The sequence below is a fragment of the Erithacus rubecula genome (genome assembly GCF_903797595.1).
Source record: "Erithacus rubecula genome assembly, chromosome: 1".
NCBI classification, from domain to species: Eukaryota; Metazoa; Chordata; class Aves; order Passeriformes; family Muscicapidae; genus Erithacus; species Erithacus rubecula.
Window position 1 is genome coordinate 35540532 of NC_136658.1, and position 71645 is coordinate 35612176.

A 71645-nucleotide genomic window follows, 5' to 3' on the forward strand; every position below is an offset into this window, starting at 1 on the left:
TCACTTTCTCCCTGTCCCAATTCAACAGCTTATCTGAAGGAGAACTAGTGTGTCATTGACCAAGATATGAACGTGTGGCAGATGCAGCAGCAAAGGGAAAATGGAGCAGGTGCATCAGAAGTTCCCCCACTGTCTGCCTCAGGCAAGGTACCTCAGAATCCCAGGGAGAATCATTGTTTTCATCTTTTGCTTCGTTCCCTGCTGGCTGCACGACTCTGTGTTCTTTCATCCCTTCTCCACATGGTGGTTTCAAGATCCCTAAGAAAAGATAAGCACATTATAGCTATGAGTGTTTCTTTTTCTCTGACATTCTGCATCTGGTTCACTTTTGAGAGACTCACAAAGTAGCCATGTAGTCCCTCTGACATTACCTTTGCTGCGCTGCGTTGCTGCAGAGCGCTCTCCCACTGCTTTGCGCTCTGCTGCAGGACGCCGCTTGCCACCAAACACTTCCCCCACAATATCAGAAAAAGCCTGTGCAATACAAAAGACACCTGTGAGAACTGGCTCATGGGGCTTCTCCACCCACTTCCATGCTCAAAACTTCTGCTTCAGCCGACAGGCGTATGGAGAGGGGTAAGATAATTCGAAAAGATTAAAAAGGTCAAACAAAGCCAGTGCATTCATCCTTGTTGTTGAGCAGCATTTTTAAAACAAGACAATGTCCACCTACCCAAGCTAGAGTGAACCTCGGCAGAAGAAATAAATCCCTACATTATGGGTCATATACAACCACTTGGCATTGACAATTCACAAAAGAGATCTGTGAGGAGGAAAAGGGCTATTATCACAATGCCAGCCTTCTAGACTTCAGAGGACTGTAACAGGAAGAGGTACTTTTTGTCCTAGAAATCTGGCTTGGGATCAGACATAGGGAGACCCTAGACATTAGCTGGACTTCACTTTCTCCCAATCCTCACTGAACAGATTATCTGAAGCAGATGTATATTAAGGTCCAAGTAAGGAGCATGTGGCAGAAGCAGCATCAAAATAGAATGAGTTCAGAAGTAGGTGAGCCAGAGGACCCCCACTGCCTCCCTCAGAGAAGGTACCTCAGAACCTCTAGAGGGATCACCATCTTCCTTTTCTGCTGCTACTGATGCTGCTGACAAGACACCTAAGAAATACAAGAAACGTGTTATTTCGGTGAGTGCTTATTTCGCTCTGCTTTTCTCTACTTGCTTCACTCCAGAGAGGCTCACAAAGGTAAACACGTAGTCCTGAAATTACCTTTGTCACATCCCACTGCGGCAGAGCGTGCATCCAACCTGCTGGTGTTTGCAGTAGAAAGCCACGAACTGGTCCACACTCTCCCTTGACTTTTAGGATCACTCTGTACAATTTAAAAGATACACACATTAGAACTGGTACAGGCTGCTTCCACACCCATTTCCCTCCGTGTTCAAAACTTCTTCTGCCAACAGGCCTAAGGAGTGGGATCAGGGGACAAAAGAACAAAATGAGCCAACATAGCCAGCATGTTGAGCAGGGTTTTCACAATATGATCAAAGACACCTCCCTGAGCTAGAGAGGACCTAGGCAGAAGAAATTATTATGTAAAGTGTAGATCATATGGGAACTGTTGCACCTAGAGAAGTGAGAGAAACCAATCTGATTTTTATTAATATCTGAGCATATGTCATACATGAGGTGAAAAGAACAACTTCAGGGGTTGTACACCCGCTGGGAGCCATGTCCCTGGTGAGCCTCCACGTGGCAGCCAACTGGGAGAGACAAAACTTCAATGACTGAGAACCTGAGGCTGCTCCAGGAGTGTGCCCGTGGCCACGGCGGCGTGCTCGCCAATGGAAGGGATGGACACGCCACACAGCCGGCTGTGGTTTGAGAATCTCGTCTGGCAAGACTCCTGGCATCCTGTGGCACCCACACTCCATCTGCCAAGCTGATGCCCACAGCCCACCCAGGGTGCAGGGCAGTGAGCTGTCCCTGCCTTCTCTTTCCATCTCAGTCTCTCTTTCCCCCCTCTTGGTCTCTTTTCTACCCCCCTTCGGTTGGAGCACTTATCCTTCTTTATCAAAAAACAGTTTTCGGGTATAATATTGCTGCACTAGGGTTTTATTTTCATCCATGAAATCTATCAAAAAGGATCCTCCCCAACTCCCCTTTTAAAGCAGGAAGGGACAAGGGGCAATTTGAGTGATGGGAAAGCAGCAGTCCTCACTATGCCAGCCTTTCCCTGGTTTCAGAGGAGCTTTGCTGCTCTGTGCTATTCTAGAAATCTAGCTTGGAGGTCAGCCACAAGGAGGCTCGGGACATTAGCTGGGGCCTCACTTTGTCCCAGTCCGAACTGAACAGATTATCTGAAGCAGTGGCTGGTTAAGGTCCAAGTTACAAGTGTGTGGCAGAGGCAGCAGCAAAGGAAAACGAGCCCAGGAGCGAGCCCCTGAGTCAGAGGGATCTCACTGTCTCCCTTGGAAAAGCTACCTCAGAATCCAGGGAAGAGTCAGTGTCTTCCATTCCTGCTGCTCCTCCTGCTGCTTCCAAGACCCCTAAGAAAAACAGAAGAAGTTCATTATAGACCTGAGTGCTTGTTTCACTCTCTTTTTCCAAATCTTTATCACTCCAAAGAAACTTATAAATGTAACCAGTTAGTGCCTCTGAAATTACCTTTGCCACGCTCCTTAGCCGCAGAGCGCTCGCCCACTCTGCTGCCTTTTCCAGGATGCTGCACGGGGTCACTCGCTTTGGCTGTAAGACCACTGAGATGCTGTGTAATTTAAAAGACACGTGTGAGAGCTGGCACATGCTCCTTGTGTACACACTTCCACACACAAAGCTTCCGCTTCAGCCAACAGGCCTAACAAGAGAGGGATCAAATAATGGGAAGAACAAAAAGGGCAAACACAGCCACTGCATTTGGCATCTCTCTCGAGCAGATTGTTCAAAATAGAATAAAATCCACCTGCAGAAGCTTGAGAGAATCTAGGCAAAAAATTAAATATCTAAACTGTGGGTCATACAAGTTATGAGTGTATGACATAAACAGTAAAGGAAAATAAACCCAGAATCCAGGGAGTCAGAGGATCCCCCTTTCCTCCCTCAGAGAAGGTACCTCAGGTTTCCAGAGGTGGTATTTGTCTTCCTTTTTCTTTGGTCCTTCTGCTTTGCAGACTTCAAACAAAAGATAAGAAGATATTAGTCATTTCTGTGAGTGCTTATTTCACTCTGCTGTTGCTCACTCTGGGGAGGCTTACAAAGTTAACCATCTAGTCCCTCTGAAATTACCTCTGTAGGTCTGCGCTGTGGAAGTGTGAGCAGACACTTTATTTTGGTCTGCAGCTGGACCACTCTCTTCCTTTTCTGCTTCTTCTTCTTTTGGCCCATCATCTTAGAAATAAGATAAGAAGCATGTCGTTGAGTGTTTATTTTCTAGTTCTTTGGCCCATCCCTCCAGACCAGCATCCCATTGGTTTGGTATCATTCTGTTACAAGCCACAGTGATTTTCTTCATTACCTCCTTGATAGAAAAGTATCTTACCTGTCTCTTCCGATGAAGATATTTCCAAGGGAATGACAGCAGTTGTCTCATAGCAGGAGCTGCCAATTTGTTCACTAGCAATACCAAATATAGAAAGGAAGAAGATGCATTAGGTGAAATCCCCCCCAGACTTCCATGCACTCTCTGCAGGAAGAGCAAAAGCCATGCATGTTCCATTCTACCCATATTCATAGACAACTGCTAAAGGGTAAAATACACACACAGAATGTACTGCAGTCCTAGAGTAATGGAGACTGAAATCCTCCTTACAGGCATGCTGACAGTACAGGTTCCCAGTCTTATCTGTGGAGTAACTCACACCTGTTGCAGTCTGGCTCCAGTCTTATCTGATAAATCCCCTCTCCATTTCCAATGAACTTAACAGGCCTCGTGGCAGACTGACATCACCAAAGCCTCTACCTCAGCTAGATGCCATGCTAATGCTGCAGCTACTCTCCATGTCCAGATGGTTTAATGTCTCCTCAGTCCTGGTCCTCACTTTGAAGGGCTTCAGAAATTCCCTTCAGAAATTCCCACGGTTTAAAGAGCTCCCAAGTGGCCACAAATACTGTACTTGCATTCCAAGACCTGTGTTGTCTTCAGACAACCCTGGCCTAGCTGGGGCTTGGGTTTGTGTAATAAGTAGGAAAACAAACAAAAAAGACCAGTCAAAAAGAAAAAAAAAATTAAACATGTTCTTCAGGTCAAGGCTGCTGTGCAGAATGGTGCACTATCATGGCATTTATACTGTGCCAGAAGCCTGGAGGGCAGGAATGAGGACCACATATTGTAAGAGCAATTTTCAAACATGCTTTATTCCTAAAGGGGTTTTACCACACAGGTTACACAAACTCCCTTCTCTCCTGCTTCCCATCAATACAGGTTGCCAGAAGGGGTAGGGGAAGAAGAAATAAAGTCAAGATCCAGAGGCAAGAGTTCATGGGCTATTGTTTATAGCTAGAAAAGGCATGCTCATAGGAATAATGCAATCCATTCACCCATCCCTTAGCTGCCATCACTGTGGAAGAGGGCTTTTTTCCTTAGGCTGGTTAAGCACACAGGGGATATCACTTAGATATCCAAACATGATGTCTGAAACAAAAGGCAAGTAGTTGCTGCCAATGCAGTGGAACTGCAGTGGAAACACACAGCTGAATTCTCAGAGACAACTGGCGGGAAGGGAAAAAGTTTTCCTCAACTTGTAAATCTACTCTTGACATGGAAAGAGATCAGAAGACATCACTGACCTCAGCTTCTACAAAGCTCTCAGTACCTCATTTAACCCTACTGCTGTTACCAAAAAGGGTGAATGTAGGTATTCTAACAATGATATGAAACACTTACACATCTTGAATCACTTTGGTGAAAGTTTGACATACTCCCTTGTCTGACTCAGAAGAAACAGCACCATGCTGAAGAAGAAGTTCTGTTGCTTTCTTATTCCCAGAAACAGTAGCAATTGTAAGAGGGGTCCTAGGGAATCCAAGAGACAAGAGTAAATACATCAGCTTTTGCAAACATTGCCTAGCCAACACTTCAATTCCTCTTTGCTCCTTAAACAATTCATTTCCCCTCTCCTACAGGCAGAGTGAAGGCACAGCCACACACCTACAATTGCTGGAGAATTCAGTTTGGTGGGTCCTCAGGAGGTGTCCTGAACAACCACCTGCCCAGAGCACAGGCCTGTGTGCCTTTGTGTGCATGCTCATGTAGGCATGTGGCACAGCAAACAGTGCATTTTTGCAGTCCTCAGTGTGGAAATCACCCCCTGAAGAAAGTCAGCAACTGAACCCAGGTCTGCTTTCACAAGTCACACAGGAGATCCTCCTGGGAGACTCCTGGTCCTTTTTCAAAGCTCATTCTTATGGCTCCCATCTGACTCCAACTGTGCTAAGGACTCCCACATGCATTTTGGGCAAACCCTTTACCTAAAAACATTATCCTGAGCATTCACATCAGCTCCTTTTTGAATAAGGAACTTGACCATTTCTTCACGGTTTTCGGTGATTGCAAGAACAAGCGGAGTGTATCCCAACTGAAAGAAGAACCACGTCTCTTAGAATAACAGATTGAAGTTGAGCAAGTTGGCTTGGGAAGAGCAGCTTCACCCAAAGTCCAAGCTTACCTTATTCTTAGCCTCAATATCTGCACCGTGCTCAAGTAACAGCTCCACCAGGGGTTTGCTAGAAACCATGACGGCGAAGTGAAGGGCAGTGTTACCGGTCGCACCTTTGCGGTTGGGGTCGGCACCGTGCTCCAGCAGGATAGCTGCACAGTCCCTGTGCTGGTGCTCTACTGCCTGGAAACAAGACACAAAGGAGGAATAACTTCCAACATCTATGTTTCTCACTGTCAGAACTCCTGGAGTTTGCCAACACTGGAAAGGACGAGCGTCATCAAAGGTTAGGGAACATATGCCCCTTCTGCATACCTTCATTAGTGGTGACTTATTCAATTTGTCACAAGGGTTTAGCTTGCACTTCTTTTCTACCAGAAACTGAACAACATCCGCATGGCCATTTATGCAAGCAAGATGCAGAGGAGTCCTAGAAATTAAACATATGCAGTTGGTTTAAGTCCAGATGGCAATTGAGCACCATGCAGACACTCGCTCACACCCTCTCCCTTCCCACCCTAGTGGAACAGACAGGAGAATCAAAATTAAAACTTTAAAAAACAAATTATAACAGATGGATAAATAGAACAAAAGAAATAAAATAAATATTATGATAATAATAGTAAATAAAAAATTCCAAGAAATACCTGTGATGTACAATACAGCTGCCCACAACCCACTGACTGATGCCAAATCCCAATCTAGAATGTTGACCTGGCTAAGCTCCCTCCAGCTTTTTGTGTACTTTCTCGCTGGCAAAGCATGAGACACTGGAAATGTCCTTGACTTAGGGTAAACACTGCTTAGCAATGCAGGCTATGTAAGTCTACAGAGAGTACAGAACCAGTGTGGGCTCCTGAATTCCTCACCCCCATCAGTCCTGCACCAGCTGTGCTGGCTTTCTGTGAATCCATGCCCTGCTAAACCAAGCCACTCAGTCTGGCACCTGGAAAGGAGCTGTCTCTGCTTGAATGAAGGCTCGATGAGCTCCACAGAATCATCAAATCTCAATAAGTTTTGGGTTCAAAGAGACCTTAAAGATCATCTAATTCCAACCCCGGCCATGAGCAGGGACACCTTCCACTAGACCAGACTGCTCAGAGCCCCATCCAGCCTGAACACTTGAATAAATAGGGATGGGGCAAGAAGAAGATCAAGTACAGGCCCAGGCTCCAGAGCAGGGCAGAGCAGAGTGGGGCTTTCACTGTCTCCTCTCCTAGTTCAGGCAGGGCTCCTAAAAGGCTGGCCTGGCTGCCAGGCACAATGCTGGGCTTTGCTGGCTCTACCAGCCAGGGTGAGTGTTTTCTCTGTAAATTTGGGTTTGTTACCTGGTGTGCAGCAACACAATAATTACACACTTGATAGAGACACTGATTATGTGTTTCAGAGTTGCACATGGCTGGGTGCTCAGTGGTACTTCCTAAATAAAGCACACCCCACCTGACTTTCCATGCTATTATTTATGCATAGAAATTCAGAATTTAAAACTTTGCAAATACAGCCCCTCTACTATGGTTGGTTAGTAGTTTCCACACAAGTTGTGTAACCACAGTTAACTTCTATACATGATTAGGGGAGGGGTCTTCACCTGAGCAGGGTGAAGCATTTTTAATCTGTAGGTGTGATTTTTAGTATTATAATGAAGACAATACAGCTACAGTATACGTGGACCTTGAGTCTTTTGCCAAACTGGCACTGTATATTCACAGAAATACATCAATATCTTGATTTACTACAGCCTTTACAGATGTCCTTCCCTAAGGGGTGCTTCTGCTGTCTGTTCTACTGACACAACAATATCTGGATTTACTTCATCCTTAATGCTTTTTACTTCCAGGATGTCCTTGGCTAAGGGATGCCAGCTGCTACCTGTTCCACTGATTGTCTCCTTTCTTACTGCTTAGGCTTGAAAGTAGGCAAAACACATACATAAGAAAACCACCCTGGCTCAGATAATTGTGACCAATTGCACCCTTTGGAGAGGCCTGCTGTTTGTCCTTACTGCTTGTCGCGGTTGTAGGAATTGATGCGGAGCTTGTTCAGCCACCAGCGCTGCCGCAGCCGGGACAGGTCCCCGCTGGCGGCCGCGCTGTGCAGGTCGGGCAGCACCATGGCTCGGGCTGGACTCGGCAAAGTCGAGAGGCTGTGCCGAGCCGCGGAGATCGGCTGTGGGATCCGCAGGACCGAGAGGAGACGTGCGCTCTGCAGCCGCGGCGGTTCCCGTGTGCCCCAACGCCGGAGCGGGGACAGCAACTGTAGAACGCTCCGCGGGGACACACGCGGGTAAGCGAGACACGGGCGGGAGCGGGGACAGCAACCGTGGAACGCTCCGCGGGGACACACGCGGGTAAGCGGGACACGGGCGGGAGCGGGGACAGCAACTGTAGAACGCTCCGCGGGGACACACGCGGGTAAGCGGGACACGGGCGGGAGCGGGGACAGCAACCGTGGAACGCTCCGCGGGGACACACGCGGGTAAGCGGGACACGGGCGGGAGCGGGGACAGCAACTGTGGAACGCTCCGCGGGGACACACGCGGGCAGCGGGACACGGGCGGGACGCGGGCGGGTGACACGGGCGGAGCGTCCGAAGCGCTGCCATCCGGGCGGCCCCAGACCTCCTGTGGCTGGAAAAGTCCCAACTATGTGCTATATGTACTTCATATGTGTGTGCTTCATTACTATAGTGTGTATGTATAGTATGTGTGTATGTATACATCTGTGTACTTCATTACCATAGTATGTATACATGTATCTATGTATGCATAGTATCTACTTCATTCCTATAGTAATGAAGAATGCTAGCCCAGGTGAAAAATAAATAAAAAATAACAGAACTGATGTGCTGCTGGGTCCCAGGGGGATGTTTTCCCCTCGGCAGACTGGAGTGTTCTGGAGATAGATAATTGTTCAAGCCAAGGGCAGGCTTTTGAATAAGATGCAGACTGGAAGTTTACCATATCCTAATCTCAGCAATCAATAGTTAGCTGTATGTCTATCCTCTTCGACCCATTGATCATCTCATGTTAAAATACTAACTAATTAATGACTACCTTTGAATACCAGTGTTCGACTCATTAAGTTAATTTTAAATAAATCAATAACTGAGATTTTGGTTTGGGCAGCCTTTAAAAGGGGTAATTTAGAAAATGAGTTTTCAATGGCTCTGTTCTAGCAGTTGGTAAGAACTCAAAAAATAAGCTGAGCCTCAGCTGAGGCCATAAACAGTTTCATAGAAACACTAAAGTCAGATTTGCAAGGGAATTCAGCACCCCAATTCCCAGATTTGGGGATTCCCAGATCCTCCATTTTTTTAAAATCTGCCTACTCTCTTGGCACTAAAATGCCTCACTTCAAAGGCAAAAGCTCTGAGCCCTCTATCATGGGCAGGAGAGGAGCTGCTCACTACATATGCATAGAAAGAGAGAACAAATAATTTCCTGAAGAAAAAGCCGTTTTAAGGAGTGATTTTGCTTTAATATCTAACTTCTAAATCCTATTAATAGGGAAAATATGTCTGACTGCTTTTTCTAATCCTTTTCATGCTTGATTTTCAAATTATATGGCAAAAATTCATCACAGCCAGATGCAAGGGCCCCTACTGAGGGACAAGAATTAGTTAGGCCACTGGTTGTTTATAAAATAATTACCTAGTAACTTAACAACAAGGAACAATTTACATCAACAAATATTCAGGAGCCTGATTTTGACTACCTGGATAAAAGTCAGGGCCCTTAACTGTGAAGGATTCTTTTGAGTATCAAAAGAAGGCAGGGACTTTGGATGCCAACTTCTCAAAAGCTTGAAGAAGAGACAAGACCACAGAGTCTTTTCCTTGAATGGATTAATCCTTCACCACTTACACTAGTAGAAGTTGCTCTAGTGAATGTGATGGAGTAATTTTTAGGGATTGTATCAGCAAGCAGTACAGAGAAATACACCCCACTGCAATGGCTGTTATTCTTTGTCCCCTAGAGATACTCTGCCAGAGCCAAAGTGTCACCCAAATATTGTCTTGGTTCATTGAATGGTTCACCCATGAACAGTGCTACAATTATTATCCAGACTGGAGGCAATTCCATTCATTCAATCTTGCATTTCATTCCCACAGCCTTGTCCAAAGCACATCTCTGCAAATGTTATGTTTGTTGTTATCCCAGCACACTGTCCACCCAGCATTCTGAACTAAGCAGGCTAATTGAAGTAACAAGTAAAAATCCCAATTGCTCTTAATGCCTCCTCATGATTTCTGTGGTTCTAGTACTTGGCAAGTACTTGGTTTCTTGCAGGGAAATGGACACCTCAAGTGGAACAGACCATTCCACCTGATTGTTAGCACACTGGTCATTACCATGACTTGAAAGCATTCAGATGTGCAAGTAACAGGATTCTGCTATCAAACCTTCCAGCACAGTCACTGTGTATTGTGTAAGAACATAGGAGCTTTCATATTTAGCACGAGGCAAAAAAAAAATCTGGTCTCACAAACCTACTGGATGCAAAATTCCCTGATTCTGACAGCACATCCCATCACCAATGTTTGCCAGTGTTCACTGGTGCAGCTCAAAGAAAGCTGCAGGGTTTGCTTCCAGTCATCACCTGAGTCTCTTAGGGATTGTTAGATTTCATCCTGCTTGATGAACAGATTAGCTCTGTGCATTGGAATTGCTCTATGCTTTTGATCAGAGAGTTTGTTTATTATTCTCAGAGCACCAGGAGTAATCAATTCTATGATTTTTGCCCTCTTATCCCTCATAATCCTTCTTTACCTCATTCCAGAAGTGCATTTCCTTCTGAAATTTGCACCCTAAATTCTACTGGCACCATCCACAAAGTAAAGACAGCACCATATCAGCCTTGATATTTTTCTTCATTGGAGACAAACTAAGATGATTGTTTAGTATTTTTCATCACTTGCATACAAATAGAATACGTGTTCTTGTGCATTAGCCCCTAGGTGTTTTTATCTGCCCTCTTTATTCACATTTCTTCAAAGTCTTTTGAATTATCTGATCATAATAACTGTGCAGGGATCCCTCTATTCCAGGCTTCCTGAGATGCACAGGCATTGGGATATGCTTGCTCTTTCTCTGACCAGAAATCAGCACTACTTTGAAATAAATATTTGGGTTAAAATCATTTTAACTCTTTTTTTATTTGAATCACAATGTTTAGCCAGCAAAGAAGTTAAGTTTAAAATCACTCAGCCAAGGACAAATTCCAGCTGTGGAATGTTTGAAGAGAATGGCAGCACTACAGCAAGAGTTTTCCTGTGTTTGATGGCTTGAAGAGAACCAGGCACTTTGGTTATGGGGGGAGAGGGGGCATTTGTACAAAAAGGACAAACCCAAGAACCAGCATGGAAGTAAAGAGACCACAGGAGCAAGTGCCTGGAAGGGGACTTTTCAAGCTCTGTTTGAAATACTGCAGCTACAACTTTTAGAAGTGTTCTATCATAAAGTCAGTTTCAATCAGAGCTTTAAATGATTGACATTGTGTAATAAATTGCTATCGGTGTAATCTTGACTTTTTGATATTTCCTTCTGTAAAAAAATTGGTTATTGTTCTTTATCATTAGGAGAAACGGTTTGATGAGATTTGGAAGACTAAGCCACAAAGCAGCTAGTGTGCAGCTAGGTGTACTTCAGAGTGGAGTTATTTTCAAATAGACTGTAGAAGTGGGAGATATGCAGGCTTGGAAAAGAATTTTGGTATCTTAAGCTGCTTCTGTCTTTCAGAATACCTGTTCTAACATTGCTCTTGGATTATGATTTTGGCTTTGTAGTTTTGAGAAAACAGAAAGATAATAATAACTGAGTTTTTGACACCCTGTCACAATCCTTCACGCATTTATTTCTAACCTAAGGATTGTGGCTGGAATAGCAAATCCAAAAATACTACATTTTCTTCACTCTTGGCAAAACTATTTGCTACACGACAGGAAATGGAGACCAATCAAGTGGCTCCATACACAGAGAAGGCATAAGTTAGACAGCAATTGAATCATAAGGAGTCTCTTCTAGAGACACTTCTCTCTTCTACAGTCTCTTGGCAATGCTCTTACCAAAACATTACACAGCAGTTAAGATAGCAATGCTTTTATCTATTCCCCCAATGAACCAAAAGGAGCACAGCCTGCAGTCAAAGCAGCATGCAGAGGAGAGGGGAGAAGTAAGGTTAGCATTTAAAGCTGAGGTAAACACTTCAAAAATTTCTAATTATTTGTCCTCAATTTGTTTTTACACTTTCTCTAGTAACAGTTTCCAAGAGCAGCCATGACACGTGTCAATCTGCAACTACAGAAAAAGAATTAAGTAGAAGACTTTCAATCTAAGTAGTCTGCATCCAGATAGTTGCAGTGTTATTAAATACTCCAAACTTTTTCAAAGTCCATGTGTAGGAGTTTACTGACTCGGCACAAGTGTACTTTCTTCCACTTTCATCTCATTCTTTTTCAAAGTGCTGAATATTTAAGTACTTTTAGTTAGTTACTTTAGTTTTTTCCTTGAAGCTGTGATGAAAGTTTGATTTGAGCTTCGACCATTCCAACAATTCCAACAATTCCAATGTAATAAGAAATTTTCTAAGCCAGCTCAGGTCTGTTAGCTATGAGGTAAGCCAATCCCACCAAGAGGTATTTTTAGTATTCTCCTATGCCAGCATTGCTTTTTCAATTGATGATATTGCTGGCTCTTGAGCATTTCTGTCAATTCCCCCTTTTGGGAAGGAGAGAGGCTTTTTCTTTTCCATCTTTCCATTGATGTCTGACACTGAATTGATACTAAACAATTTTCAACAATGGTTGTGATATGTATAATACAGATTAAAGCCTCGAGTAGGGTAGCCGACCCTTCGATGACTTTTTCCTGATTTCCTGCAGAATTTTGTTTAGCTGATTATCTCTGAAGTCTGCTGTAATTCCATGGGGAATTGTCTGGCTCACTGACTCAGTGATAGGTATACAGGTGGTGATATTACTCAAATTGCACATTTTGCCAAGCCCTTGAACTAAATCTAGTATAAGGTTCCCAGTTTCTCCAGAGGAAGCTACAGGTCTTTGAGCTACTATTCTACAAATATAGAAATATGGTCTTCATTCATCTTTGCATTTCACACAAACACTACCATACACTCCATAACTATCAAAAAAATTCACTTGATTCCAAGTACAGTTTATTAACATTTCTTTTCAATCTTCTCTGTAAAGGTTTTGCTGACTGCTGAACAGTCCAGTGAAGTGTTTCCTGCTTTGGGGCTGGCTTTGTCCAGGTGTAGTGAATCCAGGAGCCTCAGCCAACAGTTTTTACAGACATGTGGGTAGCCAGGAGAACCTGGAATGGTCCTTCCCACTTTTTCTTAAGTAGTTCATCATTCCACATGTGGACGTATACCTAATCCCTGTGTTGATGAGGATGTACCTGAATGTCCAAGGCTGTTGAGGATGTTAAAGGACAAACCTATGCAAAACCGAGAGCTCTTTTCCCAAAGATAATGCATACTCTTTTAAATTACTGTTTCCTAACACATGGCTTTCTCCTGAGTTAGGCAGTTTGATACAGCCTGCCTTAAATAACTTCATAAGGACCTAATCTTTTTTTTCAGTCTAAGCTAATAAGGTTTAATAAGGCTAAAGACAAAGCCTGAGGCCATTTTAGTGAAGTTTTTTGACAAATCTTACTTATTTGCCATTTCAAGTTTTGCTTTATCCTTCCTACTTTTCCACTGGACTGAGGTCTCTAAGGAGTGTGGAGATACCATGTGACTCCCAAGCACTTGGCATAAACTTCAAATTGTTTCAGCCACACAATGAAATTGTCGGAAGACAGGCCCAGTGGTAGCCCAAATCTGGATATAATTTCCTTTAAGAAAACGTCTGTTACTTCTTGAGTTTTGTTGGTGTGACAGACAAAGGCTTCTGGCCATCCAGAAAAACCTATCTACCAAGAACAATATCAATAATAATCTTTCCAGGGTAGTTCTAAAAAATAGGTCTTGCTTTCAGACACTTTAAAGAGGTGGGCTCTTTAAAATGAGTAACCTCCCCTTAGTTCCATCCAGTCCCTGTCCACCAATAAGGAACAAATAAAAACAAGTAGATATAAGTGAATGGATAACAATTTATAGATAAGTGAAACAGCAACAGGAAAAGAAATAACAGAAGTAATCACTAGATAGTAATCCTTACATACAAAATTGCTAACTTCTACAAATGTCATGAGAACAAAATAAGAGTAACTACTCAATACACAGTAACCACTAGAACAAAGTTGCTAACATTTACAAATCTCATGGGAACAAAATAACAGTAACTAATCACTAGATAATAATCACTAGATACAAAATTTCTAACTTTTACAAATCTCATGAGAACAAAATAAAAACTGTAAGTAATCGCTAGATAGTAATCACTAGAGACAAAATTGCTAAATTTTACAAACCTCATGAGAATGAAATAACAGTAAGTAATAAATAGGTAGTAAACACTAGAAACAAAATTGCTAACTTTTACGAAGCTCATGAGAACAAAAAAGCAGTAAATAATAACTAGATAGTAATCACTAGAGTCAAAATTGCTGACTTTTACAAATCTCATGAGAACAAAATAACCATAACTAATCACTAGACAGTAACCACTATAATAAAATTGCTAAATTTTACAAATCTCATGAGAATAACATAACCGTAAGTAATAACTAGGTAGTAACCACTAGAGACAAAATTGCAAACTTTTAAAAACGCCGTGGGAACTAACTAACAGTAACTAATCACTACATAGCAATCACTAGATACAAACTTGCAAACTTTTACGAATCTCATGAGAACAAAATACCAGCAAGTAATCTCTAGATAGTAAACACTAGATACAAAATTGCTAACCTTTACAAGCCTCATGAGAACAAAATAACATTACGTAATCACTAGATAGTAAACACTAGAGTCAAAATTGCTAACTTTTACAAATTCATGAGAACAAAATAATAGTAACGAATCACTAGACTGTAACCACTAGAAGAAACTTGCTAACTTTTACAAATCTCATGAGAACCAAATATCAGTAAGTAATCACTAGATAATAATCACTATATACAAAATTACTAACTTTTACAAATCTCATGAGAACAAAATAACAGTAACTAATCACTAGACAGTAACCACTAGAACAAAGTTGCTAACTTTTAGAAATCTCACGGGTACAAAATAACAGTACGTAATCACTAATTAATAATCACTAGATACAAAATTGCTAGCTTTTACAAACCTCATGAGAACAAAATAACAGCAAGTAATCACTAGATAGCAATCACTAGATGCAAAATTGAGAACTTTTACAAATCTCATGAGAACAAAACAGTAAGTAATGACAAGATAATAATCGCCAGATACAAAATTTCTAACTGTTACAAATCTCATGTGAACAGACATCCAAAATGGTGGAAACACCCGCAGAGTAGCCAGCCCCAGCAATTTGCTGACTTTGCAAACTTCACTCCAAAGCAGTTGTTGATAGTATGCAGAAAATCACGATGTCAAAAACTGGTGTTCACAGAGAAGCTCTGCAAAAAATGAACATTATTTGAATAAAGGGAGAGTCTAGTGGGCCATAACCCTGCAGCGTCTCTCAAGTTTTTGGAGGATCCAGCCTCCTTTGATCCTAAACTCCCAACTTCATGTTGCCCTCCTCCTTTCCACATTGGCTGAGGTACTAGGAATGTACAAACTTCCCAACCACCTATTATATATATCTTCCTTCCAACATATACCCCCACAGCCATTCTTCTAGAATATGGTTGCCTCTTTCAGGTTATCTAGTTATATGGTCTGATCTCTCCAAGACTATCTCTAGGAAAACCAGAAATTTTAAACGTTTTCTCACATGAACTAGGCTCTGTGGATCACGAACAGGGCAAGCTCTGAGTAGCTTACTGCGGTAAGAGACTTGCTGGATTTTCTCTAAAACTTCAATTGTCTTGGCTTGTTGCTGGATTGAGGCTTCCAGCCTTGCCGTTTCAATTTGGAGCCTGAAAAAGAAGTACAGGCCTTATGATACAAGTCCACAAGAGAACAATGAAAGAGCATGAAAGAACATCTTCTAAAACAAAAGCATCTTTGAAAATCGTGCACTAGCATCTCACTAGGATGCAAGATGACAGTCCTGTTGTGTTCACAGAATCACGCAAGGTGAAGCCTTGCTCCACTCTCTTACCGTCGAATGCGCTCTTCCAGCCGGGGGATAGCTGCAGCTGAAGAATCCATACGCTCAGCCAGGCGGCTTTGCATGCTCCTCAGAATTGTTACTACCTTACTCTCCTTTAGGACATTCTTCAACGACTCAGCATAAGAATCATTCGTGTGAGAAGGTTCTTTCAGGTACTTGAGCTGTCAAACCACAAGAACAATCCCCAGTAGAAAACTTTAATATCTTAAAAAAATAGGATGCTTTGACTCTGATGATAACTTTCAAAACCTCTGTTACTTCATCTCTCCTACACCGATTTCCTTGGCCAATAGCTAAGGAAATGATCTTTCATAAGCATGGCAAAATCGGTGCAAATGTGACAACAAGAGCAATGCTTTTACTGATGAAATTCCATCATTAGATCAGTTGGCCAGCAGGTTTGGGGAGGCAATTCTCCCTTTCTACTCTGCTCTTGTGGGACTCCACCTAAAGAACTGGGTCACCCCCTGAGGCCTTCAGCACAAGGCATATACCAGAGGCCAGAGTAGGGCCACAAAGACATTCACAGGGCTGCAATACCTCTCCCATGGAAAAAAAACTGAGGGACATGGGATTTTTCAGTCTGGGAAAAAGCAGGCGCTGGCCAAAGCTTCTAATAGCCTTTTAGCACAGAAAGAAGGACTGATATTTCTACCAAGGATTGTAGTGACACGTCAAAGGGCAACACTTTAAAATGAAAACACTATAGATTTAGATTAGATACAAGGAAGACAATTTTCCAAGTATTGTGATGGAACACTGGGCCAGGTTGTTCTCATGACTTGTGCTCATCCCTGGACGTGTTCAAAATGAAGCTGAATGGGACTTCAAGCAGCTTCTTTTTACAACTCTTCCAATTCAAATACATATGAAATTAGGTCCAAAATACAGCTCAGGTCCAGATTAATTACCTTCTCTCACCATTGTTTCAAAATGAACTCACTAGCAAGAACACATGCTTACAATGATAGGCTCTATTTAGTGATATTTGCATGTGTCCCTAAGAGTCACCTGTTTCCCCTGTTCAGAATCCATTTGAGTTGAAGAATCAACCTTTAGCTGAAGGTCTTCTCCCTGGAACGCAGGAAGCTAAGAAAGCATGGAAAAAGAGAAAAAAGAATTAGGAAACGAATGCTCAGAAGAATGCAGCCACTGAGAGGTTCTATTTAGGGATATCTACATCTGTCCCTAAGAGTCACCTGTTTGTCCTGGTCAGAATCCATTTGAGTTGAAGAATCAACCTTTAGCTGAAGGTCTTCTCCCCGGAATGCAGGAAGCTAAGCAAGCAAGAAAAAAGAGAAACAAGAATTAGGAAACGAATCCTCAGAAGAATGCAGCCACTGATAGGCTCTATTTAGGGATATTTGCATGTGTCCCTAAGAGTCACCTGTTTCCCCTGTTCAGAATCCATTTGAGTTGAAGAATCAACCTTTAGCTGAAGGTCTTCTCCCCGGAATGCAGGAAGCTAAGCAAGCAAGAAAAAAGAGAAACAAGAATTAGGAAACGAATGCTCAGAAGAATGCAGCCACTGAGAGGTTCTATTTAGGGATATTTGCATCTGTCCCTAAGAGTCACCTGTTTGTCCTGTTCCGAATCTGTCTGAGTTGAAGAATCAACCTTTAGCTGAAGGTCTTCTCCCTGGAATGCAGGAAGCCAAGCAAGCAAGAGAAAAGAAAAACAAGAATTAGGAAAGGAATCCTCAGAAGAATGCAGCCACTGAGAGGTTCTATTTAGGGATATTTGCATGTGTCCCTAACAGTCACCTGTTTGTCCTGGTCAGAATCTGTCTGAGTTGAAGAATCAACCTTTAGCTGAAGGTCTTCTCCGTGTAATGTAGGAAGCTAAGCAAGCAAGAAAAAAGAGAAACAAGTTGGGAAACGAATCCTCAGCAGGACTGCAGCATCACACCGCCTTCAAGCAGAGATCATGAAAAACGTGACTTCTGCCAAGGGTAGTGTCAGAGCTCAGGAAGAGAGCTAAGTACCTTGTTCTCAGAAGAGATGAAATGTTCCTCCGGTTCTACTCTTGCAGCTGATAATAGAGATCAAAAATAAGACTGTTGCTGCTGTATGTGCTTATTTCACTTTGTTTTCCAAAAGCGAGTCACTCCAGAGAGACTCACAAAGGTAACCATGTAGTCCCTCTGAAATTACCTTTGATGTGCTCCATTGCAGCAGAGCTCACGGCGACTCTGTTTTGGTCTGCAGCAGGAACTTGTACATTGTCCAACACTTTCCCTTCACCTTCAGAATCAGTCTGCATAATTTAAAAATGTCAGAACTGGCACAGGCTGCTTCCACCCTCAAAGTTTCTGCTTCAGGCAAGAGGCCTAACACCAGAGGTATCAGGTGGTGGAAAGAACAAAAAGGCCAAACAGCACGTTTGGCATCTCTCTTGCACAGATCTTTCAAAACACGACAAAGTCCACCTGCCCAAGCATGCTGGTTTCACATGGAGGCGGGAATGGCAGCGGCCTGGGAAGAGCAGCACAAAAGCCTGGAAACGGAGGGGCTGTCCCCTCTCTGGGAACTTCCTCTGTGGGCAGTGGGAACCAATCAGAGACCTGATTTATTGATTGACATCCCAGGTGGCCAATGAAAATTATTACGCTTTCATAAATCACATTGCTAAGGGTGATTTGCCCTCTTTGTCTTTCCGGCTGTGAGGCCGGTAGCAACCCCCAGGGCCCCGGCCGCAGGCGGCCCCGGCTCTGCTCTGCCCTGCTCGGCTTTGGCGCAGCCCGGCTCGGCTCCCGGTTCCGGCTCAGCCCACCCCCAGGGCCGGGCTCCGGCCCCGGCCCTGGTTCATCTCCAGCCCTGGCACGGCCCAAACACGGCACGGCCCTGACACGGCTGGCCTCGGCTCCCCTCTCCACACAGCATGGAGGAGCGGGGGGGCAGGGGAGCCACCGAGGGCGCACCTTTCCCCCCGCCCCGTTCTGAGAAGAGAGATTCCACATAACCACATGGCTCAGAGGTTTTCCAGCAATGGCCTGGCCCAGCTTCTCCATGTCCTGCATGCAACTTTAACCCTTTTAATGCCTGGATAAGACTCTAGATCTTCTGAGCTCCCCGGAATGAGAGGAATGAAGAGGAAATCTACTGGAGTCAGTGAAATGAAAGCTAAGTTTCCAGATGGGAAAAGATTGAAGAGTTGCCACTGTTAAGAAGATGAAAACCATTTTTGTGGGCTATAAGGGGACTGTGACTACACTAAAATTCCTTTAAACTGAGAAATATACTTGGGGAGGTTGGGTGCTTGAGCAGAGGACCTCTTGCCTCGAGGAAATGGGGCTCTCTGTTTTGGGACAGGAAATATGGACAGAGACATTTAATAGAAAAAGAGGTGAAGAGAATTTTGATTTCAGCACCCTGCTTTTAAAAAGAGTACCCCAGTGTAGCATAAGACATGGCACAGCTCTGGAGGGACTGTGGAAATAGGAGGAAATTCATAGTTGGCAGTTATTGCCCAGGCTGATGCAAAGTGTGAAGGTGAAGACACTCCCTAAGCCTAAACCAAAACAGGAATTTTTCTCTCTAGAGTGAATAGAAATGATTATTTCAGTAGATAACTGACTGAAGTGTTTCCTGTTTGTTGTTGTTAAGAAATGTAGAATGAAGGACGGGGGACGAGGAAATAATCTAGAAATCTTGCTCTGACTTCTTTTCTTGTTAGTAATAGATTTTTTCATGTAACCTTTTAAGTCTGCCTTGAATCTGCTCCTAAATCCTGTCTCTAAAAGAAACCAAATATAATAAAATTGGCAAACCCAAGTCACACCGTGACACCTATCGAGAGAGAACCTAGGCAAAAGAAATTCGGGATCATCCACAACCATCCGGCATTGACTTGATCCACAGAAAAGATCTGTGAGGTAGGAAAAGCAATTCTGACAATGCCTAGAAGCCTTCTAGGACTTCACAGGACTGTAACCAGGAGAAGTTCTACTTCTTTGCCCTAGAAATCCCACATGGACATCACCTGTAAAAAGTTCCAGAACTCTAGCTGGACATCACTTTCTCCCTGTCCCAACTCACCAGCTTGTCTGGAGGAGAACTAGTGTGTCAATGACCAAGATATGAACATGTGGCAGAAGCAGCAGCAAAGGAAAATGGAGCAGGTGAGTCAGAGGAAGCCCCACTGTCTGCCTCAGGGAAGGTACCTCAGAATCCCAGGGAGAATCATACTCTTCATCTTTTGCTTCTCTCTCTGCTGGCTGCAAGACTCCATCTTCCTTAATCCCTTCTCGACAGGCTTGTTTCACTAACCCTAAGAAAAGATAAGCACATTTTAGCTGCAATGTTTCTTCTTCTCTGCCTTTCTGCATTTGGTTCACTCCAGAGAGGCACACAAAGCTAACCATGTAGTCCCTCTGAAATTACCTTTGATGTGCTCCACTACAGCAGAGCGAGCATTGAACTTATTTGTGTTTGCATCGGGAAGCTGGACAGCAGCTGACATTTTCTCTTCACCTTCAGGATCAGTCTGTGTTAAGTACAAAAACACACATGAGAAGTGGCACAGGCTGCCTCTCCACCCACTTCCACATCCAAAGCTGCTGCTGCATCCAAGAGGACTAACAATAGACGGATCAGGTGGTGGAAAGAACGAAATGGGCAACCAGCTCGTTTGGCATCTCTCTTGCACAGAACTTTCAAAAAACAACCAAGTCCACCTGGCCAAGATAGAGAGAACCTAGGCAGAAGACACTGTGGATCATCCACAACCATTTGACATTAACTGGATCCACAGAAGAGATCTGTGAGGTACAAAAAAGCCAATTCTGACAATGCCTAGAAGCCTTCTAGGATTTCATAGGACTGTAACCCGAAGAAGTTCTACCTTTTTACCCTAGAAATTCCACATGGACATCACCTATAAGGAGGTCCAAGACACTAGCTGGACCTCACTTTGTCCCTGTCCCAACTGAACAGTTTGTCTGGAGGAGAACTAGTGTGTCAATGACCAGAATAGGTACTTGTGGCAGATGCAGCACCAAAGGAAAATGGAGCAGGTGCATCAGAAGAGCCCCCACTGTCTGCCTCAGGGAATGTACCTCAGAATCCCAGGGAGAATCATTGTCTTCATTATTTGCTTTGCTGTCTGCTGGCTGCAAGACTCTGTCTTCCATCATCCCTTCTCTACAGGATGGTTTCAAGACACCTTAGAAAAAATAAGCACATTATAACTTATTATGTTCATGTCTCTTTGCTTTTATGCGTCTGCTTCACTCCAGAGACGCACACAAAACTAACCGTGTAGTCCCTCTGAAATTACCTTTGCCACATTCCATTACAGCAGAGTGAGCATCAAACTTTTTGCTCTTTGCAGAGGGAGGCTGGACAGTGGCTGACATTTTCCCTTCACCTTCAGAATCAGTCTGCATAATTCAAAAATGACAGAATTGGCACAGGCTGTCTCTCCACCCACTTCCACACCCAAAGCTGCTGCTTCATCCAAGAGGCCTAACAAGAGAGGGATCAGGTGGTGGAAAGAAAAAAACAGGCAAACAGCACTTTTGGCATCTCTCTTGCATAGATCTTTCAAAACACAACCATGTCCACCTGCCCAAGCTAGAGAGAACCTAGGCAGAAGACACTGTGGATCAAATACAACCATTTCATAGTGACTGGATCCACAGAAGACATCTGTGAGGTAGGAAAAACCAATTCTGACAATGCCTAGAAGTTTTCTAGGATTTCATAGGACTGTATCCAGGAGAAGTTCTACTACTTTGCCCGAGAAATTCCACATAGACATCACCTGTAAGGAGATCCAGGACACTAGCTGGACCTCACTTTCTCCCTGTCCCAGCTCAACAGCTTATCAGAAGGAGCAGCAGCCGTGTCAAGGTGCAAGACATGAACATGTGCCAGATGCAGCATCAAAGGAAAATGGAGCAGGTGACTCAGAGGGACCCCCACTGTCTGCATCAGGGAAGGTACCTCAGAATCCCAGGGAGAATCATACTCTTCATTTTTTGCTTTGCTCCCTGCTGGCTGCACGGCTCCGTCTTCCTTCATCCCTTCTCTATAGTCTAGTTTCAGGATCCCTAAGAAAAGATAAGCACATTATAGGTTATTATGTTTATGTCTCTTTGCTTTTATGCGTCTAGTTCACTCCAGAGAGGCACGCAAAGCTAACCATGCAGTCCCTCTGAAATTACCTTTGCCACATTCCACTGCAGCAGAGCGAGCATCAAACTTTTTGCTGTTTGTAGCAGGAAGCTGGACAGCAGCTGACATTTTCTCTTCACCTTCAGAATCAGTCTGTGTTAAGTACAAAAACGCACATGAGAAGTGGCACATGCTGCCTCTCCACCCCCTTCCACACCCAAAGCTGCTGCTTCATCCAAGAGGTCTAACAAGAGAGGGATCAGGTGGTGGAAAGAACAAAATGGACAAACATCACATTTGGCATCTCTCTTGCATAGATCTTTCAAAACACAACCATGTCTACCTGCCCAAGCTAGAGAGAACCTAGGCAGAAGACATTGTGGATTATCCAAACAATTTGACAGTGACTGGATCCACAGAAGAGATCTGTGAGGTAGGAAAAACCAATTCTGACAATGCCTAGAAGCCTTCTAGGATTTCATCGGACTGTAACCAGAAGAAGTTCTACTTCTTTGCCCTAGAAATTTCACATGGACATCACCTGTAAGGAGGTGCAGGACACTAGCTGGACCTCACTGTCTCCCTGTCCCAACTGAACAGCTTGTCTGAAACAGCAGCCATATCAAAGCACAAGATATGTACATGTTGCACAAGTAGCATCAAAGGAAAATGGAGAAGGTGCATCAGAAGAGCCCCCACTCTCTGCATCAGGGAAGGTACCTCAGAATCCCAGGGAGAATCATACTCTTCATCTTTTGCTTTGCTCTCTGCTGGCTGCAAGACTCCACCTTCCATCATCCCTTCTCTACAGGATGGTTCCAAGATCCCTAAGAAATGATAAGCACATTATGGCTGATTATGTTTATGTCTCTTTGCTTTTATGCATCTGGTTCACTCCAGAGAGGCACACAAAGCTAACCATGCAGTCCCTCTGAAATTACCTTTGCCACATTCCACTGCAGCAGAGCGAGCATCAAACTTAGTGCTCTTTGTAGCAGGAAGCTGGACAGCAGCTGACATTTTCCCTTCACCTTCAGAATCAGTCTGTGTTAAGTACAAAAACACACATGAGAAGTGGCACAGGCTGCCTCTCCACCCACTTCCACACCCAAATCTGCTGCTTCATCCAAGAGGCCTAACAATAGAGGGATCAGGTGGTGGAAAGAACAAAAAGGGCAAACAGAATGTTTGGCATCTCTCTTGCATAGATCTTTCAAAATACAACCAAGTCCACCGGCCTAAGATAGAGAACCTAGGGAGAATACACTGTGGATCATCCACAACCATTTGACATTGACTGGATCCACAGAAGAGCTCTGTAAGTTAGGAAAAACCAATTCTGACAATGCCTAGAATCCTTCTAGGATTTCATAGGACTGTAACCAGGAGAAGTTCTACTTCTCTGCCCTAGAAATCCCACATGGACATCACCTGTAAGGAGGTCCAGGACACTAGCTGGACCTCACTTTCTCCCTGTCCCAACTGAACAGCTTGTCTGGAGGAGAACTAGTGTGTCAATAACCAAGATAGGAACGGGTGGCAGATGCAGCATCAAAGGAAAATGGAGCAGATGAATCAGAGGGACCCCCTCTGTCTGCCTCAGGGAAGGTACCTCAGAATCCCAGGGAGAATCATACTCTTCATCTTTTGCTTCTTTCCCTGCTGGCTGCAAGACTCCATCTTCCAGCATCCCTTCTCTACAGGCTTGTTTCATGAACCCTAAGAAAAGATAAGCACATTATAGGTACAAGTGTTTCTTCTTCTCTGCCTTTCTACATCTGATTCACTCCAGACAGGCACACAAAGCTAACCCTGTTGTCATTCTGAAATTACCTTTGATGTGTTCCATTGCAGCAGAGCGAGCATTGAACTTATTTGTGCTTGCAGCGGGTAGCTGGACAGCGGCTGACATTTTCCCTTCACATTCAGAATCAGACTGTTAAGTACAAAAACACACGTGACAAGTGGCACAGGCTGCCTCTCAACTCCCTTCCACATCCAAAGCGGCTCTTTCAGCCATAAGGCCTAACAATTGAGGGATCAGGTGGTGGAAAGAACAAAAAGGACAAACAGCACATTTGGCATCTATCTTGCATAGATCTTTAAAAACTACAACCAAGTCCACCTGTCCAAGCTAGGGAGAACCTAGGCAGATAATCCACAACAATTTGATATTGAATGGATCCACAGAAGAGATCTGTGAGGTAGGAAAAACCAATTCTGACAATGCCTAGAAGCCTTCTAGGATTTCATCGGACTGTAACCAGAAGGAGTTCTACTTCTTTGCCCGAGAAATTCCACATGGACAACACCTGTAAAAAGGTCCAGGACACTAGCTGGACATCACTTTCTCCCTGTCCCAACTCAACAGCTTATCTGGAGGTGCAGCCGTATCAAAGCACAATATATGAATGTGTGGCAGATGCAGCATCAAAGGAAAATGGAGTAGGTGCATCAGAAGAGCCCCCACTGTCTGCATCAGGGAAGGTACCTCAGAATCCCAGGGAGAATCATTGTCTTCATCGTTTCCTTGACTCCCTGCTGGCTGCAAGACTCCATCTTCCATCATCGCTTCTCTACAGGCTGGTTTCAAGATCCCCAAGAAAAGATAAGCACATTTTATCTGATTATGTTTATGTCTTTTTGCTTTTATGCATCTGGTTCATTCCAGAGAGGCACACAAAGCTAACCATGCAGTCCCTTTGAAATTACCTTTGCCACATTCCTCTGCAGCAGAGCGAGCATCAAACTTGTTGCTGTTTGTAGCAGGAAGCTGGACAGCAGCTGACATTTTTCCTTCACCTTCAGAATCAGTCTGCATAATTCAAAAATGACAGAATTGGCACAGGCTGCCTCTCCACCCCCTTCCAAAGCCAAAACTACTTCATCATCGAAGAGGCCTAACAAGAGAGAGATCAGGTGGTGGAAAGAATAAAAAGGGCAAACAGCACTTTTCGCATCTCTCTTGCATAGATCTTTGAAAACAGAACCATGTCCACCTGCCCAAGCTAGAGAGAACCTAGGCAGAAGACACTGTGGATCATCCACAACCATTTCATAGTGACTGGATCCACAGAAGACATCTGTGAGGTAGGAAAAACCAATTCTGACAATGCCTAGAAGTTTTCTAGGATTTCATAGGACTGTATCCAGGAGAAGTTCTACTTCTTTGCCCTAGAAATTCCACATGGACATCACCTGTAAAAAGGTCCAGGACACTAGCTGGACATCACTTTCTCCCTGTCCCAACTGAACAGCTTTTACTGGAGGTGCAGCAGTGTGTCGATGGCCAAGATATGAACGTGTGGCAGATGCAGCAGCAAAGGAAAATGGAGTAGGTGATTCAGAGGGACCCCCACTGTCTGCATCAGGGAAGGTACCTCAGAATCCCAGGGAGAATCATACTCTTCATCTTTTGCTTTGCTCTCTGCTGGCTGCAAGACTCCACCTTCCATCATCGCTTCTGTACAGGATGGTTCCAAGATCCCTAAGAAAAGATAAGCACATTATGGCTGATTATGTTTATGTCTCCCTGCTTTTATGCATCTGGTTCACTCCAGAGAGGCACACAAAGCTAACCAGGTAGTCCCTCTGAAATTACCTTTGCCACATTCCACTGCAGCAGAGAGAGCATCAAACTTGTTGTTCTTTGTAGCAGGAAACTGGACAGCAGCTGACATTTTCCCTTCACCTTCATAATCAGTCTGTGTTAAGTACAAAAACACACATGAGAACTGGCACAGGCTGCCTCTCCACCCACTTCCACACCCAAATCTGCTGCTTCATCCAAGAGGCCTAACAAGAGAGGGATCAGGTGGTGGAAAGAACAAAATGGACAAACAGCATGTTTGGCATCTCTCTTGCATAGATCTTTCAAAACCCAGCCATGTCTACCTGACTAAGATAGAGAACCTAGGAAGAATACACTGTGGATCATCCACAACAATTTGACATTGAATGGATCCACAGAAGAGACCTGTGAGGTAGGAAAGCCAATTCTGACAATGCCTAGAATCCTTCTACGATTTCATAGGACTGTAGCCAGAAGGAGTTCTACTTCTTTGCCCTAGAAATTCCACATGGACATCACCTGTAAAAAGGTCCAGGACACTAGCTGGACATCACTTTCTCCCTGTCCCAACTCAACAGCTTATCTGGAGGTGCAGCAGTGTGTCGATGGCCAAGATATGAACGTGTGGCAGATGCAGCAGCAAAGGAAAATGGAGTAGGTGATTCAGAGGGACCCCCACTGTCTGCATCAGGGAAGGTACCTCAGAATCCCAGGGAGAATCATTGTCTTCATCTTTTGCTTTGCTCCCTGCTGGCTGCAAGACACCATCTTCCAGCATCACTTCTCTACAGGATGGTTTCAAGATCCCTAAGAAAAGATAAGCACATTATAGCTAATTATATTTATGTCTCTTTGCTTTTATGCATCTGGTTCACTCCAGAGAGGCACACAAAGCTAACCATGTAGTTCCTCTGAGATTACCTTTGCCACATTCCACTGCAGCAGAGCGAGCATCGGACTTGTTGCTCTTTGCAGAGGGAGGCTGGACAGCAGCTGACGTTTTCACTTCACATTCAGAATCAGTCTGCATAATTAAAAACGTCAGAATTGGCACAGGCTGCCTCACTATCCCCTTCCACACCCAAAGTTGCTGCTTCTTCCAAGAGGCCTAACAATAGAGGGATCAGGTGGTGGAAAGAATAAAATGGACAGACAGCATGTTTGGCATCTCTCTTGCATAGATCTTTCAAAACCCAACCAAGTCCACCTGCCCAAGCTAGAGAGAACCTCGGCAGAAGACACTGTTGATCATCCACAACCATTTGACAGTGACTGGATCCACAGAAGAGATCTGTGAATTAGGAAAAACCAATTCTGACAATGCCTAGAAGCCTTCTAGGATTTCATAGGACTGTAACCAGGAGAACTTCTACTTCTTTGCCCTGGAAATCCCACATGGACATCACCTGTAAAAATCTCCAGGACACTAGCTGGACCTCACTTTCTCCCTGTCCCAACTCAACAGCTTATCTGAAGGAGAACTAGTGTGTCATTGACCAAGATATGAACGTGTGGCAGATGCAGCAGCAAAGGGAAAATGGAGCAGGTGCATCAGAAGTTCCCCCACTGTATGCCTCAGGCAAGGTACCTCAGAATCCCAGGGAGAATCATTGTTTTCATCTTTTGCTTCATTCCCTGCTGGCTGCACGACTCTGTGTTCTTTCATCTCTTCTCCACATGGTGGTTTCAAGATCCCTAAGAAAAGATAAGCACATTATAGCTATGAGTGTTTCTTTTTCTCTGACATTCTGCATCTGGTTCACTCCTGAGAGACTCACAAAGTAGCCATGTAGTCCCTCTGACATTACCTTTGCTGCGCTGCGTTGCTGCAGAGCGCTCTCCCACTGCTTTGCGCTCTGCTGCAGGACGCCGCTTGCCACCAAACACTTCCCCCACAATATCAGAAAAAGCCTGTGCAATACAAAAGACACCTGTGAGAACTGGCTCATGGGGCTACTCCACCCACTTCCATGCTCAAAACTTCTGCTTCAGCCGACAGGCGTATGGAGAGGGGTAAGATAATTCGAAAAGATTAAAAAGGTCAAACAAAGCCAGTGCATTCATCCTTGTTGTTGAGCAGCATTTTTAAAACAAGACAAGGTCCACCTACCCAAGCTAGAGTGAACCTAGGCAGAAGAAATAAATCCCTACATTATGGGTCATATACAACCACTTGGCATTGACAATTCACAAAAGAGATCTGTGAGGAGGAAAAGGGCTATTATCACAATGCCAGCCTTCTAGACTTCAGAGGACTGTAACAGGAAGAGGTACTTTTTGTCCTAGAAATCCGGCTTGGGATCAGACATAGGGAGACCCTAGACATTAGCTGGACTTCACTTTCTCCCAATCCTCACTGAACAGATTATCTGAAGCAGAAGTATATTAAGGTCCAAGTAAGGAGCATGTGGCAGAAGCAGCATCAAAATAGAATGAGTTCAGAAGTAGGTGAGCCAGAGGACCCCCACTGCCTCCCTCAGAGAAGGTACCTCAGAACCCCTAGAGGGATCACCATCTTCCTTTTCTGCTGCTACTGATGCTGCTGACAAGACACCTAAGAAATACAAGAAACGTGTTATTTCGGTGAGTGCTTATTTCGCTCTGCTTTTCTCTACTTGCTTCACTCCAGAGAGGCTCACAAAGGTAAACACGTAGTCCTGAAATTACCTTTGTCACATCCCACTGCGGCAGAGCGTGCATCCAACCTGCTGGTGTTTGCAGTAGAAAGCCACGAACTGGTCCACACTCTCCCTTGACTTTTAGGATCACTCTGTACAATTTAAAAGATACACACATTAGAACTGGTACAGGCTGCTTCCACACCCATTTCCCTCCGTGTTCAAAACTTCTTCTGCCAACAGGCCTAAGGAGTGGGATCAGGGGACAAAAGAACAAAATGAGCCAACATAGCCAGCATGTTGAGCAGGGTTTTCACAATATGATCAAAGACACCTCCCTGAGCTAGAGAGGACCTAGGCAGAAGAAATTATTATGTAAAGTGTAGATCATATGGGAACTGTTTGACAGTGACTGCACCTAGAGAAGTGAGAGAAACCAATCTGATTTTTATTAATATCTGAGCATATGTCATACATGAGGTGAAAAGAACAACTTCAGGGGTTGTACACCCGCTGGGAGCCATGTCCCTGGTGAGCCTCCACGTGGCAGCCAACTGGGAGAGACAAAACTTCAATGACTGAGAACCTGAGGCTGCTCCAGGAGTGTGCCCGTGGGCACGGCAGCATGCTCGCCAATGGAAGGGATGGACACGCCACACAGCCGGCTGTGGTTTGAGAATCTTGTCTGGCAAGACTCCTGGCATCCTGTGGCACCCACACTCCATCTGCCAAGCTGATGCCCACAGCCCGCCCAGGGTGCAGGGCAGTGAGCTGTCCCTGCCTTCTCTTTCCATCTCAGTCTCTCTTTCCCCCTCTTGGTCTCTTTTCTACCCCCCTTCGGTTGGAGCACTTATCCTTCTTTATCAAAAAACAGTTATCGGGTATAATATTGCTGCACTAGGGTTTTATTTTCATCCATGAAATCTATCAAAAAGGATCCTCCCCAACTCCCCTTTTAAAGCAGGAAGGGACAAGGGGCAATTTGAGTGATGGGAAAAGCAGCAGTCCTCACTATGCCAGCCTTTCCCTGGTTTCAGAGGAGCTTTACTGCTCTGTGCTATTCTAGAAATCTAGCTTGGAGGTCAGCCACAAGGAGGCTCGGGACATTAGCTGGGGCCTCACTTTGTCCCAGTCCGAACTGAACAGATTATCTGAAGCAGTGGCTGGTTAAGGTCCAAGTTACAAGTGTGTGGCAGAGGCAGCAGCAAAGGAAAACGAGCCCAGGAGCGAGCCCCTGAGTCAGAGGGATCTCACTGTCTCCCTTGGAAAAGCTACCTCAGAATCCAGGGAAGAGTCAGTGTCTTCCATTCCTGCTGCTCCTCCTGCTGCTTCCAAGACCCCTAAGAAAAACAGAAGAAGTTCATTATAGACCTGAGTGCTTGTTTCACTCTCCTTTTCCAAATCTTTATCACTCCAAAGAAACTTATAAATGTAACCAGTTAGTGCCTCTGAAATTACCTTTGCCACGCTCCTTAGCCGCAGAGCGCTCGCCCACTCTGCTGCCTTTTCCAGGATGCTGCACGGGGTCAATCGCTTTGGCTGTAAGACCACTGAGATGCTGTGTAATTTAAAAGACACGTGTGAGAGCTGGCACATGCTCCTTGTGTACACACTTCCACACACAAAGCTTCCGCTTCAGCCAACAGGCCTAACAAGAGAGGGATCAAGTAATGGGAAGAACAAAAAGGGCAAACACAGCCACTGCATTTGGCATCTCTCTCGAGCAGATTGTTCAAAATAGAATAAAATCCACCTGCAGAAGCTTGAGAGAATCTAGGCAAAAAATTAAATATCTAAACTGTGGGTCATACAAGTTATGAGTGTATGACATAAACAGTAAAGGAAAATAAACCCAGAATCCAGGGAGTCAGAGGATCCCCCTTTCCTCCCTCAGAGAAGGTACCTCAGGTTTCCAGAGGTGGTATTTGTCTTCCTTTTTCTTTGGTCCTTCTGCTTTGCAGACTTCAAACAAAAGATAAGAAGAAATTAGTCATTTCTGTGAGTGCTTATTTCACTCTGCTGTTGCTCACTCTGGGGAGGCTTACAAAGTTAACCATCTAGTCCCTCTGAAATTACCTCTGTAGGTCTGCGCTGTGGAAGTGTGAGCAGACACTTTATTTTGGTCTGCAGCTGGACCACTCTCTTCCTTTTCTGCTTCTTCTTCTTTTGGCCCATCATCTTAGAAATAAGATAAGAAGCATGTCGTTGAGTGTTTATTTTCTAGTTCTTTGGCCCATCCCTCCAGACCAGCATCCCATTGGTTTGGTATCATTCTGTTACAAGCCACAGTGATTTTCTTCATTACCTCCTTGATAGAAAAGTATCTTACCTGTCTCTTCCGATGAAGATATTTCCAAGGGAATGACAGCAGTTGTCTCATAGCAGGAGCTGCCAATTTGTTCACTAGCAATACCAAATATAGAAAGGAAGAAGATGCATTAGGTGAAATCCCCCCCAGACTTCCATGCACTCTCTGCAGGAAGAGCAAAAGCCATGCATGTTCCATTCTACCCATATTCATAGACAACTGCTAAAGGGTAAAACACACACACAGAATGTACTGCAGTCCTAGAGTAATGGAGACTGAAATCCTCCTTACAGGCATGCTGACAGTACAGGTTCCCAGTCTTATCTGTGGAGTAACTCACACCTGTTGCAGTCTGGCTCCAGTCTTATCTGATAAATCCCCTCTCCATTTCCAATGAACTTAACAGGCCTCGTGGCAGACTGACATCACCAAAGCCTCTACCTCAGCTAGATGCCATGCTAATGCTGCAGCTACTCTCCATGTCCAGATGGTTTAATGTCTCCTCAGTCCTGGTCCTCACTTTGAAGGGCTTCAGAAATTCCCTTCAGAAATTTCCGTCAGAAATTCCCACGGTTTAAAGAGCTCCCAAGTGGCCACAAATACTGTACTTGCATTCCAAGACCTGTGTTGTCTTCAGACAACCCTGGCCTAGCTGGGGCTTGGGTTTGTGTAATAAGTAAGAAAACAAACAAAAAAGCCTAGTCAAACAAGAAAAAAAAAAAATTAAACATGTTCTTCAGGTCAAGGCTGCTGTGCAGAATGGTGCACTATCGTGGCATTTATACTGTGCCAGAAGCCTGGAGGGCAGGAATGAGGACCACATATTGTAAGAGCAATTTTCAAACATGCTTTATTCCTAAAGGGGTTTTACCACACAGGTTACACAAACTCCCTTCTCTCCTGCTTCCCATCAATACAGGTTGCCAGAAGGGGTAGGGGAAGAAGAAATAAAGTCAGGATCCAGAGGCAAGAGTTCATGGGCTATTGTTTATAGCTAGAAAAGGCATGCTCATAGGAATAATGCAATCCATTCACCCATCCCTTAGCTGCCATCACTGTGGAAGAGGGCTTTTTTCCTTAGGCTGGTTAAGCACACAGGGGATATCACTTAGATATCCAAACATGATGTCTGAAACAAAAGGCAAGTAGTTGCTGCCAATGCAGTGGAACTGCAGTGGAAGCACACAGCTGAATTCTCAGAGACAACTGGCGGGAAGGGAAAAAGTTTTCCTCAACTTGTAAATCTACTCTTGACATGGAAAGAGATCAGAAGACATCACTGACCTCAGCTTCTACAAAGCTCTCAGTACCTCATTTAACCCTACTGCTGTTACCAAAAAGGGTGAATGTAGGTGTTCTAACAGTGATATGAAACACTTACACATCTTGAATCACTTTGGTGAAAGTTTGACATACTCCCTTGTCTGACTCAGAAGAAACAGCACCATGCTGAAGAAGAAGTTCTGTTGCTTTCTTATTCCCAGAAACAGTAGCAATTGTAAGAGGGGTCCTAGGGAATCCAAGAGACAAGAGTAAATATATCAACTTTTGCAAACATTGCCTAGCCAACACTTCAATTCCTCTTTGCTCCTTAAACAATTCATTTCCCCTCTCCTACAGGCAGAGTGAAGGCACAGCCACACACCTACAATTGCTGGAGAATTCAGTTTGGTGGGTCCTCAGGAGGTGTCCTGAACAACCACCTGCCCAGAGCACAGGCCTGTGTGCCTTTGTGTGCATGCTCATGTAGGCATGTGGCACAGCAAACAGTGCATTTTTGCAGTCCTCAGTGTGGAAATCACCCCCTGAAGAAAGTCAGCAACTGAACCCAGGTCTGCTTTCACAAGTCACACAGGAGATCCTCCTGGGAGACTCCTGGTCCTTTTTCAAAGCTCATTCTTATGGCTCCCATCTGACTCCAACTGTGCTAAGGACTCCCACATGCATTTTGGGCAAACCCTTTACCTAAAAACATTATCCTGAGCATTCACATCAGCTCCTTTTTGAATAAGGAACTTGACCATTTCTTCACGGTTTTCGGTGATTGCAAGAACAAGCGGAGTGTATCCCAACTGAAAGAAGAAACCACGTCTCTTAGAATAACAGATTGAAGTTGAGCAAGTTGGCTTGGGAAGAGCAGCTTCACCCAAAGTCCAAGCTTACCTTATTCTTAGCCTCAATATCTGCACCGTGCTCAAGTAACAGCTCCACCAGGGGTTTGCTAGAAACCATGACGGCGAAGTGAAGGGCAGTGTTACCGGTCGCACCTTTGCGGTTGGGGTCGGCACCGTGCTCCAGCAGGATAGCTGCACAGTCCCTGTGCTGGTGCTCTACTGCCTGGAAACAAGACACAAAGGAGGAATAACTTCCAACATCTATGTTTCTCACTGTCAGAACTCCTGGAGTTTGCCAACACTGGAAAGGACGAGCGTCATCAAAGGTTAGAGAACATATGCCCCTTCTGCATACCTTCATTAGTGGTGACTTATTCAATTTGTCACAAGGGTTTAGCTTGCACTTCTTTTCTACCAGAAACTGAACAACATCCGCATGGCCATTTATGCAAGCAAGATGCAGAGGAGTCCTAGAAATTAAACATATGCAGTTGGTTTAAGTCCAGATGGCAATTGAGCACCATGCAGACACTCGCTCACACCCTCTCCCTTCCCACCCTAGTGGAACAGACAGGAGAATCAAAATTAAAACTTTAAAAAACAAATTATAACAGATGGATAAATAGAACAAAAGAAATAAAATAAATATTATGATAATAATAGTAAATAAAAAATTCCAAGAAAAACCTGTGATGTACAATACAGCTGCCCACAACCCACTGACTGATGCCAAATCCCATTCTAGAATGTTGACCTGGCTAAGCTCCCTCCAGCTTTTTGTGTACTTTCTCGCTGGCAAAGCATGAGACACTGGAAATGTCCTTGACTTAGGGTAAACACTGCTTAGCAATGCAGGCTGTGTAAGTCTACAGAGAGTACAGAACCAGTGTGGGCTCCTGAGTTCCTCACCCCCATCAGTCCTGCACCAGCTGTGCTGGCTTTCTGTGAATCCATGCCCTGCTAAACCAAGCCACTCAGTCTGGCACCTGGAAAGGAGCTGTCTCTGCTTGAATGAAGGCTCAATGAGCTCCACAGAATCATCAAATCTCAATAAGTTTTGGGTTCAAAGAGACCTTAAAGATCATCTAATTCCAACCCCGGCCATGAGCAGGGACACCTTCCACTAGACCAGACTGCTCAGAGCCCCATCCAGCCTGAACACTTGAATAAATAGGGATGGGGCAAGAAGAAGATCAAGTACAGGCCCAGGCTCCAGAGCAGGGCAGAGCAGAGTGGGGCTTTCACTGTCTCCTCTCCTAGTTCAGGCAGGGCTCCTAAAAGGCTGGCCTGGCTGCCAGGCACAATGCTGGGCTTTGCTGGCTCTACCAGCCAGGGTGAGTGTTTTCTCTGTAAATTTGGGTTTGTTACCTGGTGTGCAGCAACACAATAATTACACACTTGATAGAGACACTGATTATGTGTTTCAGAGTTGCACATGGCTGGGTGCTCAGTGGTACTTCCTAAATAAAGCACACCCCACCTGACTTTCCATGCTATTATTTATGCATAGAAATTCAGAATTTAAAACTTTGCAAATACAGCCCCTCTACTATGGTTGGTTAGTAGTTTCCACACAAGTTGTGTAACCACAGTTAACTTCTATACATGCTTAGGGGAGGGGTCTTCACCTGAGCAGGGTGAAGCATTTTTAATCTGTAGGTGTGATTTTTAGTATTATAATGAAGACAATACAGCTACAGTATACGTGGACCTTGAGTCTTTTGCCAAACTGGCACTGTACATTCACAGAAATACATCAATATCTTGATTTACTACAGCCTTTACAGATGTCCTTCCCTAAGGGGTGCTTCTGCTGTCTGTTCTACTGACACAACAATATCTGGATTTACTTCATCCTTAATGCTTTTTACTTCCAGGATGTCCTTGGCTAAGGGATGCCAGCTGCTACCTGTTCCACTGATTGTCTCCTTTCTTACTGCTTAGGCTTGAAAGTAGGCAAAACACATACATAAGAAAACCACCCTGGCTCAGATAATTGTGACCAATTGCACCCTTTGGAGAGGCCTGCTGTTTGTCCTTACTGCTTGTCGCGGTTGTAGGAATTGATGCGGAGCTTGTTCAGCCACCAGCGCTGCCGCAGCCGGGACAGGTCCCCGCTGGCGGCCGCGCTGTGCAGGTCGGGCAGCACCATGGCTCGGGCTGGACTCGGCAAAGTCGAGAGGCTGTGCCGAGCCGCGGAGATCGGCTGTGGGATCCGCAGGACCGAGAGGAGACGTGCGCTCTGCAGCCGCGGCGGTTCCCGTGTGCCCCAACGCCGGAGCGGGGACAGCAACTGTAGAACGCTCCGCGGGGACACACGCGGGTAAGCGAGACACGGGCGGGAGCGGGGACAGCAACCGTGGAACGCTCCGCGGGGACACACGCGGGTAAGCGGGACACGGGCGGGAGCGGGGACAGCAACCGTGGAACGCTCCGCGGGGACACACGCGGGTAAGCGGGACACGGGCGGGAGCGGGGACAGCAACCGTGGAACGCTCTGCGGGGACACACGCGGGCAGCGGGACACGGGCGGGACGCGGGTGGGTGACACGGGCGGAGCGTCCGAAGCGCTGCCATCCGGGCGGCCCCAGACCTCCTGTGGCTGGAAAAGTCCCAACTATGTGCTATATGTACTTCATATGTGTGTGCTTCATTACTATAGTGTGTATGTATAGTATGTGTGTATGTATACATCTATGTACTTCATTACCATAGTATGTATACATGTATCTATGTATGCATAGTATCTACTTCATTACTATAGTAATGAAGAATGCTAGCCCAGGTGAAAAATAAATAAAAAATAACAGAACTGATGTGCTGCTGGGTCCCAGGGGGATGTTTTCCCCTCGGCAGACTGGAGTGTTCTGGAGATAGATAATTGTTCAAGCCAAAGGCAGGCTTTTGAATAAGATGCAGACTGGAAGTTTACCATATCCTAATCTCAGCAATCAATAGTTAGCTGTATGTCTATCCTCTTCGACCCATTGATCATCTCATGTTAAAATACTAACTAATTAATGACTACCTTTGAATACCAGAGTTCGACTCATTAAGTTAATTTTAAATAAATCAATAACTGAGATTTTGGTTTGGGCAGCCTTTAAAAGGGGTAATTTAGAAAATGAGTTTTCAATGGCTCTGTTCTAGCAGTTGGCAAGAACTCAAAAAATAAGCTGAGCCTCAGCTGAGGCCATAAACAGTTTCATAGAAACACTAAAGTCAGATTTGCAAGGGAATTCAGCACCCCAATTCCCAGATTTGGGGATTCCCAGATCCTCCATTTTTTTAAAATCTGCCTACTCTCTTGGCACTAAAATGCCTCACTTCAAAGGCAAAAGCTCTGAGCCCTCTATCATGGGCAGGAGAGGAGCTGTTCACTACATATGCATAGAAAGAGAGAACAAATAATTTCCTGAAGAAAAAGCCGTTTTAAGGAGTGATTTTGCTTTAATATCTAACTTCTAAATCCTATTAATAGGGAAAATATGTCTGACTGCTTTTTCTAATCCTTTTCATGCTTGATTTTCAAATTATATGGCAAAAATTCATCACAGCCAGATGCAAGGGCCCCTACTGAGGGACAAGAATTAGTTAGGCCACTGGTTGTTTATAAAATAATTACCTAGTAACTTAACAACAAGGAACAATTTACATCAACAAATATTCAGGAGCCTGATTTTGACTACCTGGATAAAAGTCAGGGCCCTTAACTGTGAAGGATTCTTTTGAGTATCAAAAGAAGGCAGGGACTTTGGATGCCAACTTCTCAAAAGCTTGAAGAAGAGACAAGACCACAGAGTCTTTTCCTTGAATGGATTAATCCTTCACCACTTACACTAGTAGAAGTTGCTCTAGTGAATGTGATGGGGTAATTTTTAGGGATTGTATCAGCAAGCAGTACAGAGAAATACACCCCACTGCAATGGCTGTTATTCTTTGTCCCCTAGAGATACTCTGCCAGAGCCAAAGTGTCACCCAAATATTGTCTTGGTTCATTGAATGCTTCACCCATGAACAGTGCTACAATTATTATCCAGACTGGAGGCAATTCCATTCATTCAATCTTGCATTTCATTCCCACAGCCTTGTCCAAAGCACATCTCTGCAAATGTTATGTTTGTTGTTATCCCAGCACACTGTCCACCCAGCATTCTGAACTAAGCAGGCTAATTGAAGTAACAAGTAAAAATCCCAATTGCTCTTAATGCCTCCTCATGATTTCTGTGGTTCTAGTACTTGGCAAGTACTTGGTTTCTTGCAGGGAAATGGACACCTCAAGTGGAACAGACCATTCCACCTGATTGTTAGCACACTGGTCATTACCATGACTTGAAAGCATTCAGATGTGCAAGTAACAGGATTCTGCTATCAAACCTTCCAGCACAGTCACTGTGTATTGTGTAAGAACATAGGAGCTTTCATATTTAGCACGAGGCAAAAAAAAATCTGGTCTCACAAACCTACTGGATGCAAAATTCCCTGATTCTGACAGCACATCCCATCACCAATGTTTGCCAGTGTTCACTGGTGCAGCTCAAAGAAAGCTGCAGGGTTTGCTCCCAGTCATCACCTGAGTCTCTTAGGGATTGTTAGATTTCATCCTGCTTGATGAACAGATTAGCTCTGTGCATTGGAATTGCTCTATGCTTTTGATCAGAGAGTTTGTTTATTATTCTCAGAGCACCAGGAGTAATCAATTCTATGATTTTTGCCCTCTTATCCCTCATAATCCTTCTTTACCTCATTCCAGAAGTGCATTTCCTTCTGAAATTTGCACCCTAAATTCTACTGGCACCATCCACAAAGTAAAGACAGCACCATATCAGCCTTGATATTTTTCTTCATTGGAGACAAACTAAGATGATTGTTTAGTATTTTTCATCACTTGCATACTAATAGAATACGTGTTCTTGTGCATTAGCCCCTAGGTGTTTTTATCTGCCCTCTTTATTCACATTTCTTCAAAGTCTTTTGAATTATCTGATCATAATAACTGTGCAGGGATCCCTCTATTCCAGGCTTCCTGAGATGCACAGGCATTGGGATATGCTTGCTCTTTCTCTGACCAGAAATCAGCACTACTTTGAAATAAATATTTGGGTTAAAATCATTTTAACTCTTTTTTTATTTGAATCACAATGTTTAGCCAGCAAAGAAGTTAAGTTTAAAATCACTCAGCCAAGGACAAATTCCAGCTGTGGAATGTTTGAAGAGAATGGCAGCACTACAGCAAGAGTTTTCCTGTGTTTGATGGCTTGAAGAGAACCAGGCACTTTGGTTATGGGGGGGAGAGGGGGCATTTGTACAAAAAGGACAAACCCAAGAACCAGCATGGAAGTAAAGAGACCACAGGAGCAAGTGCCTGGAAGGGGACTTTTCAAGCTCTGTTTGAAATACTGCAGCTACAACTTTTAGAAATGTTCTATCATAAAGTCAGTTTCAATCAGAGCTTTAAATGATTGACATTGTGTAATAAATTGCTATCGGTGTAATCTTGACTTTTTGATATTTCCTTCTGTAAAAAATTGGTTATTGTTCTTTATCATTAGGAGAAACGGTTTGATGAGATTTGGAAGACTAAGCCTCAAAGCAGCTAGTGTGCAGCTAGGTGTACTTCAGAGTGGAGTTATTTTCAAATGGACTGTAGAAGTGGGAGATATGCAGGCTTGGAAAAGAATTTTGGTATCTTAAGCTGCTTCTGTCTTTCAGAATACCTGTTCTAACATTGCTCTTGGATTATGATTTTGGCTTTGTAGTTTTGAGAAAACAGAAAGATAATAATAACTGAGTTTTTGACACCCTGTCACAATCCTTCACGCATTTATTTCTAACCTAAGGATTGTGGCTGGAATAGCAAATCCAAAAATACTACATTTTCTTCATTCTTGGCAAAACTATTTGCTACACGACAGGAAATGGAGACCAATCAAGTGGCTCCATACACAGAGAAGGCATAAGTTAGACAGCAATTGAATCATAAGGAGTCTCTTCTAGAGACACTTCTCTCTTCTACAGTCTCTTGGCAATGCTCTTACCAAAACATTACACAGCAGTTAAGATAGCAATGCTTTTATCTATTCCCCCAATGAACCAAAAGGAGCACAGCCTGCAGTCAAAGCAGCATGCAGAGGAGAGGAGAGAAGTAAGGTTAGCATTTAAAGCTGAGGTAAACACTTCAAAAATTTCTAATTATTTGTCCTCAATTTGTTTTTACACTTTCTCTAGTAACAGTTTCCAAGAGCAGCCATGACACGTGTCAATCTGCAACTACAGAAAAAGAATTAAGTAGAAGACTTTCAATCTAAGTAGTCTGCATCCAGATAGTTGCAGTGTTATTAAATACTCCAAACTTTTTCAAAGTCCATGTGTAGGAGTTTACTGACTCGGCACAAGTGTACTTTCTTCCACTTTCATCTCATTCTTTTTCAAAGTGCTGAATATTTAAGTACTTTTAGTTAGTTACTTTAGTTTTTTCCTTGAAGCTGTGATGAAAGTTTGATTTGAGCTTCGACCATTCCAACAATTCCAACAATTCCAATGTAATAAGAAATTTTCTAAGCCAGCTCAGGTCTGTTAGCTATGAGGTAAGCCAATCCCACCAAGAGGTATTTTTAGTATTCTCCTATGCCAGCATTGCTTTTTCAATTGATGATATTGCTGGCTCTTGAGCATTTCTGTCAATTCCCCCTTTTGGGAAGGAGAGAGGCTTTTTCTTTTCCATCTTTCCATTGATGTCTGACACTGAATTGATACTAAACAATTTTCAACAATGGTTGTGATATGTATAATACAGATTAAAGCCTCGAGTAGGGTAGCCGACCCTTTGATGACTTTTCCCTGATTTCCTGCAGAATTTTGTTTAGCTGATTATCTCTGCAGCCTGCTGTAATTCCATGGGGAATTGTCTGGCTCACTGACTCAGTGATAGGTATACAGGTGGTGATATTACTCAAATTGCACATTTTGCCAAGCCCTTGAACTAAATCTAGTATAAGGTTCCCAGTTTCTCCAGAGGAAGCTACAGGTCTTTGAGCTACTATTCTACAAATATAGAAATATGGTCTTCATTCATCTTTGCATGTCACACAAACACTACCATACACTCCATAACTATCAAAAAAATTCACTTGATTCCAAGTACAGTTTATTAACATTTCTTTTCAATCTTCTCTGTAAAGGTTTTGCTGACTGCTGAACAGTCCAGTGAAGTGTTTCCTGCTTTGGGGCTGGCTTTGTCCAGGTGTAGTGAATCCAGGAGCCTCAGCCAACAGTTTTCACAGACATGTGGGTAGCCAGGAGAACCTGGAATGGTCCTTCCCACTTTTTCTTAAGTAGTTCATCATTCCACATGTGGACGTATACCTAATCCCTGTGTTGATGAGGATGTACCTGAATGTCCAAGGCTGTTGAGGATGTTAAAGGACAAACCTATGCAAAACCGAGAGCTCTTTTCCCAAAGATAATGCATACTCTTTTAAATTACTGTTTCCTAACACATGGCTTTCTCCTGAGTTAGTCAGTTTGATACAGCCTGCCTTAAATAACTTCATAAGGACTTAATATTTTTTTCAGTCTAGGCTAATAAGGTTTAATAAGGCTAAAGACAAAGCCTGAGGCCATTTTAGTGAAGTTTTTTGACAAATCTTACTTATTTGCCATATCAAGTTTTGCTTTATCCTTCCTACTTTTCCACTGGACTGAGGTCTCAAAGGAGTGTGGAGATACCATGTGACTCCCAAGCACTTTGCATAAACTTCAAATTGTTTCAGCCACACAATGAAATTGTCGGAAGACAGGCCCAGTGGTAGCCCAAATCTGGATATAATTTCCTTTAAGAAAACTTCTGTTACTTCTTGAGTTTTGTTGGTGTGACAGACAAAGGCTTCTGACCATCCAGAAAAACCTATCTACCAAGAACAATATCAATAATAATCTTTCCAGGGTAGTTCTAAAAAATAGGTCTTGCTTTAAGACACTTTAAAGAGGTGGGCTCTTTAAAATGAGTAACCTCCCCTTAGTTCCATCCAGTCCCTGTCCACCAATAAGGAACAAATAAAAACAAGTAGATATAAGTGAATGGATAACAATTTATAGATAAGTGAAACAGCAACAGGAAAAGAAGCAACAGAAGTAATCACTAGATAGTAATCCTTACATACAAAATTGCTAACTTTTAGAAATGTCATGAGAACAAAATAATAGTAACTAATCACTACACAATAACCGCTAGAACAAAGTTGTTAATCTTTACAAATCCCATGGGAACAAAATAATAGTAACTAAACACTAGATAATAATCTCTAGATACAAAACTGCTAACTTTTACAAATCTCATGAGAACAAAATAACAGTAACTAATCACTAGACAGTAACCATTAGAACAAAGTTGCTAACTTTTACAAATCTCATGAGAATAAAATAACAGTAACTAATCAGTAGACAGTAACCACTATAATAAAGTTGCTAAATTTTACAAATCTCATGAGAATAACATAACCGTAAGTAATAACTAGGTAGTAACCACTAGAGACAAAATTGCTAACATTTACAAACCTCCTGGGAACTAAATAACAGTAACTAATCACTAGATAGCAATCACTAGATACAAACTTGCAAACTTTTACAAATCTCATGAGAACAAAATACCAGCAAGTAATCTCTAGATAGTAAACACTAGATACAAAATTGCTAACTTTTACAAATCTCATGAGAACAAAATACCAGCAAGTAATCTCTAGATAGTAAACACTAGATACAAAATTGCTAACTTTTACAAATCTCATGAGAACAAAATAATAGTAACTAATCACTAGACTGTAACCACTAGAACAAACTTGCTAACTTTTACAAATCTCATGAGAACCAAATATCAGTTAATAATCACTAGATAATAATCACTACATACACAATTGCTAACTTTTAAAACTCTCAGGAGAACAAAATAATAGTAACTAATCACTAGACTTTAAGCACTAGAACAAAGTTGTTAACTTTTGTAAATCTCACGGGTACAAAAAACCACTAAGTAATCACTAGTTAATCATCACTAGTTACAAAATTGCTAGCTTTTACAAACCTCATGAGAACAAAATAACAGCAAGTAATCACTAGATAGCAATCACTAGATGCAAAATTGAGAACTTTTACAAATCTCATGAGAACAAAATAACAGTAAGTAATGACTAGATAACAATCGCCAGATACAAAATTTCTAACTTTTACAAATCTCATGTGAACAGACATCGAAAATGGTGGAAACACCCGCAGAGTAGCCAGCCCCAGCGATTTGCTGACTTTGCAAACTTCACTCCAAAGCAGTTTTTGATAGTATGCGGAAAATCACAGTGTCATAGACTGGTGTCCACAGAGGAGCCCTGCAAAAAATCAACATTATTTGAATAAAGGGAGAGTCTAGTGGGCCATAACCCTGCAGCGTCTCTCAAGTTTTTGGAGGATCCAGCCTCCTTTGATCCTAAACTCCCAACTTCATGTTGCCCTCCTCCTTTCCACATTGGCTGAGGTACTAGGAATGTACAAACTTCCCAACCACCTATTATATATATCTTCCTTCCAACATATACCCCCACAGCCATTCTTCTAGAATATGGTTGCCTCTTTCAGGTTATCTAGTTATATGGTCTGATCTCTCCAAGACTATCTCTAGGAAAACTGGAAATTTTAAACATTTTCTCACATGAACTAGGCTCTGTGGATCACGAACAGGGCAAGCTCTGAGTAGCTTACTGCGGTAAGAGACTTGCTGGATTTTCTCTAAAACTTCAATTGTCTTGGCTTGTTGCTGGATTGAGGCTTCCAGCCTTGCCGTTTCAATTTGGAGCCTGAAAAAGAAGTACAGGCCTTATGATACAAGTCCACAAGAGAACAATGAAAGAGCATGAAAGAACATCTTCTAAAACAAAAGCATCTTTGAAAATCGTGCACTAGCATCTCACTAGGATGCAAGATGACAGTCCTGTTGTGTTCACAGAATCACGCAAGGTGAAGCCTTGCTCCACTCTCTTACCGTCGAATGCGCTCTTCCAGCCGGGGGATAGCTGCAGCTGAAGAATCCATACGCTCAGCCAGGCGGCTTTGCATGCTCCTCAGAATTGTTACTACCTTACTCTCCTTTAGGACATTCTTCAACGACTCAGCATAAGAATCATTCGTGTGAGAAGGTTCTTTCAGGTACTTGAGCTGTCAAACCACAAGAACAATCCCCAGTAGAAAACTTTAATATCTAAAAAAATAGGGTGCTTTGACTCTGATGATAACTTTCAAAACCTCTGTTACTTCATCTCTCCTACACCGATTTCCTTGGCCAATAGCTAAGGAAATGATCTTTCATAAGCATGGCAAAATCGGTGCAAATGTGACAACAAGAGCAATGCTTTTACTGATGAAATTACATCATTAGATCAGTTGGCCAGCAGGTTTGGGGAGGCAATTCTCCCTTTCTACTCTGCTCTTGTGGAACTCCACCTAAAGAACTGGGTCACCCCCTGAGGCCTTCAGCACAAGGCATATACCAGAGGCCAGAGTAGGGCCACAAAGACATTCACAGGGCTGCAATACCTCTCCCATGGAAAAAAAGCTGAGGGACATGGGATTTTTCAGTCTGGGAAAAAGCAGGCTCTGGCCAAATCTTCTAATTGCCTTTTAGCACAGAAAGAAGGACTGATATTTCTACCAAGGATTGTAGTGACACGTCAAAGGGCAACACTTTAAAATGAAAACACTATAGATTTAGATTAGATACAAGGAAGACAATTTTCCAAGTATTGTGATGGAACACTGGGCCAGGTTGTTCTCATGACTTGTGCTCATCCCTGGACGTGTTCAAAATGAAGCTGAATGGGACTTCAAGCAGCTTCTTTTTACAGCTCTTCCAATTCAAATACATATGAAATTAGGTCCAAAATACAGCTCAGGTCCAGATTAATTACCTTCTCTCACCATTGTTTCAAAATGAACTCACTAGCAAGAACACATGCTTACAATGATAGGCTCTATTTAGTGATATTTGCATCTGTCCCTAGGAGTCACCTGTTTCCCCTGTTCAGAATCCATTTGAGTTGAAGAATCAACCTTTAGCTGAAGGTCTTCTCCCTGGAACGCAGGAAGCTAAGCAAGCAAGAAAAAAGAGAAAAAAGAATTAGGAAACGAATCCTCAGAAGAATGCAGCCACTGAGAGGTTCTATTTAGGGATATTTGCATCTGTGCCTAAGAGTCACCTGTTTGTCCTGTTCAGAATCCATTTGAGTTGAAGAATCAACCTTTAGCTGAAGGTCTTCTCCCTGGAAAGCAGGAAGCTAAGAAAGCAAGGAAAAAGAGAAAAAAGAATTAGGAAACGAATCCTCAGAAGAATGCAGCCACTGAGAGGTTCTATTTAGGGATATCTGCATCTGTCCCTAAGAGTCACCTGTTTGTCCTGGTCAGAATCCATTTGAGTTGAAGAATCAACCTTTAGCTGAAGGTCTTCTCCGTGTAATGTAGGAAGCTAAGCAAGCAAGAAAAAAGAGAAACAAGAATTAGGAAACGAATCCTCAGAAGAATGCAGCCACTGATAGGCTCTATTTAGGGATATTTGCATGTGTCCCTAAGAGTCACCTGTTTCCCCTGTTCAGAATCCATTTGAGTTGAAGAATCAACCTTTAGCTGAAGGTTTTCTCCCTGGAATGCAGGAAGCTAAGCAAGCAAGAAAAAAGAGAAACAAGAATTAGGAAAGGAATCCTTAGAAGAATGCAGCCACTGAGAGGTTCTATTTAGGGATATTTGCATCTGTCCCTAAGAGTCACCTGTTTGTCCTGTTCAGAATCTGTCTGAGTTGAAGAATCAACCTTTAGCTGAAGGTCTTCTCCCTGGAATGCAGGAAGCCAAGCAAGCAAGAGAAAAGAAAAACAAGAATTAGGAAAGGAATCCTCAGAAGAATGCAGCCACTGAGAGGTTCTATTTAGGGATATTTGCATCTGTCCCTAAGAGTCACCTGTTTGTCCTGGTCAGAATCTGTCTGAGTTGAAGAATCAACCTTTAGCTGAAGGTCTTCTCCGTGTAATGTAGGAAGCTAAGCAAGCAAGAAAAAAGAGAAACAAGTTGGGAAACGAATCCTCAGCAGGACTGCAGCATCACACCGCCTTCAAGCAGAGATCATGAAAAACGTGACTTCTGCCAAGGGTAGTGTCAGAGCTCAGGAAGAGAGCTAAGTACCTTGTTCTCAGAAGAGATGAAATGTTCCTCCGGTTCTACTCTTGCAGCTGATAATAGAGATCAAAAATAAGACTGTTGCTGCTGTATGTGCTTATTTCACTTTGTTTTCCAAAAGCGAGTCACTCCAGAGAGACTCACAAAGGTAACCATGTAGTCCCTCTGAAATTACCTTTGATGTGCTCCATTGCAGCAGAGCTCACGGCGACTCTGTTTTGGTCTGCAGCAGGAACTTGTACATTGTCCAACACTTTCCCTTCACCTTCAGAATCAGTCTGCATAATTTAAAAATGTCAGAACTGGCACAGGCTGCTTCCACCCTCAAAGTTTCTGCTTCAGGCAAGAGGCCTAACACCAGAGGTATCAGGTGGTGGAAAGAACAAAAAGGCCAAACAGCACGTTTGGCATCTCTCTTGCACAGATCTTTCAAAACACGACAAAGTCCACCTGCCCAAGCATGCTGGTTTCACATGGAGGCGGGAATGGCAGCGGCCTGGGAAGAGCAGCACAAAAGCCTGGAAACGGAGGGGCTGTCCCCTCTCTGGGAACTTCCTCTGTGGGCAGTGGGAACCAATCAGAGACCTGATTTATTGATTGACATCCCAGGTGGCCAATGAAAATTATTACGCTTTCATAAATCACATTGCTAAGGGTGATTTGCTCTCTTTGTCCTTCCGGCTCTGAGGCCGGTAGCAACCCCCAGGGCCCCGGCCGCAGGCGGCCCCGGCTCTGCTCTGCCCTGCTCGGCTTTGGCGCAGCCCGGCTCGGCTCCCGGTTCCGGCTCAGCCCACCCCCAGGGCCGGGCTCCGGCCCCGGCCCTGGTTCATCTCCAGCCCTGGCACGGCCCAAACACGGCACGGCCCTGACACGGCTGGCCTCGGCTCCCCTCTCCACACAGCATGGAGGAGCGGGGGGGCAGGGGAGCCACCGAGGGCGCACCTTTCCCCCCGCCCCGTTCTGAGAAGAGAGATTCCACATAACCACATGGCTCAGAGGTTTTCCAGCAATGGCCTGGCCCAGCTTCTCCATGTCCTGCATGCAACTTTAACCCTTTTAATGCCTGGATAAGACTCTAGATCTTCTGAGCTCCCCGGAATGAGAGGAATGAAGAGGAAATCTACTGGAGTCAGTGAAATGAAAGCTAAGTTTCCAGATGGGAAAAGATTGAAGAGTTGCCACTGTTAAGAAGATGAAAACCATTTTTGTGGGCTATAAGGGGACTGTGACTACACTAAAATTCCTTTAAACTGAGAAATATACTTGGGGAGGTTGGGTGCTTGAGCAGGACCTCTTGCCTCGAGGAAATGGGGCTCTCTGTTTTGGGACAGGAAATATGGACAGAGACATTTAATAGAAAAAGAGGTGAAGAGAATTTTGATTTCAGCACCCTGCTTTTAAAAAGAGTACCCCAGTGTAGCATAAGACATGGCACAGCTCTGGAGGGACTGTGGAAATAGGAGGAAATTCATAGTTGGCAGTTATTGCCCAGGCTGATGCAAAGTGTGAAGGTGAAGACACTCCCTAAGCCTAAACCAAAACAGGAATTTTTCTCTCTAGAGTGAATAGAAATGATTATTTCAGTAGATAACTGACTGAAGTGTTTCCTGTTTGTTGTTGTTAAGAAATGTAGAATGAAGGACGGGGGACGAGGAAATAATCTAGAAATCTTGCTCTGACTTCTTTTCTTGTTAGTAATAGATTTTTTCATGTAACCTTTTAAGTCTGCCTTGAATCTGCTCCTAAATCCTGTCTCTAAAAGAAACCAAATATAATAAAATTGGCAAACCCAAGTCACACCGTGACACCTATCGAGAGAGAACCTAGGCAAAAGAAATTCGGGATCATCCACAACCATCCGGCATTGACTTGATCCACAGAAAAGATCTGTGAGGTAGGAAAAGCAATTCTGACAATGCCTAGAAGCCTTCTAGGACTTCACAGGACTGTAACCAGGAGAAGTTCTACTTCTTTGCCCTAGAAATCCCACATGGACATCACCTGTAAAAAGTTCCAGAACTCTAGCTGGACATCACTTTCTCCCTGTCCCAACTCACCAGCTTGCCTGGAGGAGAACTAGTGTGTCAATGACCAAGATATGAACATGTGGCAGAAGCAGCAGCAAAGGAAAATGGAGCAGGTGAGTCAGAGGGAGCCCCACTGTCTGCCTCAGGGAAGGTACCTCAGAATCCCAGGGAGAATCATACTCTTCATCTTTTGCTTCTCTCTCTGCTGGCTGCAAGACTCCATCTTCCTTAATCCCTTCTCGACAGGCTTGTTTCACGAACCCTAAGAAAAGATAAGCACATTTTAGCTGCAATGTTTCTTCTTCTCTGCCTTTCTGCATTTGGTTCACTCCAGAGAGGCACACAAAGCTAACCATGTAGTCCCTCTGAAATTACCTTTGATGTGCTCCACTACAGCAGAGCGAGGATTGAACTTATTTGTGTTTGCATCGGGAAGCTGGACAGCAGCTGACATTTTCCCTTCACCTTCAGGATCAGTCTGTGTTAAGTACAAAAACACACATGAGAAGTGGCACAGGCTGCCTCTCCACCCACTTCCACATCCAAAGCTGCTGCTGCATCCAAGAAACCTAACAATAGACGGATCAGGCGGTGGAAAGAACGAAATGGGCAACCAGCGCGTTTGGCATCTCTCTTGCACAGAACTTTCAAAAAACAACCAAGTCCACCTGGCCAAGCTAGAGAGAACCTAGGCAGAAGACACTGTGGATCATCCACAACCATTTGACATTGACTGGATCCACAGAAGAGATCTGTGAGGCAGGAAAGCCAATTCAGACAATGCCTAGAAGCCTTCTAGGATTTCATAGGACTGTAACCAGAAGAAGTTCTACCTTTTTACCCTAGAAATTCCACATGGACATCACCTGTAAGGAGGTCCAGGACACTAGCTGGACCTCACTTTGTCCCTGTCCCAACTGAACAGTTTGTCTGGAGGAGAACTAGTGTGTCAATGACCAGAATAGGTACTTGTGGCAGATGCAGCACCAAAGGAAAATGGAGCAGGTGCATCAGAAGAGCCCCCACTGTCTGCCTCAGGGAATGTACCTCAGAATCCCAGGGAGAATCATAGTCTTCATTATTTGCTTTGCTGTCTGCTGGCTGCAAGACTCTGTCTTCCATCATCCCTTCTCTACAGGATGGTTTCAAGACACCTTAGAAAAAATGAGCACATTATAACTTATTATGTTTATGTCTCTTTGCTTTTATGCGTCTGCTTCACTCCAGAGACGCACACAAAACTAACCGTGTAGTCCCTCTGAAATTACCTTTGCCACGTTCCATTACAGCAGAGTGAGCATCAAACTTTTTGCTCTTTGCAGAGGGAGGCTGGACAGTGGCTGACATTTTCCCTTCACCTTCAGAATCAGTCTGCATAATTCAAAAATGACAGAATTGGCACACGCTGTCTCTCCACCCACTTCCACACCCAAAGCTGCTGCTTCATCCAAGAGGCCTAACAAGAGAGGGATCAGGTGGTGGAAAGAAAAAAACGGGCAAACAGCACTTTTGGCATCTCTCTTGCATAGACCTTTCAAAACACAACCATGTCCACCTGCCCAAGCTAGAGAGAACCTAGGCAGAAGACACTGTGGATCAAATACAACCATTTCATAGTGACTGGATCCACAGAAGACATCTGTGAGGTAGGAAAAACCAATTCTGACAATGCCTAAAAGCCTTCTAGGATTTTATAGGACTGTAACCAGAAGAAGTTCTACTTCTTTGCCCGAGAAATTCCACATAGACATCACCTGTAAGGAGATCCAGGACACTAGCTGGACCTCACTTTCTCCCTGTCCCAGCTCAACAGCTTATCAGAAGGAGCAGAAGCCGCATCAAGGCACAAGATATGAACGTGTGGCAGATGCAGCAGCAAAGGAAAATGGAGCAGGTGACTCAGGAGACCCCCACTCTCTGCATCAGGGAAGGTACCTCGGAATCCCAGGGAGAATCATTGTCTTCATTTTTTGCTTCTCTCCCTGCTGGCTGCACGGCTCCGTCTTCCTTCATCCCTTCTCTATAGTCTAGTTTCACGATGCCTAAGAAAAGATAAGCACATTATAGGTTATTATGTTTATGTCTCCTTGCTTTTATGCATCTGGTTCAGTCCAGAGAGGCACACAAAGCTAACTATGCAGTCCCTCTGAAATTACCTTTGCCACATTCCACTGCAGCAGAGCGACCATCAAACTTATTGCTGTTTGTAGGAGGAAGCTGGACAGCAGCTGACATTTTCTCTTCAACTTCAGAATCAGTCTGTGTTAAGTACAAAAACACACATGAGAAGTGGCACATGCTGCCTCTCCACCCACTTCCACACGCAAAGCTGCTGCTTCATCCAAGAGGTCTTACAAGAGAGGGATCAAGTGGTGGAAAGAACAAAAAGGGCAAACAGCATGTTTGGCATCTCTCTTGCATAGATCTTTCAAAATACAACCATGTTTACCTGCCCAAGCTAGAGAGCACCTAGGCTGAAGACATTCTGGATTATCCAAACAATTTGACATTGACTGGATCCACAGAAGAGATATGTGATGTAGGAAAAACCAATTCTGACAATGCCTAGAATCCTTCTAGGATTTCATCGGACTGTAACCAGAAGAAGTTCTACTTCTTTGCCCTAGAAATTTCACATGGACAACTCCTGTAAGGAGGTGCAGGACACTAGCTGGACCTCACTGTCTCCCTGTCCCAACTGAACAGCTTGTCTGAAACAGCAGCCATATCAAAGCACAAGATATGTACATGTTGCACAAGCAGCATCAAAGGAAAATGGAGAAGGTGCATCAGAAGAGCCCCCACTGTCTGCATCAGGGAAGGTACCTCAGAATCCCAGAGAGAATCATAGTCTTCATCTTTTGCTTTGCTCTCTGCTGGCTGCAAGACTCCACCTTCCATCATCGCTTCTCTACAAGATGGTTCTAAGATCCCTAAGAAATGATAAGCACATTATAGATTATTATGTTTATGTCTCTTTGCTTTTATGCATCTGGTTCACTCCAGAGAGGCACACAAAGCTAACCATGCAGTCCCTCTGAAATTACCTTTGCCACATTCCACTGCAGCAGAGCGAGCATCGGACTTGTTGCTCTTTGCAGAGGGAGGCTGGACAGCGGCTGACATTTTCCCTTCACCTTCAGAATCAGTCTGTGTTAATTACAAAAACACACGTGACAAGTGGCACTGGCTGCCTCTCCACCCACTTCCACATCCAAAGCTGCTGCTTCATGCAAGAGGCCTAACAAGAGAGGGATCAGGTGGTGGAAAGAACAAAAAGGGCAAACAGCACGTTTGGCATCTCTCTTGCATAGATCTTTCAACACTCAACCAAGTCCTCCTGCCCAAGCTAGAGATAACCTAGGCAGAAGACACTGTGGATCATGCACAACCATTTGACAGTGACTGGATCCAAAGAAGAGATCTGTGAGGTAGGGAAAACCAATTCTGACAATGCCTAGAAGCCTTATAGGATTTCATAGTACTGTATCCAGGAGAAGTTCTACTTCTTTGCCCTAGAAATTTCACATGGACAACACCTGTAAGCAGGTGCAGGACACTAGCTGGGCTTCACTGTCTCCCTGTCCCAACTGAACAGATTGTCTGAAGCAGCAGCCGTGTCAAGGCACAAGATATGAACGTGTGGCAGATGCAGCATCAAAGGAAAATGGAGCAGGTGCATCAGAACAGCCCCCATTGTCTGCATCAGGGAGTGTACCTCAGAATCCCAGGGAGAATCATAGTCTTCATCTTTTGCTTTGCTCTCTGCTGGCTGCAAGATTCCACCTTCCATCATCGCTTCTCTACAAGATGGTTCCAAGATCCCTAAGAAACGATAAGCACAGGCTTGTTTCACGAATCCTAAGCAAAAATAAGCACATTATAGCTGATTATGTTTATGTCTCTTTGCTTTTATGCGTCTGGTTCACTCCAGAGAGGCACACAAAGCTAACCATGTAGTCCCTTTGAAATTACCTTTGCCACATTCCACTGCAGCAGAGCGAGCATCAAACTTAGTGCTCTTTGTAGCAGGAAGCTGGACAACAGCTGACATTTTCCCTTCACCTTCAGAATCAGTCTGTGTTAAGTACAAAAACACACATGAGAACTGGCACAGGCTGCCTCTCCACCCACTTCCACACCCAAATCTGCTGCTTCATCCAAGAGGCCTAACGAGAGGGATCAGGTGGTGGAAAGAACAAAAAGGGCAAACAGCACGTTTGGCATCTCTCTTGCATAGATCTTTCAAAATACAACCAAGTCCACCTGCCTAAGATAGAGAACCTAGGCAGAAGACACTGTGGATCATCCACAACCATTTGACATTGACTGGATCCACAGAAGAGCTCTGTAAGTTAGGAAAAACCAATTCTGACAATGCTTAGAATCCTTCTAGGATTTCATAGGACTGTAACCAGGAGAAGTTCTACTTCTCTGCCCTAGAAATCCCACATGGACATCACCTGTAAGGAGGTCCAGGACACTAGCTGGACCTCACTTTCTCCCTGTCCCAACTGAACAGCTTGGCTGGAGGAGAACTAGTGTGTCAATAACCAAGATATGAATGGGTGGCAGATGCAGCATCAAAGGAAAATGGAGCAGATGAATCAGAGGGACTCCCACTGTCTGCCTCAGGGAAGGTACCTCAGAATCCCAGGGAGAATCATTGTCTTCATCTTTTGCTTCTCTCCCTGCTGGCTGCAAGACTCCATCTTCCAGCATCCCTTCTCTACAGGCTTGTTTCATGAACCCTAAGAAAAGATAAGCACTTTATAGGTACAAGTGTTTCTTCTTCTCTGCCTTTCTACATCTGATTCACTCCAGACAGGCACACAAAGCTAACCCTGTTGTCATTCTGAAATTACCTTTGATGTGTTCCATTGCAGCAGAGCGAGCATTGAACTTATTTGTGCTTGCAGCGGGTAGCTGGACAGCGGCTGACATTTTCCCTTCACATTCAGAATCAGACTGTTAAGTACAAAAACACACGTGACAAGTGGCACAGGCTGCCTCTCAACTCCCTTCCACATCCAAAGCGGCTCTTTCAGCCATGAGGCCTAACAATTGAGGGATCAGGTGGTGGAAAGAACAAAAAGGACAAACAGCACATTTGGCAACTATCTTGCATAGATCTTTCAAAATACAACCAAGTCCACCTGTCCAAGCTAGGGAGAACCTAGGCAGATAATCCACAACAATTTGATATTGAATGGATCCACAGAAGAGATCTGTGAGGTAGGAAAAACCAATTCTGACAATGCCTAGAAGCCTTCTAGGATTTCATCGGACTGTAACCAGAAGGAGTTCTACTTCTTTGCTCGCGAAATTCCACATGGACAACACATGTAAAAAGGTCCAGGACACTAGCTGGACTTCACTTTCTCCCTGTCCCAACTCGCCAGCTTGTCTGAAGCAGCAGCCGTATCAAAGCACAATATATGAATGTGTGGCAGATGCAGCATCAAAGAAAAATGGAGTAGGTGCATCAGAAGAGCCCCCACTGTCTGCATCAGGGAAGGTACCTCAGAATCCCAGGGAGAATCATTGTCTTCATCGTTTCCTTGAGTCCCTGCTGGCTGCAAGACTCCATCTTCCATCATCGCTTCTCTACAGGCTGGTTTCAAGATCCCCAAGAAAAGATAAGCACATTTTATCTGATTATGTTTATGTCTTTTTGCTTTTATGCATCTGGTTCACTCCAGAGAGGCACACAAAGCTAACCATGCAGTCCCTTTGAAATTACCTTTGCCACATTCCTCTGCAGCAGAGCGAGCATCAAACTTGTTGCTGTTTGTAGCAGGAAGCTGGACAGCAGCTGACGTTTTCACTTCACATTCAGAATCAGTCTGCATAATTCAAAAATGACAGAATTGGCACAGGCTGCCTCTCCACCCCCTTCCAAAGCCAAAACTACTTCATCATCCAAGAGGCCTAACAAGAGAGAGATCAGGTGGTGGAAAGAACAAAAAGGGCAAACAGCATGTTTGGCATCTCTCTTGCATAGATCTTTCAAAACCCAACCAAGTCCACCTGCCCAAGCTAGAGAGAACCTCGGCAGAAGACACTGTTGATCATCCACAACCATTTGACAGTGACTGGATCCACAGAAGAGATCTGTGAATTAGGAAAAACCAATTCTGACAATGCCTAGAAGCCTTCTAGGATTTCATAGGTCTGTAACCAGGAGAACTTCTACTTCTTTGCCCTGGAAATCCCACATGGACATCACCTGTAAAAATCTCCAGGACACTAGCTGGACCTCACTTTCTCCCTGTCCCAACTCAACAGCTTATCTGAAGGAGAACTAGTGTGTCATTGACCAAGATATGAACGTGTGGCAGATGCAGCAACAGAGGGAAAATGGAGCAGGTGCATCAGAAGTTCCCCCACTGTCTGCCTCAGGGAAGGTACCTCAGAATCCCAGGGAGAATCATTGTTTTCATCTTTTGCTTCGTTCCCTGCTGGCTGCACGACTCTGTGTTCTTTCATCTCTTCTCCACATGGTGGTTTCAAGATCCCTAAGAAAAGATAAGCACATTATAGCTATGAGTGTTTCTTTTTCTCTGACATTCTGCATCTGATTCACTCCTGAGAGACTCACAAAGTAGCCATGTAGTCCCTCTGACATTACCTTTGCTGCGCTGCGTTGCTGCAGAGCGCTCTCCCACTGCTTTGCGCTCTGCTGCAGGACGCCGCTTGCCACCAAACACTTCCCCCACAATATCAGAAAAAGCCTGTGCAATACAAAAGACACCTGTGAGAACTGGCTCATGGGGCTACTCCACCCACTTCCATGCTCAAAACTTCTGCTTCAGCCGACAGGCGTATGGAGAGGGGTAAGATAATTCGAAAAGATTAAAAAGGTCAAACAAAGCCAGTGCATTCATCCTTGTTGTTGAGCAGCATTTTTAAAACAAGACAATGTCCACCTACCCAAGCTAGAGTGAACCTAGGCAGAAGAAATAAATCCCTACATTATGGGTCATATAGAACCACTTGGCATTGACAATTCACAAAAGAGAGGAGGAAAAGGGCTATTATCACAATGCCAGCCTTCTAGACTTCAGAGGACTGTAACAGGAAGAGGTACTTTTTGTCCTAGAAATCCGGCTTGGGATCAGACATAGGGAGACCCTAGACATTAGCTGGACTTCACTTTCTCCCAATCCTCACTGAACAGATTATCTGAAGCAGAAGTATATTAAGGTCCAAGTAAGGAGCATGTGGCAGAAGCAGCATCAAAATAGAATGAGTTCAGAAGTAGGTGAGCCAGAGGACCCCCACTGCCTCCCTCAGAGAAGGTACCTCAGAACCCCAAGAGGGATCACCATCTTCCTTTTCTGCTGCTACTGATGCTGCTGACAAGACACCTAAGAAATACAAGAAACGTGTTATTTCGGTGAGTGCTTATTTCGCTCTGCTTTTCTCTACTTGCTTCACTCCAGAGAGGCTCACAAAGGTAAACACGTAGTCCTGAAATTACCTTTGTCACATCCCACTGCGGCAGAGCGTGCATCCAACCTGCTGGTGTTTGCAGTAGAAAGCCACGAACTGGTCCACACTCTCCCTTGACTTTTAGGATCACTCTGTACAATTTAAAAGATACACACATTAGAACTGGTACAGGCTGCTTCCACACCCATTTCCCTCCGTGTTCAAAACTTCTTCTGCCAACAGGCCTAAGGAGTGGGATCAGGGGACAAAAGAACAAAATGAGCCAACATAGCCAGCATGTTGAGCAGGGTTTTCACAATATGATCAAAGACACCTCCCTGAGCTAGAGAGGACCTAGGCAGAAGAAATTATTATGTAAAGTGTAGATCATATGGGAACTGTTTGACAGTGACTGCACCTAGAGAAGTGAGAGAAACCAATCTGATTTTTATTAATATCTGAGCATATGTCATACATGAGGTGAAAAGAACAACTTCAGGGGTTGTACACCCGCTGGGAGCCATGTCCCTGGTGAGCCTCCACGTGGCAGCCAACTGGGAGAGACAAAACTTCAATGACTGAGAACCTGAGGCTGCTCCAGGAGTGTGCCCGTGGCCACGGCGGCGTGCTCGCCAATGGAAGGGATGGACACGCCACACAGCCGGCTGTGGTTTGAGAATCTCGTCTGGCAAGACTCCTGGCATCCTGTGGCACCCACACTCCATCTGCCAAGCTGATGCCCACAGCCCGCCCAGGGTGCAGGGCAGTGAGCTGTCCCTGCCTTCTCTTTCCATCTCAGTCTCTCTTTCCCCCTCTTGGTCTCTTTTCTACCCCCCTTCGGTTGGAGCACTTATCCTTCTTTATCAAAAAACAGTTATCGGGTATAATATTGCTGCACTAGGGTTTTATTTTCATCCATGAAATCTATCAAAAAGGATCCTCCCCAACTCCCCTTTTAAAGCAGGAAGGGACAAGGGGCAATTTGAGTGATGGGAAAGCAGCAGTCCTCACTATGCCAGCCTTTCCCTGGTTTCAGAGGAGCTTTACTGCTCTGTGCTATTCTAGAAATCTAGCTTGGAGGTCAGCCACAAGGAGGCTCGGGACATTAGCTGGGGCCTCACTTTGTCCCAGTCCGAACTGAACAGATTATCTGAAGCAGTGGCTGGTTAAGGTCCAAGTTACAAGTGTGTGGCAGAGGCAGCAGCAAAGGAAAACGAGCCCAGGAGCGAGCCCCTGAGTCAGAGGGATCTCACTGTCTCCCTTGGAAAAGCTACCTCAGAATCCAGGGAAGAGTCAGTGTCTTCCATTCCTGCTGCTCCTCCTGCTGCTTCCAAGACCCCTAAGAAAAACAGAAGAAGTTCATTATAGACCTGAGTGCTTGTTTCACTCTCCTTTTCCAAATCTTTATCACTCCAAAGAAACTTATAAATGTAACCAGTTAGTGCCTCTGAAATTACCTTTGCCACGCTCCTTAGCCGCAGAGCGCTCGCCCACTCTGCTGCCTTTTCCAGGACGCTGCACGGGGTCAATCGCTTTGGCTGTAAGACCACTGAGATGCTGTGTAATTTAAAAGACACGTGTGAGAGCTGGCACATGCTCCTTGTGTACACACTTCCACACACAAAGCTTCCGCTTCAGCCAACAGGCCTAACAAGAGAGGGATCAAGTAATGGGAAGAACAAAAAGGGCAAACACAGCCACTGCATTTGGCATCTCTCTCGAGCAGATTGTTCAAAATAGAATAAAATCCACCTGCAGAAGCTTGAGAGAATCTAGGCAAAAAATTAAATATCTAAACTGTGGGTCATACAAGTTATGAGTGTATGACATAAACAGTAAAGGAAAATAAACCCAGAATCCAGGGAGTCAGAGGATCCCCCTTTCCTCCCCCAGAGAAGGTACCTCAGGTTTCCAGAGGTGGTATTTGTCTTCCTTTTTCTTTGGTCCTTCTGCTTTGCAGACTTCAAACAAAAGATAAGAAGATATTAGTCATTTCTGTGAGTGCTTATTTCACTCTGGGGAGGCTTACAAAGTTAACCATCTAGTCCCTCTGAAATTACCTCTGTAGGTCTGCGCTGTGGAAGTGTGAGCAGACACTTTATTTTGGTCTGCAGCTGGACCACTCTCTTCCTTTTCTGCTTCTTCTTCTTTTGGCCCATCATCTTAGAAATAAGATAAGAAGCATGTCGTTGAGTGTTTATTTTCTAGTTCTTTGGCCCATCCCTCCAGACCAGCATCCCATTGGTTTGGTATCATTCTGTTACAAGCCACAGTGATTTTCTTCATTACCTCCTTGATAGAAAAGTATCTTACCTGTCTCTTCCGATGAAGATATTTCCAAGGGAATGACAGCAGTTGTCTCATAGCAGGAGCTGCCAATTTGTTCACTAGCAATACCAAATATAGAAAGGAAGAAGATGCATTAGGTGAAATCCCCCCCAGACTTCCATGCACTCTCTGCAGGAAGAGCAAAAGCCATGCATGTTCCATTCTACCCATATTCATAGACAACTGCTAAAGGGTAAAATACACACACAGAATGTACTGCAGTCCTAGAGTAATGGAGACTGAAATCCTCCTTACAGGCATGCTGACAGTACAGGTTCCCAGTCTTATCTGTGGAGTAACTCACACCTGTTGCAGTCTGGCTCCAGTCTTATCTGATAAATCCCCTCTCCATTTCCAATGAACTTAACAGGCCTCGTGGCAGACTGACATCACCAAAGCCTCTACCTCACTAGATGCCATGCTAATGCTGCAGCTACTCTCCATGTCCAGATGGTTTAATGTCTCCTCAGTCCTGGTCCTCACTTTGAAGGGCTTCAGAAATTCCCTTCAGAAATTTCCGTCAGAAATTCCCACGGTTTAAAGAGCTCCCAAGTGGCCACAAATACTGTACTTGCATTCCAAGACCTGTGTTGTCTTCAGACAACCCTGGCCTAGCTGGGGCTTGGGTTTGTGTAATAAGTAAGAAAACAAACAAAAAAGCCTAGTCAAACAAGAAAAAAAAAAATTAAACATGATCTTCAGGTCAAGGCTGCTGTGCAGAATGGTGCACTATCGTGGCATTTATACTGTGCCAGAAGCCTGGAGGGCAGGAATGAGGACCATATATTGTAAGAGCAATTTTCAAACATGCTTTATTCCTAAAGGGGTTTTACCACACAGGTTACACAAACTCCCTTCTCTCCTGCTTCCCATCAATACAGGTTGCCAGAAGGGGTAGGGGAAGAAGAAATAAAGTCAGGATCCAGAGGCAAGAGTTCATGGGCTATTGTTTATAGCTAGAAAAGGCATGCTCATAGGAATAATGCAATCCATTCACCCATCCCTTAGCTGCCATCACTGTGGAAGAGGGCTTTTTTTCCTTAGGCTGGTTAAGCACACAGGGGATATCACTTAGATATCCAAACATGATGTCTGAAACAAAAGGCAAGTAGTTGCTGCCAATGCAGTGGAACTGCAGTGGAAGCACACAGCTGAATTCTCAGAGACAACTGGCGGGAAGGGAAAAAGTTTTCCTCAACTTGTAAATCTACTCTTGACATGGAAAGAGATCAGAAGACATCACTGACCTCAGCTTCTACAAAGCTCTCAGTACCTCATTTAACCCTACTGCTGTTACCAAAAAGGGTGAATGTAGGTGTTCTAACAGTGAAACACTTACACATCTTGAATCACTTTGGTGAAAGTTTGACATACTCCCTTGTCTGACTCAGAAGAAACAGCACCATGCTGAAGAAGAAGTTCTGTTGCTTTCTTATTCCCAGAAACAGTAGCAATTGTAAGAGGGGTCCTAGGGAATCCAAGAGACAAGAGTAAATATATCAACTTTTGCAAACATTGCCTAGCCAACACTTCAATTCCTCTTTGCTCCTTAAACAATTCATTTCCCCTCTCCTACAGGCAGAGTGAAGGCACAGCCACACAGTGTTTTTTTTTTTTTTTTTTGCTGGAGAATTCAGTTTGGTGGGTCCTCAGGAGGTGTCCTGAACAACCACCTGCCCAGAGCACAGGCCTGTGTGCCTTTGTGTGCATGCTCATGTAGGCATGTGGCACAGCAAACAGTGCATTTTTGCAGTCCTCAGTGTGGAAATCACCCCCTGAAGAAAGTCAGCAACTGAACCCAGGTCTGCTTTCACAAGTCACACAGGAGATCCTCCTGGGAGACTCCTGGTCCTTTTTCAAAGCTCATTCTTATGGCTCCCATCTGACTCCAACTGTGCTAAGGACTCCCACATGCATTTTGGGCAAACCCTTTACCTAAAAACATTATCCTGAGCATTCACATCAGCTCCTTTTTGAATAAGGAACTTGACCATTTCTTCACGGTTTTCGGTGATTGCAAGAACAAGCGGAGTGTATCCCAACTGAAAGAAGAAACCACGTCTCTTAGAATAACAGATTGAAGTTGAGCAAGTTGGCTTGGGAAGAGCAGCTTCACCCAAAGTCCAAGCTTACCTTATTCTTAGCCTCAATATCTGCACCGTGCTCAAGTAACAGCTCCACCAGGGGTTTGCTAGAAACCATGACGGCGAAGTGAAGGGCAGTGTTACCGGTCGCACCTTTGCGGTTGGGGTCGGCACCGTGCTCCAGCAGGATAGCTGCACAGTCCCTGTGCTGGTGCTCTACTGCCTGGAAACAAGACACAAAGGAGGAATAACTTCCAACATCTATGTTTCTCACTGTCAGAACTCCTGGAGTTTGCCAACACTGGAAAGGACGAGCGTCATCAAAGGTTAGAGAACATATGCCCCTTCTGCATACCTTCATTAGTGGTGACTTATTCAATTTGTCACAAGGGTTTAGCTTGCACTTCTTTTCTACCAGAAACTGAACAACATCCGCATGGCCATTTATGCAAGCAAGATGCAGAGGAGTCCTAGAAATTAAACATATGCAGTTGGTTTAAGTCCAGATGGCAATTGAGCACCATGCAGACACTCGCTCACACCCTCTCCCTTCCCATCCTAGTGGAACAGACAGGAGAATCAAAATTAAAACTTTAAAAAACAAATTATAACAGATGGATAAATAGAACAAAAGAAATAAATATTATGATAATAATAGTAAATAAAAAATTCCAAGAAAAACCTGTGATGTACAATACAGCTGCCCACAACCCACTGACTGATGCCAAATCCCATTCTAGAATGTTGACCTGGCTAAGCTCCCTCCAGCTTTTTGTGTACTTCCTCACTGGCAAAGCATGAGACACTGGAAATGTCCTTGACTTAGGGTAAACACTGCTTAGCAATGCAGGCTGTGTAAGTCTACAGAGAGTACAGAACCAGTGTGGGCTCCTGAATTCCTCACCCCCATCAGTCCTGCACCAGCTGTGCTGGCTTTCTGTGAGTCCATGCCCTGGTAAACCAAGCCACTCAGTCTGGCACCTGGAAAGGAGCTGTCTCTGCTTGAATGAAGGCTCGATGAGCTCCACAGAATCATCAAATCTCAATAAGTTTTGGGTTCAAAGAGACCTTAAAGATCATCTAACTCCAACCCCGGCCATGAGCAGGGACACCTTCCACTAGACCAGACTGCTCAGAGCCCCATCCAGCCTGAACACTTGAATAAATAGGGATGGGGCAAGAAGAAGATCAAGTACAGGCCCAGGCTCCAGAGCAGGGCAGAGCAGAGTGGGGCTTTCACTGTCTCCTCTCCCAGTTCAGGCAGGGCTCCTAAAAGGCTGGCCTGGCTGCCAGGCACAATGCTGGGCTTTGCTGGCTCTACCAGCCAGGGTGAGTGTTTTCTCTGTAAATTTGGGTTTGTTACCTGGTGTGCAGCAACACAATAATTACACACTTGATAGAGACACTGATTATGTGTTTCAGAGTTGCACATGGCTGGGTGCTCAGTGGTACTTCCTAAATAAAGCACACCCCACCTGACTTTCCATGCTATTATTTATGCATAGAAATTCAGAATTTAAAACTTTGCAAATACAAGCCCTCTACTATGGTTGGTTAGTAGTTTCCACACAAGTTGTGTAACCACAGTTAACTTCTATACATGCTTAGGGGAGGGGTCTTCACCTGAGCAGGGTGAAGCATTTTTAATCTGTAGGTGTGATTTTTAGTATTATAATGAAGACAATACAGCTACAGTATACGTGGACCTTGAGTCTTTTGCCAAACTGGCACTGTACATTCACAGAAATACATCAATATCTTGATTTACTACAGCCTTTACAGATGTCCTTCACTAAGGGGTGCTTCTGCTGTCTGTTCTACTGACACAACAATATCTGGATTTACTTCATCCTTAATGCTTTTTACTTCCAGGATGTCCTTGGCTAAGGGATGCCAGCTGCTACCTGTTCCACTGATTGTCTCCTTTCTTACTGCTTAGGCTTGAAAGTAGGCAAAACACATACATAAGAAAACCACCCTGGCTCAGATAATTGTGACCAATTGCACCCTTTGGAGAGGCCTGCTGTTTGTCCTTACTGCTTGTCGCGGTTGTAGGAATTGATGCGGAGCTTGTTCAGCCACCAGCGCTGCCGCAGCCGGGACAGGTCCCCGCTGGCGGCCGCGCTGTGCAGGTCGGGCAGCACCATGGCTCGGGCTGGACTCGGCAAAGTCGAGAGGCTGTGCCGAGCCGCGGAGATCGGCTGTGGGATCCGCAGGACCGAGAGGAGACGTGCGCTCTGCAGCCGCGGCGGTTCCCGTGTGCCCCAACGCCGGAGCGGGGACAGCAACTGTAGAACGCTCCGCGGGGACACACGCGGGTAAGCGAGACACGGGCGGGAGCGGGGACAGCAACCGTGGAACGCTCCGCGGGGACACACGCGGGTAAGCGGGACACGGGCGGGAGCGGGGACAGCAACTGTGGAACGCTCCGCGGGGACACACGCGGGCAGCGGGACACGGGCGGGAGCGGGGACAGCAACCGTGGAACGCTCTGCGGGGACACACGCGGGCAGCGGGACACGGGCGGGAGCGGGGACAGCAACCGTGGAACGCTCCGCGGGGACACACGCGGGCAGCGGGACACGGGCGGGACGCGGGCGGGTGACACGGGCGGAGCGTCCGAAGCGCTGCCATCCGGGCGGCCCCAGACCTCCTGTGGCTGGAAAAGTCCCAACTATGTGCTATATGTACTTCATATGTGTGTGCTTCATTACTATAGTGTGTATGTATAGTATGTGTGTATGTATACATCTATGTACTTCATTACCATAGTATGTATACATGTATCTATGTATGCATAGTATCTACTTCATTACTATAGTAATGAAGAATGCTAGCCCAGGTGAAAAATAAATAAAAAATAACGGAATTGATGTGCTGCTGGGTCCCAGGGGGATGTTTTCCCCTCGGCAGACTGGAGTGTTCTGGAGATAGATAATTGTTCAAGCCAAGGGCAGGCTTTTGAATAAGATGCAGACTGGAAGTTTACCATATCCTAATCTCAGCAATCAATAGTTAGCTGTATGTCTATCCTCTTCAACCCATTGATCATCTCATGTTAAAACACTAGCTAATTAATGACTACCTTTGAATACCAGAGTTCGACTCATTAAGTTCATTTTAAATAAATCAATAACTGAGATTTTGGTTTGGGCAGCCTTTAAAAGGGGTAATTTAGAAAATGAGTTTTCAATGGCTCTGTTCTAGCAGTTGGCAAGAACTCAAAAAATAAGCTGAGCCTCAGCTGAGGCCATAAACAGTTTCATAGAAACACTAAAGTCAGATTTGCAAGGGAATTCAGCACCCCAAATTCCCAGATTTGGGGATTCCCAGATCCTCCATTTTTTTGAAATCTGCCTACTCTCTTGGCACTAAAATGCCTCACTTCAAAGGCAAAAGCTCTGAGCCCTCTATCATGGGCAGGAGAGGAGCTGTTCACTACATATGCATAGAAAGAGAGAACAAATAATTTCCTGAAGAAAAAGCCATTTTAAGGAGTGATTTTGCATTTCTTCTTGTATCTGTTAGGAAAAATGGTGGATGGCAGGTGGAAGAAAACTTCAAGGACAGAAAATAACTCTTTAGGAAAATGTTAATACCCAACATGTCCACTGATTCATTTTCTTTCTTTTTCTTTTTTCCACCTAAAAGGTTATTGTAAAGATTATAATAATATAAATGACATATTAAAGTCTTGATTGCTTTAATATCTAACTTCTAAATCCTATTAAAAGGGAAAAGATGTCTGACTGCTTTTTCTAATCCTTTTCATGCTTGATTTTCAAATTATATGGCAAAAATTCATCACAGCCAAATGCAAGGGCCCCTACTGAGGGACAAGAATTAGTTAGGCCACTGGTTGTTTATAAAATAATTACCTAGTAACTTAACAACAAGGAACAATTTACATCAACAAATATTCAGGAGCCAGATTTTGACTACCTGGATAAAAGTCAGGGCCCTTAACTGTGAAGGATTCTTTTGAGTATCAAAAGAAGGCAGGGACTTTGGATGCCAACTTCTCAAAAGCTTGAAGAAGAGACAAGACCACAGAGTCTTTTCCTTGAATGGATTAATCCTTCACCACTTACACTAGTAGAAGTTGCTCTAGTGAATGTGATGGGGTAATTTTTAGGGATTGTATCAGCAAGCAGTACAGAGAAATACACCCCACTGCAATGGCTGTTATTCTGTGTCTCCTAGAGGTACTCTGCCAGAGCCAAAGTGTCACCCAAATATTGTCTTGGTTCATTGAATGGTTCACCCATGAACAGTGCTACAATTATTATCCAGACTGGAGGCAATTCCATTCATTCAATCTTGCATTTCATTCCCACAGCCTTGTCCAAAGCACATCTCTGCAAATGTTATGTTTGTTGTTATCCCAGCACACTGTCCACCCAGCATTCTGAACTAAGCATGCTAATTGAAGTAACAAGTAAAAACCCCAATTGCTCTTAATGCCTCCTCATGATTTCTGTGGTTCTAATACTTGGCAAGTACTTGGTTTCTTGCAGGGAAATGGACACCTCAAGTGGAACAGACCATTCCACCTGATTGTTAGCACACTGGTCATTACCATGACTTGAAAGCATTCAGATGTGCAAGTAACAGGATTCTGCTATCATACCTTCCAGCACAGTCACTGTGTATTGTGTAAGAACATAGGAGCTTTCATATTTAGCACGAGGCAAAAAAAAATCTGGTCTCACAAACCTACTGGATGCAAAATTCCCTGATTCTGACAGTGCATCCCATCACCAGTGTTTGCCAGTGTTCACTGGTGCAGCTCAAAGAAAGCTGCAGGGTTTGCTCCCAGTCATCACCTGAGTCTCTTAGGGATTGTTAGATTTCATCCTGCTTGATGAACAGATTAGCTCTGTGCATTGGAATTGCTCTATGCTTTTGATCAGAGAGTTTGTTTATTATTCTCAGAGCACCAGGAGTAATCAATTCTATGATTTTTGCCCTCTTATCCCTCATAATCCTTCTTTACCTCATTCCAGAAGTGCATTTCCTTCTGAAATTTGCACCCTAAATTCTACTGGCACCATCCACAAAGTAAAGACAGCACCATATCAGCCTTGATATTTTTCTTCATTGGAGACAAACTAAGATGATTGTTTAGTATTTTTCATCACTTGCATACTAATAGAATACGTGTTCTTGTGCATTAGCCCCTAGGTGTTTTTATCTGCCCTCCTTATTCACATTTCTTCCAAGGCTTTTGAATTATCTGATCATAATAACTGTGCAGGGATCCCTCTATTCCAGGCTTCCTGAGATGCTTGGGATATGCTTGCTCTCGGGACATAGCCTGTTGCATACTCCTTTATGCTGCTCCTTTGCTGCTAACTACATCTTGTCTCCTCCAGCAACTTCTGTTTATGAAGGAACTTCCATCTCCATGGTTTGAAGCTTAAAGAACATTAGCTCCCTAACATTGCTGGGGTAAATACTGCAATTGCTTTTCTGTCAGAAACAGTCCCAAGAAGAAAAGCTCACAGACGATGGCAGAGAGGGAGATTATTGTGATCTCCTCAGGGCCTGGTCACAATCTCACAGCACTTTCCTTCCACCAATGTACAAGAAAAACACATTTTGGAGAGGAAGTATCACTAGTACATTATTTGGGTCCCTTTCTTCCTGTAGACAACCCTGTGTTTTGGTTTGGTTTTTTTTCTAAACCATCTTTAAGAAAACACTCAAGTAAAGTTAGGGCACAAGTGATTTAGGTAAAACTGGCAGTGCTGAGCTGTTGTAGGATACCAGAGGGATGGCTGGCTGACTCTGAACATGCAGGTGGGGAATGGTGGGACAGCCATGCCTGGGTGGGCTGGTACCCCCTGTGCCCCATGTGTGTGTGTTTGTGTGCATGGCCAGCCCCAGAGCTCACACTGCCAGGAACAGCTGGCAGTGCAGGAGCAAGATTCCAGTGCTGGGATTAGCCTAGGCTTGCCTGACAGAGGACTGTGAGCATAATAAAATCATAAAACTCAGCATAATTTTACAGTTGAACTTGAATTTTTTTTCCCAAACTAAACTATTCTATGAGCATCATTCTATGATAAAGCTATATTTATGAGGGCTTATCACATAAACACTGCTCAATAATTGCAGGCCCTCTGTGGGCTGTACTCCTTTTCATCTGCATTTTGTCTTCCCTCTTCTCTGGGTGGGTGGTTGAGATGAAGTGACTCACCACTGGACTCCTTGGAATATCTTCAACAGACAGAAAGAAAGCTAATTGAATTTAAAATGACAGGAACAGTAGGTTTACCTGTGTAATCTGATTTATTTGTGCTCTCCTGCCAACTAGTTTGATTAAGATTCCAACCACATGAGCACCTTCATGTGCTTGGTTACCTACAGACATTTAAGAAGATTGTCCTTTCTATGGATTTTGTCATATGTGACAAACATAGTGAATTCCTTTCTTTCTTCTTTTTTTTTTTTTTTTTTTTTTTTTTTTTTTTTTTTTTTTTCAGCTGGTCCTTAAGAGATGGAGCACACAGTTAATTTGGGAGATCTAAAGAACAAAGATAAAGACTGGCTTGAGTCAACTTTCTCTGAAGGGTTTTTTTTCTTCCCTGGAATTATGTCTGATAGAAAGGTTTATTATAAAGAAAATTCACAACAGACCCACAGGGAGATACTAAAGGGGTGGGCAGAATGTGCCTTCATACATCCCTAATTCAACAACTGAATGTTGCTCAAGTGAAATGGACTGCAGAAAATGGGCAGGTTATTACCATGCAAACCTGTAATACAGTATAGCCTTTATCACTAAGAAAGCAAAAGCTTTGTACTGAGCTGTTTAAGCCTCAGAGGAAGGGCTTGCCCTAGATAAGCTTTCCTTGACCTCTACAACCTGCACAAAGCAGACAAGCTGGAGCCAGCTAAACCTGGCTTTAGGGGTAACAGAGAGAGCAAAGAGCAAGTACTTCTGACAGGTATAAAATGCTTCATATATATTCAGAGGTAACATGGAGCTGCAGAGCAATCAAACAAGAGTAAGGTGTAAAAATATGTTAGCAAATACATGAATGTGGCCCCATGTGTGTCTTGAAATGAGGGAGAGGAAAACACCATGGACATCCTGCATTTCCAGATGCTGACAGTGGGCCAAAGCTCCCCCTTCACCACCAACCACCAAAACAAAACCATCAACCTTAGGACTCAGAGCAGGGAAAGAGTGAGGCAGAAGGGGTCTAGAAACTAAACAGGGTGAGAATAATAATTGTAATTGTATGACATTATTGTATTACTATTGAAGTTTTTTTCTGCATTGAAACATTTTTCTTTCCTATGTAATTAGATCTGAACTCTTATTACTTCTTGGATTAAACTGTTAATATTTCAATCACACCAGCAACAAATTCTTGTTTATATAAATTTCTTCTAAAACTTCCTCTGTCCTATGCACTCCCTATCCCTTCTTTATCCTTTGCTCCTCCAGTTGCACCATCCAGAGTAGTGGCCACACTGAAAATGAACCAATGTGAAATACAGGTTTTTTCCAGTGATTTGTACTGGGAGAGTTGATCAACTTTGCAAACACCATCAGAGTAAAGGGAAGATTACTACCTGTTTTATAAATGCTGGAGCTCTGCACAGTTTTACTATCTGAGCATCATTATAATTTCAAAACTATCTCATTCCAACAGAATGTAAAATGCAATAATAACTACCTGTGAAATTTCTATGGCTATGTCCTGACAGCAGTACAGCAGCAGCAGTTTTTCCCTACTCTTATTTATTCCTTCTTATTATTTATATGCATTTTCCTGATTATTTTAACCATAAAACTAGCCACATTTCAGGAAACAAGAATTTTAAAGCTGATTATATCTGGAGCAGGACAGTGATTGAAATAAAAATTGTATTTTCAATGCAGACTTTCTTAAAAGTTACCATTCTTTGAGTTTTCATACCTCAATGCTTAGGGCAGGATGGAGAGTAAATACCACATATAAAGAAGCCTATAACTAATTCTTAAATATTTTTCCCTTATCTAAAGCATATTTCTGCAGATATCATACAAGCTAATTCCAGCCCAAATTGCAGATATTGAGTGCTATTTTTCTTGATGTATGTACCCAGAAAGGAAAACTTTGGAAGGTTGTAGGAAATTGAACAAGATAAAATAATTTGTGAGAAATGAGTTGCAATAGATTAGTCATTTAATCAGAAAATTTAAGAGATGTCTGCAAAACCTGTGCAGGGTAGGTTTTTTAAAACATCTACCTCACAATAAGTAAAGAATTAAAGGTATGTAGGCAACAGCTGTGCACTCCTGTGGGAAGAGATAATATTTTTGTTCTTTGCTTATTCGGCAATTGAAGAGGTCTTAATCAATTAAAGTCTTCTTATAATCACAGTCACCACAGGACAAGCAAATATTTCATAGTTCTTTATGCTCTAAGTCACTTTTATCCTGAGCTTTTGGTTTATTCTGGACTAAAGAAGGCTGCAGCCTTGCACATGATGCCAGTGATTATCCCAAAGCATCCAGTTGTGTTGGAGTTTCACATCTCTGTAGCATTCCAGTTCCAGTTGAGGCTACAGAAATCTGGATCCAATGCAGATGAATGCTACATACAAGCCAAGATATTTATGTCCAAATTTCCTACAGCTTAATGTGTTCATTTCTTCCATAATATTTCAAACATTTTTGTCCTCAGTTTAGGATTAATTTTTCTGTGAAAAAAAAAACCAAACCTAAACCCACAATCCCAATTTTGGCTGCCCTTTTCTTCTTTATAACTTCTATATTGGCAAAGTGTAGGAATTGGGTATTTAAAGCATCTTTTAAGGGCAGGTGTTGGTTTTTCAGAACCAGAGCAAGAAATAATTTGTCAAAGTCATATGTTTTTTTTAAATATGTTTTGTTTCTGGCTCTCAGTGTCAGGTGTATTTTCAATGGCTCACCAGCACTTTATGGTTCTGACCAACCCAACTACTGCTCAAGACAGATGGAGTGTTGGGTGGTGCAAATTCTTCATCTGACCCCAATTCAATCTCATAGCAAAATTATCCATGGCTCTAGGGAAAAAGAAAACCCAAGCTATTCATATCATCATGTTTGCACTCTGGAATCTGCTCCTCATGTATATGCTTTAAAAAACAGCATCCTGCCACATCCTGGGAATACCTGAGTCTGTGAAGGCAATTCCTCACCCTCTTCACTATGTTTGCTTTTGTCACTGTGGGTCTGCCAAAGGCGAGTTATTCTGACAACAGGTGGCTTTTCCTGAGCATCCATCCTGGAAGAAGATAAGGATGCAGGCACAAGGCAGGCAAGAGATTAAACTCATCTTGTGGTCAGGAGCAACTGCACAGAGAACACTACACACCATGAAACTGTCAGGATTGTGGAACACATCCAAGGTCACCTGCAGACCCCCAGGCACAAGGGTTTTCTGTGACTAGAAGACGTGGTTTGGCGTCTCACTCCTTTACACAAAGTTCCTGGGCTAAATCTGGTTTTGGCCTCATTGTTTTAGGAACAAGTATATTCTTATATAGGGCCTGCTCCTGACAGTGTGGTGAAGGCCATAACCTTCTCCAAACAAGAAACAAAATAATTCCTTTAAACTGTTAAGTCAGGGACTGAATAAGTGTTTGTCATCTAATTTCAGCTCTCCCACACATAGTTCCAGTGAAGTCAGTGAAAATTTAGGCATCTAAAAGCTATTTTGGATTGACTTCATTCTTCTAACGTGTCAAGAAGGACAAAATTTCATACTTCTCCAGTAAGAAGTGATCTCATTGTAATGACTTATTTCTGCAATTACCTGTAGCTCATTAGGAGTGAGTTATTTCACCTAATTTTTACCTGTTACCCAAAAAAAACCCACTAGGCAGTTAAGGCAAGAACCAGCAAACAAATAGGCAAAATAAACTCTCACCATAATAAAAAATTTGCTATTTACTGTTTTTGAATTTAGTGACTAATCTTCAAACTTTCTATTGGTGAGACATCACCTAAACTTGTATTCTCATCCATTTAAGCATCCAGTAAAGTTTTTGGCAAAGTTGACACTCCAGAACTTAATACTCCAGAAGCCTTTGTGACTTCTTTTCAGCTTACTACTAATAAAATTACACTAAGTAAACTGCTTTATAATTCTTGACCCACACCTGGTTGTCCTGTCAATGACATTGTGAAAAACAATGACAGGATGAAACTATTAGTGAACCAATTCACAACAACCCTCCTTTGCAAGCTATGAAGGCAGGGAAATTGTGCACAAAGTGCTACAAAAAATAGCCCTCAAATGGGTTTTGTCATAACATTTTTTCATGGATATTTTTACTATTCATGACATGAAATGATGCAATGACTCCCTTACACAGGAGTAACAATGTTTCAAATACTACCAAAATATTTGCTATGAATTAACCCAAGGAAAAGGCCACCCACTTCATTCATGAGGTTGTGCATGATCTGATAAGGCAACATTTCTGAACTCTCCTTAATCAAGCACAAGTCAGTATTTTAGCCCCTGAAACTCAAAGCCTGCCTTGGTGTTACTGAAAGTTCATCTCAGGCTTGCTGCCTGCACCCTCCTGAATCCAGAAACTAAGGCTCTGCCCTCCTTCAGCCCTGTGAGATCAAACTCCAGTCAGGATGTTATCTGCTTTGCCACTCTCCCATTCTCTAAAATGTCTCCAGGATAATTCATTTTCCTTGTGACATACTGTCCTGGTTTGAAAGGACAGGTGTCTGCCAGTAAGGACAGAAGTTTCCCTTTGGAATAGAGACTTTGGTTCCACTCCCTCCCCCAAGTATTATAATTGTTTGAATCAAGGACTCTGATAAGGGGGTGGGAATAACAGCTCTTTTACTAATATATCTAACTATACAAACAGAAAACAATAACAGTTAATATTGCTAACAGAACGGAATAGATAACTCGGTGTCAGTCCCTTTAGATGCAAGCACGCTGTCTCTGTGCTTAGTCCAGAGCCCGGATTTGCCAGAGGGCAGATGGGAACGAAGGCAGGAGGGAGGGGGGAGGGGCAGCAGCGGCTACGCCGGTCTCGGGCGGGAACGGGCTCACCCTCACCGAGGGCGGCGGCTCCTCGCTCACCGTGTGTGTCCGGGGGATCAGCTGTGTCCGCAGAGGCAGGAGGCTGGAACGGGGCAGATGCAGGGCAGGTGATCGCAGAGGGTCTGGCTCTGCTGTGCTCGGCTGCGTGGCTGAATGATCCCAGGCGTCCTGCTCCCGGCTCGCCGGAAACGCGAGTGCCCTCCCGGAAGCCTCAGAGGCCCCTCCGGGGGCCGTCCCCACCCACCCCCTTTGTCTGGACCCATCAGGGACCCTGGGTGTAGCCCGGCCAGCTCCATTGGCATGATAATGGGAAAAATTCTTTCAATTGACACAGTAACAGAAAAACACTCAACCCCCAACACATACATATGGAAAACTGCTGTTATCTCAGTTTCATCTCTGCTTATCTTCTTTGTGCTGAATGAACCACTGATCCATGAAACCCTCTGGCTGCTTTGCACTGCTGCAGTCCTCACTCCCTCCCTCCTCTCCTTGGGCTTTGGACATTTGCCACTGCAGTGATCTTATTGCCAACTCATCTGGAGAACATGAATCAGCCCTCTTTCTCCCAAACCACTGTTAAAAAAACAAAGGGGGGTGTTAGAATTACAATAAATAAATACTGGGATTTTTTGGGTTTTGTTTTGCTTTGGTTTTGTTTTAGTTGGTTGTTTGGGTTTTTTTGTGGTCTTTTTTTGTTTTGGGTTTTTTTCGTTTTGGTTTGTTTTATTTTGTGTTTTGTTTTGGTTTGGTTTTTCGTTCGGTGGTTGTTTAGTTCTTCATTTCAATTTTGCTCTCTGTCCCTGAAATGAAATTCTTACAAGCTGTCATCTAGAAGGAGTCTCCATTTTTTACTATGTAATATAATTTGTCCATTTAGGCTTTGTCAGAAAACAAAGGTAGATGGTTATTATTTCTTCTCAGAAAAGGATGGAATTTTTAAAAATATCTGAACCCAAAGAATACTTTGAGTATCATTGATAGCAATGATTGCCACAGCAAGAGCAGTAAATACAAAAGTGTGAGACCAGGATAGGTCCCCATGCTTTCAGTGCTGGAAGCCAAGTGTCTGTCCCCTGCCATGTGCACAGTCAGCATCTGTCACAGAGAGATCTCATCAGTTTAGGGAAATTCTGTCATTTCCACATGTGGTTTATAAAAAAAGACAAAGTTACCCTCTCCTTCTTTTGGCTTTTTTGTCTGTGTGTATGTGTAATTTTTTGTCGTGTGTGCACGTGTTGGGGATTTTTTGTTTGTCACTGAATGCACTTGGAAATGTTGACTTTTTATTTTGATGTGCATCATCAAAATAACAAGTTATGAAATTCACAATATTGGCATGTGTTTGTTTCATAGGGCACAGGAAAATCACTGCTAGAATGATTGTTAGAAGCCTTTTCCCATTTTAATAACACTTTTCTTTCAGCTATTGCAATGCATAAGCAGTTCATCTGTCTTCATTGCCTTGCCTGACCATATTCTCTGGATTACTGTCAGAACATTCCCAGTGTCCTTGAAAAACCTCAGACAGTCAGACAATAATCAACACGTTATCTGTGGGTCTCCAGGGACCCATATCCAGAAGTAAACAAAACAGATCTCTGGTAACAGAGATACCCACAGGAAATGTGCTACAGAGAATTGCACTCCATTGTCTGTGATTCAAAATTCAGTGCTTAGAAAACAGTACTAATGTATTTAACCATTAGAAGGACATTTTAGCTAAAAGCAATCTGAAAATATTTTTTTTTAAATTTCCTTTTGAAAAAATTATATTAAAAATTCAGTTTTACTATGACAAATTTAAGGCAAGAAGATTTCATGGTGATCTGAATCTCTTGACTATTTATGTCAAAGGCCATGGATAACAAGTGGAAAATTCTGATTGCATCCTGTGGAAGGCAGCAATATATGTTCTAGAAAATCGTTTACAATGGAAGTTTTCTGAGCACAA

The 71645-nt window shown here is 43.7% G+C and overlaps 3 protein-coding genes across 3 annotated transcripts; all 3 read right to left on the reverse strand.

Annotated features, from left to right (window-relative positions):
• Window positions 1-4777: 4777 nt before the first annotated feature.
• LOC306809491 (uncharacterized protein) lies at window positions 4778-7818 on the reverse strand. The gene is made up of 5 exons (XM_079321075.1): window positions 7618-7818; window positions 5931-6045; window positions 5625-5798; window positions 5428-5534; window positions 4778-4972 (listed from the first exon to the last, which is right to left on the reverse strand). Exons 1-5 carry the CDS (start codon window positions 7725-7727, stop codon window positions 4840-4842), a joined length of 639 nt encoding a protein of 212 aa, XP_079177201.1. The 5' UTR covers window positions 7728-7818; the 3' UTR covers window positions 4778-4839.
• Window positions 7819-31758: 23940 nt separating this feature from the next.
• On the reverse strand, window positions 31759-34800 carry LOC306807915 (uncharacterized protein). The gene is made up of 5 exons (XM_079317956.1): window positions 34600-34800; window positions 32913-33027; window positions 32607-32780; window positions 32409-32515; window positions 31759-31953 (listed from the first exon to the last, which is right to left on the reverse strand). The coding sequence occupies exons 1-5, from the start codon at window positions 34707-34709 to the stop codon at window positions 31821-31823; spliced, it is 639 nt and encodes a 212-aa protein (XP_079174082.1). The 5' UTR covers window positions 34710-34800; the 3' UTR covers window positions 31759-31820.
• Window positions 34801-41764: 6964 nt separating this feature from the next.
• On the reverse strand, window positions 41765-53277 carry LOC306806944 (uncharacterized protein; the record flags this gene model as incomplete). Its single annotated transcript, XM_079316102.1, has 17 exons — window positions 41765-41934; window positions 42255-42399; window positions 42585-42757; window positions 43795-43857; window positions 44359-44421; window positions 44547-44624; window positions 45392-45721; window positions 46944-47050; window positions 47164-47266; window positions 47836-47942; window positions 48057-48159; window positions 48724-48830; window positions 48945-49047; window positions 50507-50524; window positions 51448-51539; window positions 52532-52634; window positions 53200-53277. The coding sequence occupies 17 exons, from the start codon at window positions 53275-53277 to the stop codon at window positions 41908-41910; spliced, it is 1800 nt and encodes a 599-aa protein (XP_079172228.1). The 3' UTR covers window positions 41765-41907.
• Window positions 53278-71645: the final 18368 nt, after the last annotated feature.

Excerpts from the sequence above, each read along its gene's own strand:
- LOC306809491 (XM_079321075.1), bottom strand. The coding sequence starts at position 7,727 with ATGGTGCTGCCCGACCTGCACAGCGCGGCCGCCAGCGGGGACCTGTCC. Across the intron at positions 6,046-7,617 it reads TCCTACAACCGCGACAAGCA|GACTCCTCTGCATCTTGCTT; the intron begins GTAAGGACAAAC and ends TTTAATTTCTAG. Across the intron at positions 4,973-5,427 it reads GCTCAGGATAATGTTTTTAG|GACCCCTCTTACAATTGCTA; the intron begins GTAAAGGGTTTG and ends TGGATTCCCTAG.
- LOC306807915 (XM_079317956.1), bottom strand. The coding sequence starts at position 34,709 with ATGGTGCTGCCCGACCTGCACAGCGCGGCCGCCAGCGGGGACCTGTCC. Across the intron at positions 32,516-32,606 it reads ATATTGAGGCTAAGAATAAG|TTGGGATACACTCCGCTTGT; the intron begins GTAAGCTTGGAC and ends TTCTTCTTTCAG. Across the intron at positions 31,954-32,408 it reads GCTCAGGATAATGTTTTTAG|GACCCCTCTTACAATTGCTA; the intron begins GTAAAGGGTTTG and ends TGGATTCCCTAG.